This window comes from Gymnodraco acuticeps, unplaced genomic scaffold, assembly GCF_902827175.1.
Source record: "Gymnodraco acuticeps unplaced genomic scaffold, fGymAcu1.1, whole genome shotgun sequence".
Lineage (NCBI taxonomy): Eukaryota > Metazoa > Chordata > Actinopteri > Perciformes > Bathydraconidae > Gymnodraco > Gymnodraco acuticeps.
The window spans coordinates 3510677-3564656 of NW_022992351.1; the positions used below are offsets into that span (position 1 = coordinate 3510677).

Genomic DNA, 53980 nt, shown 5'->3' on the forward strand with positions numbered 1-53980 from the left:
ATTTATTTTCAGATAGAAACATCAGCTAAAGAGAAGGGATGTAGATCATTCTCATATGATTAAGTTTGTCCTTTGCAGGCCACCGTAGCTGGTGCGCTACACGGTGACGTGTTAAGGTAATAGGCATTCAGTTGTTAGTCGGCATGCAACGTACATGTTCACTGTACATGCTGTGGTCATAAATAAAGCCACCACTTGCCTATGCATTGTGTATTCCTTGTACATACACACATGCATGTATTAAGAAGTATTGACAACTTCTACACTCTCTACATAAAGTAATTCGTTACTTTACTCCAGGGGCGTCGCCTGGACCTGGAAACATTCGGGGCTCAGCCCACAGTGGCGGCGCTACAGTCAAATTTTCTACTGCAAGACTCCCCACACACACATACACAATTGCACCATCTGGTGTCACAAACGTGTGCCTGCATTAGCTTTGTTACGGCAATGCATTGTGGGAGATTCTCATAGCACGTGAGGATCTCTTGAGGGTAAGGTGCCTGTATTATCTCGGTGGACAAAATGTTTGTTTTTATTTTATAAGGACAATAACGTACTGTTGTGTTTGTTTAGTTTAATGTTAATTGTTTAATACTCACAGTCACAGCAACATGTTTTTAGTGTGATTGGCTATTTGTTTGATATGATTTATCAACGTGATCATCAATAGCTAATCTGAGCACCAGAACCCAGCTCACGAGTCCTTTTATGCTGCCCATTGAAATGCAGGTATGTGAGTTTTGTACACCAGTTTATTTATGTTTAATGTTTCACATTGCTCCACATGATGCCTCGACTACAAAGTCTTCCATGTTTCTTCGCTTCTTCCTCTGTGTCACAGTTTCGGGAATATCAAGATCATTGAGGGCCTTGGTCTTGTCATAGACCTCATGTGCTTTCTCGTTACTTTGGTAACTTTTCAGTGTGTTCTCAACTGCTGTTTTGTAATCTACTGCCTGCACCAAGTCAAGTGTTTCTTTCTGCAGGTATTTGTGCAGGCCCTGAGTGGTTGAGAGCAGTGTCTGGAACATGACAGCATGTAGAAGGTACTGCATTTTCAAAGCTTGCTTTCCAGTCCCTTTACTAGAGGGGCTGAAAGGCTCCCTAAAGTCTTGATCAAAGCAGGGAGGTTTTTGACATGCCCAGCAAACAAGTTGTTTGTCCCCTACCTCGAGCTGTTTCTGAAATGTTTGCAATCTCTGATGGTGGACAAGAGATGTGGAGAAGAAAGAGTAGAGACACTCCAGGAGATCAACGCAGGTATGTGAGTTTTGTACACCAGTTTGTATAAGTTTAATGTTTCACATTGCTTGTGAAAAATATACTACCACTATACGATCACTGATGTTTTGTTGTTGACTGGACACTTATTTTGTAAAAGAGATAGCATGAGAGGATCTCTTAAGCAATGCAGCTCGCGTGTCCTTTTTATATGCTGTCCATTGAAATGCAGGAAAGTAATCAGCTCTGAGTGATCTGTTGCCGAGGGGACACTACACCGGAGTTACATAAGCAGAGATAAAGTGCTATTTTGGGGGGAACTCACCTCCTCTGGGGTTCCTCAGGAAGACTTTTTTTAAATACTGAAGTTAAAAGCATCAATCTTGTGCACTTTGAGAGCAACATTAAGAGATATGGATACATCTCTCAACACCCATATGTCAAAAAGAAATCAAAGAATCAGAATCAGAAACGGGTTTATTATTTAACAACACTTCATTTTCCAATTAAATCATAAACTATGTCAAATTATTAGAAGTTGTTAGTAATCAGATTAAACAGAAAAAATGGATGGAAGGAGGAAATAATAATCCCTCATCTCTTGCTGTTTGCGGTTGAAATGATCTCTTTTGCTGGCCAAACATGCTGGATGGAAAGCAGTGATGTCTCACTTGCCTTGCCTTGTATCTGCAGTCCCTAAATCAGTCATGTTACTCATTGACTCTTGTCTGTTCTGGTGTTCCTGTTCATTGTTGTCTCCATTGTTGTTCTTGTCTGTTGTATCTCCTTCTTGTGTTCTTTCTCCTGTTCTCCTTTCTTCATCCTCTACTCTGTTTGGCTCATCTGTGATGACTGTGTAGGTAAACACAAACAAGTATGTAAGTCAATCAGTTTCCAGCTCTGTCAAATAAATGAATTTCAAAATACACACATTTGTCTTCATTAAAATGAGTGTCACCACACTGTCACAAAATGTAATACTAACCAATTGAAAATAGTTAAATTTACATCTCTTGTAGATATCACTGTTAGAGTAGTTATCTGCCAATAGGACAGAATCATTCCTATACAAATGCAGTTTGAGTAATTCACTTAATATATTTACTTAAAACTTTAATATAGTCATTTTCACTTAATACTCTAATATAGTCATCTTTCTGCATTCAACACTAAGGAAAGCTGTGCAATTTGACATGATAATGAGGAAAAAAGGCCTCCGACAATGCAGATCATTTTTTGATCATATCAATTTTAAGATGGGGGTCAAGGCTTAATATGTGGGAGCGTAGTGTCCCTTGACCCCTTTCAGGAGCCCCACTGGATTAGCTTTGATCTGAAATATTTGTATAAAAAGCTTGTTAGCTGGCTGTCCATCTCATAATGTTCACATAGAAACTAGCTGTCAATAGGAAATATAAATCAGAAGAATTATATTTTCATGCAAAATCTGTCACAAAAAGAGGTTGCACATTTAAATGCAGGTGTTGTTATGGCAACGTCAGTGGCCAGACAGCCACATTTACTGCTGCAAATACGTTCAAACATGCTGTCGACACGTAAAGCAGTGGCAACTATGCCACCATTTCAGCTGACTTTTTCTCAGAAATACTGTCACATAACATCCATATATATTTCAGTGCTAGGTTGATGCTTAGCTAAGCTAACTATGAAACACTTTAACTGACAGGACTCAGGAATCAGGATCAACTGTGTACTACTGTAAGGTAGCTTCTAGCTTCATGTCGAACACAGACAGTAAGTCAACATTTCCCAGAGAGCTTTCTTTGAAATCACCAAGTAACGCTAAAAAACACAACATTTAGATTGTATGACAAAGTGTTTATTTAATATATCTGGCTAGCTATAGCTACTTGCTAACGGTTTAGCTTACCCGCGTGATTCAAAGTAACGTCAACGTAGCTATAATGTATGCTTTGCTTACATGTTCGCATAGCTTGTAAGTTTACTGACAGGTACATACCTTGTTCACCTGGCTCAGGTGGTGGCTCTGGGGTTGTTGTGTGAGCCACCACTTGAGAATTGCCGTCTTTTTTATTAAAGAAATGTTCTTATGTCCATCTTCAGAATCTCCGCGTCCGGGGCTGAAAGTTTAAAGTTTAAACATTGTCACACTGTCAGCCAATAAAACACGTTTATTTCCATGCAACTCTCTGATTGGTCTGGTGGCGTCGTCTTGCCTCTGTGTTGCATTCACTGAACATGGGAAATAACATTTCTGCAGTCCGTCCTATAGGTAAAGTAGGTTAATGTATTATATTATTGAGGGAGAATTTGTCCGGGGCTAAAGAAAAAACATCCGGGGCTAAAGCCCCGGATGCCTACCCCAGGCGACGCCCCTGCTTTACTCGTTACTTTACTCGCAGGGCCGGCCCGCCCCTCCCTACAGGCAGATCACGCAGACTGCTAAAGTTTCAAATGTTCTCTTTAGTTCAGTTTCCATTGTCGCATAAGACTGATCCAGATCCTGCATTTTTTCCTATCTGACCATGGCTGTCCTCTGTCTCCTGCTATCTGTATTTTGCGCAGTATATCTCTGCTCACGCTGTTGCGTCGGCGTGTTCTCCTGCGTCTTGCCATGTGTCGCACTGGAACCATAGACTGGAACACACCGCAAAGACTTCAGTCGAGCACGTACGAACTGCGCATGCGTGAGTGGCAATAACTCTCCTTACCAGCAGGCGGCGGTAGTGTGTATTCGTCATTCAAAACAGGCAACAACCGGAAGACAGAAGAAGAACAGACTACGTGATATAAACAAACAACAAATAGCGTGTGCGGTAGCTTCACCTTAGCATGTGTTCTTTGTAGGTGTTTGTTGAGGTTTGACGTGGTGTTTCCAGCAGTGGATAACAGCTTCTGGCCTGGACACAGTTTGCACCTCACCGTCACATTCCTGTCTATTCTTCGGACGAACTCAAAATAATGGGCATACCTCCACCCAGTGGCGGCGCCAGAGATTTTCTCTAGGGGGTGCTGTGGGGTAGCTTGACGTTTCATAGAGGGTGCTCACACATTTAGGGTTTCCCATTAATGCACCAGCGCTACAGTTGAATGTTCTACTGCAACACTCCCCACGCGCGCACACACACAGTGCACCCGCGACTGTTACAATGAAGGCTCGATAATCAGCTCACGGCATATAGGCAGGGGTAAAGTGCTATTTTTACAAGTGGGGAGCGGACCTCACCTCCTCTAGGAGGGTCCTCACCTCCTCTAGGGGGGTCCGGGGGCTAGCTCCCCCGGGAAGATTTTTTGTTACATATTTAAGTTAAAAGCATCAATCTGGTGCACTTTGAGAGCAACATTAAGAGATCTATGGATACATCTCAACACCCATACGAAACAGAACTGTCAACAGATTTTCTATTTCTTTATAGATATTTTACAAATCACTCCCCTTTTAAAACAAACCGTTTGAGACCCACTGAGATAACTAGACTAAAGTTAACTATCTAAACACTGAGAGAGTCCTTTACTTCACCTGAGTTGAGGTTACCTGAGACTCTCCGTCTGACAGGAGAGAGTTCTCCCTCCACCTTGTTGTTGAAAAAGCTCCTTATATCCATTAGCTTGGCTAGCTAGCACCAGATGCTAACCACAACGATCTCCGGTAGATACCCACTGGTGCGCGAGGCGAGCTCTCTCGCTCGCTCGCGCACGCACGCTCACAAAATGGCTCGTGCCACACACACACACACACACACACAGAGCAGGGCTTGAATGAAACACAGAGACCCAGAAGTAAGCTACTTGTACTCACGAGGCCTATTATGTGCAGAATCCCTCTCACTTTCAGTTGGTTTTGATTGAGTGTCCACACGTGGTCGTTTAAGGACTAAAAAACGATCAATTTTTCACTTTGCTGTTAGCAAATCATTTGGCGCTCTAGCTAACAGGAAGTCAATCAAGTGTCACAAAGTAATTTAGCCTATGGGTAGGTCAAAAATCGAATGGGTGCTGACCATTGGCCTAATCATATCACCTGTGTTGGCTTTATGTTTTTGGTCAAAAATGTGTTTGTTTCACATATGCATTGATGTAATCATTAATATTTCTAATTTAATTTAATAAAAATAATAATAAGAATTTTCGAAAAAAAAAAAAAAACACATATTTCTTGGGGGTGCTTAGGGGGTGCTTTGGCAATCCTGGGGGGTGCTTCAGCACCCCCTAGCTCCCCCCTGGCGCCGCCCCTGCCTCCACCCCTCGAAAGTTATCGCTGACTCAGCCATGTTTATGCAGCACTGCACGTGGAGATGTGGACGCGCGCGCAGATTACGTACATATAAACCTGCGGCGGAAACCCCTCTTGTCTGTCAGTGTGATGATTATGACTGATTTTTAGTAAGTAACGAAGTAACGCGTGTCGGGGCAATGTTAGTAACTGTAGTGTGATTACTGGATTATAAAAGTAGCGCGTTACACTACTCCGTTACCGACAAAAGTAATATTATTACAGTAACGCGTTACACCCAACTCTGCCTAAGACCACCTATGTTGTTGTTTTGGAGCATCAGGACTATTCTTATATGTATCATTTCTTGCCTGTGTGTTTCATGATTCCCAGATTCACTTAGAAAGCCAAACAATCTGATCTGTAGAGCAGCATTCCTCCACAAAGAGACTGTACAATGCAGTTCCAGCCCCTCCCCCATGGCAGCGCATCAACTATTAAAAGGTGGAGAACAAAGCCACTCTTATTCCTTGGAGATGTACTCTGTTATAATAAGAGACATGCTTTTCCACAAGGATCCATATTTTCCTTGTTGGTTGCATCTTGTATGTCATGTAGGGTGACAGTAGGCAAATAAGAGATGAAACTACATTTCCCTGTCCACAAGAGTTCGACCCAAATAGAGAGGAATTACACGTCATTTTTATTAAATGTTTTGACTACATCACACAAAAAGTCCCAAAATGTCACATGGACAGCATTTGTGTGAATGAGTTTGGCCTACACTGATTAGAGTCATGGGAAACACATGGCCTGCTCTGTATAAAAGGGGTTAGTTAAGTAATGTTATATAAGGAAATGGTGACCTCTATTGAAAAGAGATCCTTGTTTCTTCAAAGTATCTTTATCTAATTTCATACTTTCTATCATCATTCTATTATAAACATATAAACACACCTTGTGTAAGGATAAGGTAGCATAAATATACTCAAGTAAAGTATAAGAAACTTCAAAGTGTAATGAAGTAAAGCACTTGAGTAAATGTAACCTATGGATGACTCAGTAACATGCCACCACCACCACCACTTATAATGCAACTATCTGTTAATCCATACTCTGGTATAAAATGACATGTTTCATTAAACCAAGTATTCAATATTACTGTAAATGTGGGTTTACAAATCAAATATATTTAAAAAAGGATTTAAAGCAATTATAAAGAAACACAGCATTAAGAAATATGGGTTTAAATTATATGTATTATGCTTCAATACACTGTTGTCCATAAAGTTGGAATAATGTTGCTTTCAGACACATTCCTCCTTTTACACACACAATAATTTCATGAGAATAAGTAAAACATATTTTATTCCAACTTTATGGGCCACAGTGTGTATAACAACAATCAATAAGGGAAAATGGATATAAGGAAATGTTGAATTGTACCATTTACACTATTAAATTAATAGGCCTATTATTGCCAGGATAGACCATGAGTATTGCATGTGTTATGGTAGCATGTTTTATTTTTGCAATGGTGGAGGAAGTACTAAAAAATGTTTACTTAAGTAAAAGTAGATGGTAATATAGTTAAAAAGTATTCAGTTACAAGTAAAAGTCCTGCATTCAAAATCTTACTTGTAAAAGTACAAGTGTCTCCATTAATATATACTTAACTTACCTAAAGTAAAAGTAGTCGTTATGTGTAGAGGCCCATTTTAGAATCATATTTAATTACTGGATTATGATTATTAATGTATTAGCGTGTTCATCACGGCTGATAAATGTAGTGCTAATTTGTATTACTTTATATTCTGCTGCTGGATATCTTAACCTATAATTAGATGTCAATGTGTATTTAATAATTGAGCTATATCTCGTATTAGCTAATAATCTAACTCTAATAATAGACAAATGCGGTGAAAAATATGTAGTGGAGTGAAACGTTTTTACACTGAAAATACTCAGGTAAAATACAAATACTTCAAAACAGTACAATACTTGTGTAAATCTAGTTTGTTACTATCCACCACTGTATTTTGTGATCAACAGTTTAGTGAATAGTCTAAACTTAAGTACTAATACATTTATTTCATATCTTTAGTTACTTTGCAGATTTTGATCAATAATGTGAAATATAAACAACACTTAAATAATACTTTATAGTTATAGGCTGGAGTTACATTCACAAAGCTACCCTGCAGCATACAAAGTAATTATAACTAGATGCACCTTTACCAGCTTTAATAAACACATGACTGAATCATGAGTACTTTCACTTTTGGTACTTTAAGTAGGCTATTTGCGATGCTAATATTTTTGTACTTTTACTTGAGTAACATTTTGACAGCAGGATTTTTTCTGGCAACAGAGTATTCCTAAACTGTGGTAGTTCTACTTTTACTTCAGATCTGAGTACTTTATGTACTAGTATATTTGAGTCTTTAGACTCAAATATAGCACTCTGCTGCTGACTCGGTCACAGTGGCTGCTCAGTAGTAGCAGCGCCCCTGTCGACGCCTCACCGTCAGTGGTCACGTGTTACACACTTCAACTTGCTGAAGTTGGAGAAAAGTTTGACAAGCCCGAAGATCTGAGAGCGAAGGCGAGCAGCAAGACCAAACAGAGACTTCCTCGATACACACGGTCCTTTATCTGCACACACACGATGGAAACCGTTGCCCAGGTAACAACTCTCACAGGAAGAGTGAAAACGGTTGATGGCGCACACTTTCATTTTTTAGCTAACACACCTACTTCTTCCGCAGACGTACCTCTCTCTCATTTTGTGTTTATTTCTCCTCAGAAAGTGATGTCTTCGGGTTTCACTCTAGACCTGGGACCTCTGAAAGAGCCTTTGGCTTTTATTCGTTTGCTACAATGGGTACGTTTTTCCAAATCTCTTTTACCGTATGGCATATGATGTGTTAAACATACGCTGTCCATCCCTGATCGCAGGCAGCAATTGGTTATGCTTTTTGTCTTGTGACCTGCACGCCTTGCGAAGCTATGACAGCCACGATTTGAGTTGTAACACCGTTTCAAATATGATATGTAAGCTAGATTAGGCGGTGTCTATCAGTCAACTCAACACCATCTGTAACCCACAAGCTATGTGGCACACTGGCAGCTAATGTGTACGCATGTTTAATGTAGCACATGTAGCTAATGATATTATAATGTGGAAATCAATGTACTTTATGTTGTAACTGCTAAAGTTGATGACGTCTCTAATCAAATAATGGTAGGCCTACATTGGGCAAGCCAGGGGTGGAAAAAGTACTTGTACTTGTACTTAAATAAAAGTACCAGAGTGTAGGAATACTCTGTTTCAAGTAAAAGTCCTGCAATCAAAATAGGAAAGTGCTCATTATGCAGATCGGCCCATTTCAGAATAATATATCATATGTTTTGATTACATTATGGAGCATTAATGTGCTGGTAAAGGTGCAGCTAGTTTGAACTACTTTGTATGCTACAGGGTATCTTGTGAATTTTACTGCAGGTTCAACTAAACGTCTTTCAGTGATCCAAATCTGCAAAGTAACTAAAAGTATTAAATAAATACAGTGGAGTACAAAGTAGCAACAAATTAAAATACTCAAGTAAAGTAGAAGTACCTCAAAATTGTACTTGAGTACAGTACTTGAGTAAATACACTTAGTTACTGTACATCACTGACGCTACAAATTAGTAGGTCTATAGTCTATCGGTATTACATTGAAGGACATGTTTTTTGTGAACTCTGCACAACATTTTGTAATGATGGCATCCACTGATTTAAGACGATTTCCTGTCAAAAGTGTGTTGCACAATAAAAAAAGGAAGTGTGTGTGACTGTGTGATCAGTACTAGTATGACAACGTGTCCCTCCCTATCTTGTGTCTACGGCTGCAGGTGTTTGCCATATTTGCCTTTGCTACGACTGGAGGGTACAGCGGCTCATCCAGCATCAACGTCCAATGCAAAGGGAGTGCCAGTCTAGAAATACTGGCAGACTTTAACTACCCATTCAGGTGTGTGTGAACCAACCATTCTAACACTCCTTCAAAGTGAGCAACCAGCTTAATGTAATGAGTGTTTAATCTTAGGAGTGTCATAATTAACAATACATGTATGTGTTTACACAGGTTGATGCAGCATCCGTATAATGTCCCTGTCTGCAACCAAACCGCCACCACTCAGTACTTCCTGACAGGAGACCACACCTCCTCTGCACAGTTTTATGTCTGCATTGGAGTGTTGGCATTTCTCTACACCACAGCCACACTCGTTCTCTACTTGGGCTTCCAGCATGTGTATAGAGAATCTAGTCGTGGCCCCACTGTGGTATGTTTTTCTGCACTCTCCTTTTTAACTGTTGTTTTTGGTGAAATGCTTGTGCCCAGCTAGGTCCTCCTCTCCACGTGCAGCAAGAAAGTGTTGCATGTGTTTTATTTGAGCTGCTGTATACATGTAGTAGTAACAACCATTATTTAACTTCATCTTACTGTACAATATTTAATTTTACATTCTGTTCTTGTATATCATATTCTAAATACATGTGCATAGACTTCTTGCACTGTTTTTTAATTTTATTTTGTATTTTATTATATAACTATGTTGCATTGTTAGAGGAGCTCGGGTCATAAGATTTTAATTTCCATTTCTACACTTTAGCTTATGTGACATTAAAACCTTTGAATCTTGAATCTAGTGACACCACAGAAATGTATTTTTACAGAAATTAATGTAATCTTATCCAGGCAGGCAATTGAGAATTTTATATTGCTTTTTGTGTAAACACGTTGCATCAGACTTTAGCTGCTGGATTTCACTGAGTCCTCCTTATCCTGGAATCTAGAGGTCAGAGAAGGTACATTTAACAGGGTGGTGTAAATGAAACAGGGAAGGGTGTCATTCCCAAGCAACAAGAAACACACAGCAGCACTAGGTACTTGAACCATGAAAGCTGCTTTAGTGCAGCTACCACTGTGTCGGTTAAATAGTTTTGACTCATCACTCTTCTTCTCTAAGGACCTGTTGGTGACTGCAGCCTTTGCCTTTTTGTGGTTGGCCTCATCTTCTGCTTGGGCTAAAGGCTTGTCTGATGTGAAGTGGGCCACCAGTCCTACACACATTGTGAGCGTTCCTGATGTTTGCAAAGATGCTGCAAAGTGTACCCCAGGCGCTACCCCTCACATGGGCCGACTAAACGCCTCTGTGGTAAGTTGTACTCAAAGTCGTTTTCCAGAAATACATAAACTTGTGTGCCACAGTGTAGGATATTTGACTTATGTCTTATTCTTTGGCAGATCTTTGGTTTTCTTAACCTAATCCTGTGGTGTGGCAGCTGCTGGTTCATTTTCAAGGAAACCCCTTTCCACAAATCAGCCAACCAGCCTGCTGATGTGGAGGGGGGAGTCGGCCCATCGTAACTGCACAGTTTACTCATTTCAAAATGTAGTTTTATTGAATAACTCATTTACTGATACTAATTGTTAAGAACCATACTGTGTAGATTACACAGTATTTCCAAACCTAACTGCTATTAATTTCATATTAAAGGCTTTATTTTACAAAAAACATTAAAAAAAACGTTAACTTGAGTTGTCCAAAGCTTAACAAATACAGCAAATTGTAAAAGTCAAAAACGTTATTCTCATTGATTCTCAGATTTCATGTTTTAGTATATATATATATATATATATATATATATATACCCAGGTATCCACATCAAAGGGCCCCTTATCTTAAATGGAGCTGAAGATGTAAACTGTGCAGCCTTGTGATAATCATAATGTAGCATCACTTTGCCAAACTTCAATCCATAAATCATGTCTGCCATCAGCATTTTTTACAAAAGAAACTCAGGGCTGTTGAGTGTTTGCATTTCAAAATAGCTATAAATATGAAATACTTGAAGTGAAATAATTATTATAACAAGTCTGGCCAAAATCTAGTTTTACTCCATTCCTTATAATCCAGTTGCCTTTATGAGATTATTTATAATAGGTGAAAGCAAATAGTTTGTGTTGTGTTGCATGCACTTCATCACTGCACTATATAAGGATAAAGTGTATTTTAGAATAACATGTTAGCTGTAGAGGATTTATCCGTTGCAACCTTCACTCTGACTTTCAATTTAAAACTGCCTTTACTACAAATAATTTCCAATCTTCTGCCTTGATGTTTATGATGTTTCATTTTTCTTAATTACCCCAGCAAGGTCCTAACTTATTTTAAGGCCAATGTACTATAAAGTGTACTGCCTTAACTGGCGGTTAGAAGCAATTTAATAATAAGTTACTAATTAACAGTTTGTATTGCTTTTGCTTTCTACCTCCACTTTGTTATAAGATGAGCTTTCTTTTTTATTTCCTACTTTGATAAAGGCTAGATGAGACTGGAGATTTGTTACTCCAGGAAAATACTGTGTGGACATGAAATGCCGTGCATCATTAAAACAAGAACTGCACTTGTTGTAACGTGTCTGATTTTGCGTCTGGTGGTTGCACCGGTGAAAGCACACACACACAGATCACATAATGTTTGGGAATCAGTCAGGTAAATAATATATTTTTCCTATTCTGCAATGAGCCTAAGATTCACAACTCAGGACTGTAACTAGAAATGCCTCACTTTCTTCTCTCATCCTTCTTCATATTTTCACTAATAATGCATTCAGCAAACAAAGCTAGGAAGCATGCAATACAGTTTGATATTCACTAGGTGGCAGACATGATGCTTCTATCATCATCAGCTGACACCAGAAACATCCTCACACACAAAACGAAGGCCCAATCCCAAACCAAGCCCTACACCCATTACCCCTCCGTTCGCGCGGAGGGTCCGCCACATTAAGTGCTGTTCCAAAGCAACGAGTGTGGGGCGGTGTGGAGTGGGCTATCAAGCCCTCAAACAGCGAGTCTGCATCGGTGCTGACTGGAGACCGGTCTCTACCTGACCGGTCTCCACGCTGTGTGTGTCCGTCCAAGTAGTTCCAGCAAACATCCAAAATCAGGTTTAAAACTAAAAGAGCTTTACAAAAAAGTAACACAATTAAAGATGTTTGGAGTTTTATTTTAATTATTAATTTAATTTTTTTGTCTAAAAGATGCTGATTTGAAACCGTTGTTACATACAGTTACGGCATTTCCTGTTTCTGCCGGAGAGAGGGGAAGAGGGGGAGCTTGCCGCTGTAATTACTCCCTCCATCTGACAGGAGGGAGCCTCGTTGAGCTGCGAGTGTCACTCCACGGAGTTCACTTCAAATGAACCCCCTGACCCATCAGTCCAGTCAAGTGATCATTTTCTCAGGCAGATGTGAAAACATCAGGGCCTGATACATGTATGCGAATTATTCAGTCAACCTTGCCTTAACACAACTAAGTGCTCCTATTTTGGTTGGAATACTTTTTTTTCTAAATAAGATTACCACCAATATTAATATTTGCCATCCAATCTATACAATTAGAGGCTATAGTGAGGTAAAGGAATAAGGTCATTTACAGAATTGGAAACAGTGTAGTGGTTTAGTAGTGGTATTTGTTTATGATCAAGAAAGAAAGAAACATTTGATTAAACTGTCAGTTTATCATTATTAAATCATGCATTGAATATAGTCCTGAAAACTGAAGTATATGTGGAAAACATTCTAAAATAATGTACTATACCCTAATGATCCTAAAGTATCAATTTCATCCTAAATTGTGTATAAAATAATGTTACACTTTGATATTAAAAAACACTTTAACAATGATACTTTTACACGAACTTGTCATTTAAAACACCTTATAATTAATACCTTTTATGGAAGTGACAAAGCAACACAGATGTGGACCTTTTGCAACATATGGTTTCAAATTCCAAACACTCCTTTGTTATCCATGTTTGCATATATTACTACTGAGAAAGCGGGGACGAGCTTTGTGACGCGGATGTGCTGCGCGTGAACTGACAGTATCACCTCGTGAACGCGCAAGAGCAGCAATGGCCGCTTTGGATCGGCGAAATCCTAATCTCGACGATTTTGTCGGATTAAACTGGAGTTGTTGGGTAGTTAAAGCGAATATTTTGCCATCTGACGGTGAGTCGCATCCCCTGTCCCTGACCTGGTCTCCATCATGTCTCAGTGCCCAAGTCCTCTGATTTATTTGTTGTTACCACATACACATAGGGCGGCATAAAGCGCGACCCAAACAAAAGACCCGCTAGGTCCTAGTGCAGGGGGAGTTTGCTAGGAATGTTAACGGGCAACAAGCAAACAAAACTAATTGAAATCATTGTTTCTAAGGCATTTTGTAATGTATTCATAAAACACTAGCTGGTTAATACAATGCAAGCTTCTATCCTGTGGACAGGTGATGTCACCGTTAGCGTTAGCCTGCCAGCTACTGTCACACCAAACAACAACAATGACGTTTCTAAATAGAATGTATCCAGTTTGCTAATAGCAACATTTTTGCGACTCGACCACATAACAAGAGGATGTTGGCAGTGGGTGTATCGAAAGAGAGTTTTAAAGACTCACATTTTATTTAGAAAACTTTAAAAATGACGAGTAAAATACCGCGAAACACCAAATCTGAAGCACGTACTGATGTGAACGACTTGTTCCGGATTTTACTCAGCAAAGCTATCCGGATATCAATAAACCTGCTTCTTAGAAGATGCTACAGCTATGCCCCATCCCAAAATGTCATGCTGAATGTTTTTGCTTTTAATACAGCTGGGTCTAATGTTGAAGACAGCAGCAAGAATGGGAGGAACCGCTGTGAGACCATGGCCCTCAGGAGAGAAGGTGAGACTCAATCCCTTTTATTGAAACCCTCACGCTTAGATGTTTCCCTCTAATTCTATTTAGCTTTCTCCTCCATAGACATGCACACATTTGGCCACTGCCCGTCACATGATGAGATGTACCTGGTGGTGTGCAGTCACTGTGGCCAGGTGGTGAAACCTCAGGCCTTTGAGAAGCACTGTGAGAGGCGGCATGGTCCTCTCACTAAAGTGTGTGGACAGTCTCCGGCACCACAGCCGAGACCCCGCTCTGTTCGTCCCTCCACAAATAATTCCTGCTCCAGAGAGAGGCAGAAAGATGGCAGATGTCATGAAGCCATCCCCCCCTCCTCAGCAGCACCACCTGCACACCAGCACATGCCTAGCACGGCCCAGAAGGAGGCAGTGAGGTACCTTTTAGGATTGTTTACTTCCAGTGTTGGGGAGAAACATGGAACAGTGTTACGTCATGAAATCACCAACAAATTAAATCATAATCAATGACAGACCACTGAGAAACATATAATTAAGTTTCACTTCCCAATCAAAATGTTGGTGATGTTACATTAGAATATATCATTTTTTTAAAACACGTTTATATGTGCAATATTGATTTGATGATCTTACCTTGTTTCAATATGTATTTAAGTTATATTAACAAAGGTTAAATACACAATTGACAGTTATCAGTGTTGAGTACTTGTGTGAAGTTAACACTGCTTGGTTTAAGTTTATGTGTTTTTTTGTTGTTGTTGGTTTTTTCAGTTTTATTGCCTTGAATTTGGTCTCCTGCTGTATCTACATTTTAATCCTGAATTGCATACATCTCATGAGCTAATTTTTAAGTTGTCTTCTCACTCTACCCCTGCAGTTTTCCTTCAGTGGAGAAGTTCCCCCAGGAGAACGTCCCCCTTCCTCACTCCTCCCCCTCATCCACGCCTCGCCCCATGGTTCCTGCTTGGCACTTAGGACCTCTGCCCCCTGGCCACTGTTCCTCCTCCACTTCTCCCTCAGAGAGACCCTCGCCGCAGAAGACCACAGCTGGGCAGTCCAGTGAGGCCCTCAGTCCTCAGCGGGGAACAAGAACCTACAGCCAGATTTACAAAAACATCAGCAGTAAGTTTATACATCTGGTGTGTATCCTGCTGCTGATTTCTACCATTTACCATTTAGATCATGCTGACTGTCTGTGGCTGTTGCTCACTGACTTCTGTGTTATCTTTATTTCCCATAGAGAAAGAATGTGATCTGGACAAACAGAGCAGAGTTCTGGACCCAGAGAGGAAGAAGCTGTGCAGCCGGGAGCTTATATGCAATGTAAACGCTCAGTGCTTTGTCCAATATTGATACCAGTATCTTCATTGGTGTTCGTTATTCATAGAAATATACTTTTCTTTGTAATGCCTGTCTTTCGGCGCTGTTCTCTCCACACAGACTGATTCCATCCACCAGCAGCAGAAAGCATTGGGAAGGAGTAAGACACTTGCCCAGTTGGCAGAGGAGCAGAAACCAGCCTCTATAGGTCATGCTCTGGATCAGCTTCTTGTTAATTCAAAAGACAAAGAGCAACATCTGGAAGCTTTTGAAGATACAAAAACAATTCAGACCAGTACAACATTTAACAGCAACCTTCACATTCCCAGGTATAGTATATATTATAAAATTACCAAGTTAATTTTATTTAACAAAGTACATCAATTATCACTGCAGAAGATGTTTTAATTCTCTCAAATGTTGTCTGAGATGGACAAGGGCACTACGATCTACTTAAACCTGTTTTTATTTTTTTGTTTTTAACATGTTTCATTATTAGTTGACAGAACACAGTAAAAGTAGCAAAATGACAAGCATACAAAACAAACAATTTCAAAAATAAATTTTGTGTATGGTAATGTTTAATCATCCAAACGGTACCATGTTGAGTATTTTTGTGTTGCCTGATTGTGTGGAATTAATTGTTCTCATTTGTTTGTTTTTCTTGCTTTCAAAGCAGGTCTGAGGACCCATCAGAAAATGTTCCAGAGGAGGAATGTGACAGCGCTGTGGAAGTGGAGGCCCCGCCTCAACGTGCCTTCAACCAGAGCCAGGTGTCGGCCGAGGAGAGTGAAGACGATGAGAAGGATGAAGACACAGACCCGCCTGCCACACCCTTGCACCCCAAACCTCTCGGGGTGAGTGCAGAAGTAGCAGTGCAGTGCAAAAGTATCTAGGTTTTTTGGGGGGAAGAGACATTTTTAGCAGTTTCGATAATCCTGGATAGTGAAAAACACTGAGCATTTATTTTTATTTTTTATTTTTCAATTTTTCTTTCTCTTTTTTCAATTTCAAAGTCAACTTTATTGTCAATCTTCCAGTTTGTGTGTACAGACAGAGAGATCGAAATACTGTTTCCCACAATCCCGAATATAAAAACAAATGTATATACAAATATTTGTTCATTGATTTGTGAATCTCACTGTTTACACCTCTGAAAAGGACATGAGTTTGTTTGTATTTGTAAAATGGTTTCTCGTCTCCAGCTATGCACTTTTGGATGCCGCACATTGGGCTGCAGCATCTTCACCTTCAACCGGCGTTTACATCACGTGCGGTTCGCCCTCAGTGCCATGTTGGAGCACCATGTCAGCACACATTTGTGGAAGTGAGTGTCACTACTTTACCTTATAGATATTTCACCTGTTTGGATGAAGAAAATAGTTCCTCAAAGTTTACCCCAATAGAGGACATAGTATTTAAAGAGCATAGTGCATTGCCATTTAAATAGTTTTTAATTATGTAATGAGAAAAGGACAGGTGTTGATCTAATACTGAGCAAAAATATCCTTTACAAAAAAGGATGGTTTGTTTAACAACATTAATATACTCTTATGAATAACGTGGGTACTCCACTCTGGCTCCCCCTTTCAACACTGTACCTATCAATAGACGCACCGTGGTCAAAAGTTAGGGTATTAGCCTGCTTCAAGAGTATTGATGGATTCAGATTTCAGAACTCAAGCAGGCAGTGCAGAAACAATCGAAGGATTTTATCTTACATATTTAAGGATCAGCCAATGGATATTCGGTCTCATAACAAAATGAGGCTGCAATTGATCCACCAGAACCACATCAGGGTAAGTGAGAATATCTTGATTTGATTTAGGTTAATTTATTATGTTCTCTTTTAGCCGAACTGGGCTACTCTTACAGGAGTCCTAACACATGTACAAACCCACGATTAGCCCTATACAGCACAAACAATATTGTTTAAACATCAAATCTACATAGAAAAAAATATGAATTGCACTTTACACAGCAGGTAGGCCACCTGGGGGGGTAACATGCACATCTCTAGCTGCCTTATTATGTGCCTTTTGGAGCCCAATCTTACTAATAGCTGACCTGACTGCCAATTAAGGCTGTCTTGGATCTTCTGCCTGGAGGTTTTGCTTTATGCTTTTAATTATGTTTTTAGAAAAAAGACATCCCTATGAGCTTAATTTTTCCTTTGAACCTACAGGAAAATGCCTCAAGTCTCATCAGGTCTCAGGTCATGTCAGGTCTCATCTCCAGCTGTAGGATCAGCTGTCAGGACTGAGGCCCGATCCTCCAAATCCACTGGCTCCCTCAGCCTCGATTATACCTCACTGGGTCAACTGGAAACCAAACCCAGTCTGCACAATTCTCCCAGTTTCAAATCGCCTTCTTCCCCTGCAACGGCGACACTTGGGCCTGGCCGACGGCGCAACCCTGCCGGCAAAGCCCGGCTGCGGGAGGAGGAGCTTATGCAAGATGCGAGCGCACTACAGAAAGCTGCCATGCTGTCAAACGGCGGTGAGGGCAAATCCTCCAAATGCATCAGGGACCCCCCCCTCAATGAGAAGGGCCAGCCACATGTCCCCCCCTCTCAAGGAGCAGTTAATGATACCTTTTCAAACGTGAATAAGCCATGCCCTCCGCTCCAACGCTCCCCCCGCAGCAAAGCGAGGGCTCCAGGGATTCAGCAGCAGGGGGCGGGCTGCAACAACAGGGGTCTTGCTGAAAAGCGCAAAGGCAGCGATGAGTCAACGTCTCTCAGCTCCTCACTGTCCAGAACCTCCAAGTGTCAACGCTTGTCCTCCCCTTCCCGCTAGAGCAGACAGAATGGAAAGCATATCAGGGATCTGCGTGTGGGGGTTTGGAGAACAGATCCAACTCCCAAAGAGTGAGTAAACAAGCCAGCTATGACACAACATACTGTAGGTCGCATACACCAATGTTTTTTATGATGTGGATCCATCACTTTAAGCCTAAAATTACACAACTATCACAGAAGATGTTCTTGATCTGAACCTGATTGTAGGGTGTCTGGTTCGAACAACTGTGAACACATTTGAAGGTGACAATTTATCTTTTATCTTCTCAGCCAAAAAAGAGGCCATTGAGGAGAGGCCTGCTGCAGGTGTGTTTGTGTGCACGCATGACTGCGTACATGCGTGGTTTTGTGTATATTTATGTCTTTACATTTTTACGCACAGATATCAGGAATAAATATTGGTCTGCATGTTGTGTATTTTTGCTAAATGTCTATTTTTCTATGTGACTAAATGTCTCAGTTTGTTACTGTGTAAGAATGTATAAATACCTCAATTTACTCATGCTGCTAAAGTTAAAAGTCATCTCATGGCAAAACAATAAAACATTCTTGAATCCTTTATGGCTCTGCATCTCCTGTCATTTAACTTTGGATCTGTGCTAACGGCAGGGGTTAAATTGGGCCGGGGCTGTCCGGGGCTCAGCCCCGGCACATAGGACGATGCTCTGACGTCATCACCCTCGCTTATTTGTCATTTGTTTAAGCCATATGTTAAAACATCTCTCGTTGTTAATATAGACTTTATTTAGGGTCGATATGTGTTGACTTTACTTTAAATTAGCAGATCTCTGTGACAGGATATCGTTTTTCCGCTGAGTGAACGTGTGTCTCTGCTCCGATCAGGAGCTGCAGCACTGCGGCTCCTTCGTGCAGAGAGTCTGCAGCGGTGTGTGAACATAACCAATAACATACCATAGCCAATAACAAATCAATGTAACTTATTTTATTTTTGGTGTTCATTCATATCTTATTTTACCTAGTTAACATTTATTTATGCATATTTTTGTATCTCTCAGGTTTTAAACGATATTTTTGGTTTACTGTCCTATAGTATACATTGAAATGATTTCAAACCTGTTCATCCCAATAATTATAAAGGAGTGCCTTGGAAATATGTGTTAACATAAATTGCATTTATCTCTCTCGCTCGCTCCAATGCCCACTTTAGCTGTGAGCTGCGGGCGCCTGATAAGCCAACACCCCTGCACTTTCATCACTTACAGCGCCCATCGTACGGGGCAAATGAAAAGTGTAACCGGGGTGAAAAGGGTGTTACCTTGACTTAATTATGAATGTTTTTACATCAAGGCCGAAAATTAGGATGAGCGCAAACAGTCAAAAATGTTTTTTTCCCTCCCAGAGCTGCCAGCGCAGCGATCTGCCGCCCTAGGCGACTGCCTATGTCGCCTATGTCAAAAACCGGCCCTGTACACCATGCTAAATGTATGTCTGCATAAAGCTGAGTTATGATCGGTCATAATAACACAGAATTTGGTGATGATTAAATAGTTTACAGTGAGATTTACTCCCATACTTTTGGCCATACTCACGCAGCCCTACAAATGAATTGAGATTTCCACACAAATGTTCTTTAGCAAGTGTGCAGAGCAGTGTTGATTTAAAAAAGCAATTTGAAGGTTGGATATTTGTAAACCTTTTTTTGTGTATATATATTAATAATTTAAGATGTAAATGAATTCCAGTTTATTTGTAGTACTTTCTATTTTGACTGTGACATTTGGTGGCATCAATGTGTGCATTTGATACAGATAATGGAGCAGTTGCTTTAGGGCCACAGTGTATATCCCTTAAGGTCAAATAATGAGATCCTCGACCTCCGCCCCCCTCTCGCACCTCCACACAGAGCCCCCCCACATATCAAATCCCAACTTAACCCCTGGCTATCGGCACATTAAAGGTGGTAAACTGAATGTTGGTGAGTGTAGTTTACTCATGGTAACTCTTTTACTGAAATTATGAAAATTGACAGGGGCATTTGAAAGTTTCTCTCTCATTATCCCAATTGCTCTGTTGATATTTAATTTTTTCTAACTTCAGATTGTGGCATCTGGGTATAGAAAATCCTTAAAAAAGTTGAACCGTTTTCTCCACATTGACACTTTTGAACTTGAACATCTTATAAAAGGGAAATAACTTTCTTATTTATGACGTTTTGGTGCAAAGGCAAGCATTACCACAGTTGTAAATAGAGGCGTGTTTAATCATCTAATCACAACACTATAATAATAACTTGTTATGTAATGTGGTGCTACCTATTCATTTATATATACGGTATATGTAGCTTATATATGAACTGCTGTAATGCTTGTGAAATACTTGTTCATATCCCAGATGAAAATGGTGTAGACTGAAAAATCGTTAATAACAGTCGGAGACGCAATGTGTCTTACCTTGAGTTGTGCTGTTGTGCCGCATCTGTCATACATTCAGGTTATTCCCATTTAACTATTTATATTACAATTTGAAAATGTATTTTTTTATCAGTATGTTTAATGCTTTTAAGTTAATCTACGTCAAATATAGTTGTATTGACATTTTAAATTGCATTACCAATTATATACACACTGTCATAAAACAAAGGCTAAAAGCTTTTGTCTTGTAGTGCACTTCCTACTTTTACCACTAGATGGTGTTAGGCCATACATTTTGCTCCCCAGAAAAAGCATCATGATGAAACTTTAGCCTTGTTTGCCAAATTAAAACAGCAAACATTGTTCATAAACCTACTTGGTCTTTCATATTGTGGTCATGTGACAAGTAATTTAAAACAAACAATTTGTTCATGATAAACGGTTATTACTTGCACGGAGTTTATGCGCACTTCATTTATGTATCTAGCAATATCTAGCCACTCCACCTATGGCATAGTAATTTGGGCAAAATGTCACAGCTTTACCCTCAAACTTCACAAAGTTTTAAAAGCAATTAATTAAAGGAACATTTCTTGAAAAGCAATAAAAATGGACTCCACAAAAAGTGTAGATCTTTTTATTAGGTCAAATGATCAGTATTCTTTATCTTTAATGCCTACTAGGTTGCAAACCATGCAAAGCCGTTCCACTTTAGCTGTGATACCTTTCCGATATTATGGCAGTGACCCACCAGCTCACCTTTGAAGCAGTGGTCAATAAACTCAATGCTTTTAATGCTGTTAAAAGCTCCATCCATTTCCTGTGGACTGTTGTAGTTGCCCACTTTTAAGGCAGAACACGATTTACCCCCACGACCTCAATAATGTTTCTGTAATTGCTGCTACAGTCAGATGAACAGAGATAGATGTTTTAAGGGCAGAGACCACTCCTTTCTCTAATTCTCTAATGTATGATAAGTGATCAAAAAGGGAACAGTTAATGTGCCATTACTGCAAAAAGCAAAGGGCCTGTGAACTGTACAACTCTCAAGATGTTGTTCTATTGATGCTGCAAATGTGAAAACATTCATGCATCATATTACATTAGAACTTAACACAGAAACGGTCCTGAGAAGATTTATTCACCCTTTGTCTTCATACCCATTCCAAACCCATTGTTTTTGAAGATTGGTGTATTTGAATGGATTTCTTTATTTGCTTCTACATTGGTGGCTTTTATAAAAAATATGTTTTGCCTCTTCTTAAAGACAGAAAAGCTGTTGCTGTAATTGTTGGAAAGTACCCCGTTGAGAACTAACCCTACAACTCTTTACATCACCTGACACAGCCACCAAGCTAAAGCACTGCTTTCTCTTTGAATTCCTCATGGCTCTATGATGCTGACTGAAAATAACTGGCGGCTACACACTCACTGCCCATTCAAATGTATCAACAAATTCAAAACTGGCACTCCTCCTATAGTTTTTGATACATGTTCAATATATATTTTCTGTTTAACTATATTGTTAAGCAGAGTTAAGTGTAAAATACATCCTATGTCATTCAAAAAAATTAAAACCCACCCCGCTTATAAAATAAACACTTATGATCCAGACTTGAATGTTGAAACAATTAACAGCAGCACGGCGGGGGACGAAATACAAAATGATCAACAACATCAGAATGTACAAGAATACAGTCAGTACACTGGTAGAACATAGCAGTACACAACTAATCAATACTGAACACAGAAAAATGAGTCTTAATACATATATATATAGATATCTATAGGAAGGCAGATTAGCTTTGGAGAGAACAAAGCCACTCTATTCCTCTAAGACCTTACCAATAGCACTTAGTTTTTCTGTGTACACAAACGCGACTAGTACTCTGAGTGACATTGGCTACAACAGATTTAACTAGAGTTGCCTTTTTTTTCTGGGCAAACATTTGTTTATGAAATGGTCTGCCAGTTCAATGTGGGCTATTCAACAGCCATCTCTGTATCATTTTAGATTCTGTGACATTTAGTAGATCCTCATGCTGCCTTGAGTGGCCAGGGATTTAATTCCTAGATGTATTATATTGGCCCCATGATGAGAAAGAAGGGAACAGAACAATTGAATATAGAGGGCAATACTCCGGTGTTCGATCCTTAAAAGCGAGCAAGGTTATTTGCCAACTTCAGCCAGCCAGCAGAAAGGCTAAATGTGGCTTCCTTTTAATGCGTCTGATGGTATATTTGATATGTTTCCACCTGGTGTGCGAGAGTGGCATGATTCACGCACCACCTCTCTGATAAGTGTGACTTCCTTTTCTCACCCACTCACGGAAGATGCTGAGTTGCACACTGCAGCCGTGAATATAACATTAATTTTGCGTAAAAACCTATTACGCTCAAGACATTTTACCATTTGATAGCTATTTTGACCTCTATTTGCAATATGTATGTGAATTTACATACCAATCTGTTATTATTTGTGCTGTGGTGTTAAAGTGGAAAACTAAAACGCACTAAGAAATGATTTCAAAAATTACTATTTCCATGTTCTAATATGATATTTTCCAATCATATGACTCAGTGGTGGAGAACATGTTTAATGAAAGCTCCAGGCGTTTCCCTCATAACCAAATTAGAGACTACTTAAAGGGCATCCCATTCATTGCCTGTTTGAATGACTGCTTTTGAACTTCAGCGAGGGCAGCCTTGTAATGACAGAGGTACACAAAGAAAGCTAACACATTCTGAGCTGAATGGAGGCTGTCAGTGAACAGGGAGCCACAGAGAATGGCTTTGTGTTGCTGTGACTCATGATAACACACCTATCCCCTCCTGCTCACAGAGACAAAGACACGGGTAGCAGAGGGAAGCCGCATCACATCAAACGATGCAATTAGCTTTTACGCCGGGCTAGCATTGTATTACGACACAAACGCCACTTTCTTGTTGCCTGTTTAAAACCTAGTTATTGTAATATGCACAGCATATGAGGTGTCTTGCTTAGAAAATTCACTCTTCTACAGATGAAGTTATTTTCTGAAGGATCATGTGCGTCCTGTTTTACAAGAGTTTGTTTCCAGTAGCTTCAAACTCATCTCTCTCGTGTAACATCTTCATTACTCAAAGTCTCCTGTAGGTTTTATTATTTGGCATCTTTACCTGTTAATACAACATACAGATTTTTCTACCTACCACAAGAAAAAAAACACTTCTAATCTTGCAGGTTTGCAAAATTTAAATCTACTACATAATTTATTATATGAATACTCCCAGTGTTTTCCTAATTTATCTTTTAAGCAATGTACATTATAATATTCAGGATTTTGAGTAAGGTGCACATTTTACATTCAGAAGGAAAAACCAATTTAACCTAAGCATTTTAGCTTCCTCCCATTTCACTTCCTCCCAGTGTAATGGAGAGAAAGAAAGGCTATAACTTGGCCAATAGATAAGGTCAAACTCTTAATTCTCTGCATCTAATGAGTGTCTGCTTTAGGCGTTTTTCATTATGTCAGGGTTTTTTTGTTAGGACAACTAGTTTGATACACAATTTTCTCATAAACATTGATCTGCCTCGAGCTGTCAAACTAGTTTATACCATACCTCTATGTAAATGTACCCCATCCAAATTGCTTTCCCCTACATCGCTACACATAAGACTATACATCAAATCAAAAATAAAGATCAGTCTGAAAAACGATATCTTAGTACATTGCAGGTATCAGCTATGAAGTACAGTGAAATTACCTTCTTAATTTAATGTATCTGCTACTGCTTTTTCTTTATACAAATGACTAAACTTCCAATTAATGCACGTTTTCTTTACCTACTTATACAGATCAGTTAGAGAGCTGTAATGTGGGTTTATGGCATGCAGTTCCTCTATAGATGACTCAAGATAGATGTATCACAGCCTGGTGACGGTGGCCTTTCTGAGTCTCTGTCCCTGTGTTAATAGAAGAGTGGTATAAAGAGGTCTATGCTCTAATGTTTAGGTAAGATGCAATCTATTCTAGTCTTTGTAATAATAATAATTATGAGCCAGCCATGGGTTCACTGTATACTTCCAATCAAATTTCAACCTGTGCATCGAATCATATGTATTTTCCACACGCAGTTTAATGGATCACTTCCTGAGAGCTTATATTGACAATACATCATCGACATTTCACTCTCATAAGACTTCAGTAGTTTCCAATGTTCATGTACACTGCCATTCCTTCACAGTATGAATATTAAGTGCTACAGATTAAAATGCTGGAAAAGTCCTGCTTCTTGTACTTGTTGACAAGACAGTTCTTTTTTTTAAACCCCCTTAAAAATCCTTATTTCAACGTGCCAGCAACTACAGATGAACAGCCTTCTTTTGTTTTCTCCGCCAAGGTCACAGTTACAGTTTATATTAACTAAAACATGGCTAATGTTGTACCATATACACCCAGTCGTGTGGCATCCATCGTCATTGCCGGTCACACCTCAGACCACCATGGGAGTGTCTGAGAAGACGGAGCTGATGGACTCTGCTACTGACTTCTTCCTCTTGCCCTTCATAAGAGAACCAGCCTCTGCATCCATATCATCCTCATCCTCATCCCCATCCCCATTGGGGTTTAGCTTGCCGTTTTGGCCCTGCAAGTCCTTGGAGTCTATGAATGCCACGTGCCTGTTCAAATCGGCCTTCAGCGTTGGTTCCTCATGGGTCGGTGTCACACTGAGCATGGACGAGTGGATGCTGTCCTCACCCCGCGTCTTTCCTATGTTGGGGCAACAGAAGCAGCGACACGGCGTCAGGTAAAGATACATAAGCACCAGAACCACACTGGCCAGACAGCCCACTAAGGTTGTGTAAGCTGTGTTCAGGGAGTCCCCAATCTCGTCCATTGTAAAGTTGTGGACCTTCAGTACCACATAGATTGTTTCATTGAAGGCCTCGCTTGTCGCAAAGCAAGTGTACGTCCCAGAATCCTCGTTCCTCACTGAAGTAATCTGCAGCTTACCATCTTGCATGACTTTGGCGGTTTGGTTGCTTCCAGGCGTCACCACGACATTACCAGGCATTATCCAGGTCTTTACCATGTCCTTGTGTTTGGTGTCACAGCCAAGGATTAGCCTCTGCTCCAGAAATGCCTCTTCATCTGCCTCCTTGAATGTGCTGCAGTTCATGTGATAACCGCTGAGTTCAAAAACACCCACTTTGGTTTTTTGAGGGCCAGGCAGGATACATGTGTATTCATCTTTAAAATCCACTGCAGAGTTGAGCTTTCGAATATACCAATGGGCGAGGAGTGTGTAGAGATCACAGTGACACAGCAGAGGGTTATTGTGAAAGTAGAGGCCATTTTTAATCCAGGCAGGCAGTTCCTGGAGTTCATCAACGAGTAGCATCTTGATTTTGTTGGAGGACACATCCAGCAGACTCAGGTTCTCTAGGCGGGACTTTTCCTTGACCAGCTCCGCGGGAAAGCGGGAGATTTGGTTTTGACTAAGGTAGAGCTTCTGAAGTTTGACCACGGTGATAAAGGCTGCGCGGTTAATCTGGGAAATGTGGTTATTATACAGCAAGAGGACCTCCAGGTTGACCAAAGGTTCAAAGATGAACTCGTCCAGCAATTCCAAGTTGTTTGAGGACAGGTCCAAGTAACGTAGGTGCTTCACATTTACGAACGCCTCTGAAGACAGGAAGTTGAGACCATTATGGCTGAGGAGGAGGTTATGGAGCTTCGGGAGCTTGGCCGGGGTCCAGTCAGCTTGCAGTCTATCTATCTCATTGTAGCTAATATCCAGCACAGCAGTGTAAAGTGGTATACCTCTCGGGACATAGGTCAGATTCATCTTGGAGCAGCTCACTATGTTTGAGGCGCAGATGCATGTCGTGTGGCAGTTTAGGATCGATGCCGTCGCCCCTGGAAGCCAGAGGAGAGCCATGCAAAGGGTCAAGGAGAGGACCCATCTCGGACGCTTTCTCCAATGAGGTAATGTTTCCAACAGGAAGTCACCTGTTCTGGTGGAAGGCTGCAACATGCTAGCAGTTGATCTAAATCCCAGAGAGGTTTACTAGGATCCCATTCTCAGAGATCAACAGGGAGGAGCAGTTGGACGATTCCCAGGCATTGCTGACTGAAGGCTGAAAAAAGCAAAAACAAAAGCCGAAAACGAATATTATTAATAGACGGGAGTGCATATTGTGCTTTGTATAAGAATATTATTATAACCTAAACACATGGAAAACACGTATGAACATTTATGCAGCCACGGGAAAAATATTCAAATTCCAACACTACCACTACCACTACCAATGGTATAGTGAGATACAATCTGAGATACAAATTAATGAAAATGTGAACCTGCTGTCACTCCCACAATGACAAGTATTTTAATACAGAGACACACACTAAATAAGTGATGCTGTTGCTGATGTTTCAAAAGCTTTAAACTGTTTGCTATAGTAATGACTGTAATGATAGGTAAAAACATGTCACTTTCAATTATGATCCCATTAGTCATCCATATGCAACATTCCAATAAACACACCTTGCATGGTCATAAACAAACACAAAGAAGCATTTATTTATTTTATTTATTCAGTAATTAGATTAATTGAGAAAAATAGTTCCTTTCAACTAGTATTTTAATGTAGTGGCAATCAATACAATTGCTTTATAAAGCTGTGGAGTATAGTTACAACCATAGCATTTAAAAAAAAATGTGCTGTTGTTTTACAAGTAAAAGTTTAAATCACAAGAAAGTAGTGTGCAGCCTGGAATCATGGCACAGCATCCACTGAGTGAATTAGCTACATCGCAAATGTCATCCAAGAGTGAAATATTAAAGTAAAGTAGGCCTTTGCATTGTGCATACTGCACATGTCTTAAGTTACTTCTCACATCTGTGTTCCTTTTGGACATGCATTATGACATGTAAGGATCCACTCTCTCGAGCCTACTCACGCATATTGTATACAATGCAAACTCCCTCCTGCTGCTTCCGCTATAACAAATGTGCCAGCACACACCAGATACTCAGTTAAACCATGTGCATTCACACTCTGGAAAGATCATGCATTGATTTTCTTCCTCTTCTTATTTTTCTCTTTCTCTCTCCCCCCCACTCTCACTCTCTTTCTCTCTTATTTCTCAGATATAACAAGACAATTCCACACTAAAACTCAGAAATCAAATAATAAAACACATAAAAATGTGAAATCATGCAAATATAAGCCTACGTTATGTAATTTTTCGGAAATGCCCTTGTCAATTTGAAGAAGAGCTGTGCAAACGTTGCATTGCACCATTCTGCTCGAAAACAAACGCGCACAACATGGAAACGTGAGCCGAGAGATGGAGAAAGAGACCGAGCAGACACCTACCTTCAACCTATGATGGAGCGATGTTATATTTGATTAAAACGGCTCCTCGCCTGTTTACAATGGTGCTCCAGACAAAAGTCCCAGTCTGAATGAGTCCGTGTGTCTGCTGTTGAGGACAACAGCGGAGGAGGGGAGAGCACTAGAGATCTCCTCGGCAAAATAATCCTGGTCCACGCGGCATCAATGTACCCTGTGCATAATTGGGGGGGGAAACGATTACTAAAGAGAAGACGTTCTTAACTGCTGACAACAACCGATGAGCGTGTGTTAATCAGCTGGACGTATTGCTCTGTAAACACACGAACGCACACCCGAGTTGGCGCATTTCGGGCAGGTTCGGCTCCTGTCGGCTCTCATCAGCAGCCATGGAGATAATGAGCAGTCTGCGGCTCACCAGCTTCCTGTGGCTCCTCGCAGGCCTGCTGCTGCAGTGATTGACGTGTTTTCGACAGAGGTGGTGCTCTCAACCCCAGAAGGCACTGTTTACCCAAGGTGGCCGCATGGAAGATGCGCAGCCAAGACGCAAACATATAGTGAGAACCAGAGAGAGCTGAAATGAAGTCCAACGGGATTAGAAGAAAGCTATTATAATGGCTGTACAGCTGTTGGAAACAGTTACTGTGTGATGGTTTTACATCTTCATCAATATCACACTCATTCTAATATGATCAATAAGGAGATCTATACAGTATGTAATTTACTCAATATTCAATATGACTTGTCGGCCTTTTGGTCCAATTTAGAGACATCACATTGCAGTGTCATTGTCAACTAAAAGTGATACAGCTATAACACTTGTTGTGATGTTTACTTTTTGGCCAGGTGAAACAAACACTCAGGTGGCTGGATGTTCTTGTATGTCTTATCTAAATGAGACATATAGGTCACCAACATGCAGCTGAATGTGGCCCGACTGAGCACTTGGCTTTTCCCCATGCAGTCCATCTTCATTCTACCATCTGACAGCTGAATAGTTTAGCAAACACTACATGTTTTGACTACTGCCACTATTTTTATTTTGTCACCATACAGGTACCCATTCATAAACTGAACAATCTGTGGTTGATTAATTCTTCTAGGGCTTTGAATGAGTAATACTCTGTATTGGTTGTCAGTTCGTGAATGGTGATTCAGCAGCATTGAAGTATTTGTGTTTTTTGGCCTTGTAGCTGAAACATACAAAACAAGCAGCACATTCTATTCCAGTCTTTGAGGGCTTTAAAATGTGATGATATAGCCTACTCCTCAAATTAGGGCATTTCTGTGGGTGTTCAGCTGTTGATTAGCCTGGTAACAAACTGGTTTAACTGTTTACATCAGAACATTACTTGATGGCTAAGCTATGTCTTTTCAGCCTTTTCATGTTTCCTAATTTTGCCCATTTAATTGTTACTCAATGTGCAGACTCTATATGTATTTGATTAAGTCTGTTTATGAGCGCTGACTGAGCGGGGAAAACCTTGTCATTTTTTACTCAAGTGTATCCGCCTACATGCCTTTTGGGATTTTTTTTCTCTGGTTTTCCTGAATTCATAGATCTGCTGCAGCTAGCCTGGCAAAGCTTTAAGAGCCTGAGTATGTGCCAATAAGCTGCTACACCAATGTGGCCGCCTACTCAAAATGCCACCAGAAATCATTTTATAAATGAATATTAACATGGGACACAGAATATTTTAATGTCATATGAAATATATTCTCTTCTAAATATCAGGATGACAGACCAGGTGATCAGCACTATCGGTCAGCCTTGAAGTCCATTCATTCTGTCATTTTCATCTGCGACAAACATTTTGCTTTGAATTAAAGTAGTTTGACTAAGAGCGGAGTCAGCAGTAGAGGAAAGCAGACTACATAATATCAACTGACCTCTTTTCCTTGCTGTGCTTTTAATACGACTTGCATTTCAGCTGTTTTGCAGACATTGTTATCAGGATTTCTGTCTTGGTGCAAGATTGGATCCCCGCCCTTGTGAGGCAGACGAGCATGGCAGGGTAGATGTGATTTCAGAAACTCTGTTGGAGCTGGACTTGCCTTGAAAAGCTGTGCTTTGGCAGGTAATACAAACATATTTGAAGCAGACTGAAATTCAGGCAGACATCCCTCATGCTTTGTTTTTTAAGAAAATGTATTGCCAAATAAATTCTCCAAGCACACCATAAATTATTGGAAACAGATTTAACTTATCTCCCTGCAAAACAAAGTGTTTACACAGTTGACACATAAAGAGAGACACGAATGGACTGATGTAATAATATTTCTCAGAAATGCAGTTTTTCCTTTAATTTCTTCCTAAAGACATCTCATTCCTGCTAGAAAATCTTGTAATGGAGGTATAAACCAGTGTGCCCGAACACAGAGAAACCTCTGTGTGACCAGAGCACTGTAGCGCTGACTCTCGTGAGATGGTGCTGAAAGTGATTAATGTTCGACTCCACTTCCTGCTGTGATAGGGATAGTGTTGCCTGGCAACTGCCTGTGGCCTTTCGTTGACTGTTTTGGCTTGGTGGCAAATCTGAGGTGGCCTTGCCTTCTCGTGTTTATCTCTGTGCACCTGCTCAGATGGGATTTCTAGCACAGATCGATTTCAGGATGTGGGTAAGAAAAAAACCTGCAGTTTCTCTCCATGAACCCAGGGACACACATCTGCTCCTACAGTAGATTTACTTTCCTACTTCATAATTTATCAGCATATGTTTAACATGGGACCGAACCTCTTTCTTTATCTGCAAAGCTGTCAGTCAGCGCAGGCAGAAATCCCTGACTCCACATCTTATAAATCATTAAATAGTGGCAGTGTTGTTGAGTGATTATGGCTCTTGTAACGGCTCAGCCATTTCTTTGTCTAAGATGGCCGGATCACAAATGGTAACGCATGGAGAGAGTCTTTCTGAAAGCTAGTCACCTCATTAAATGACTGTGAGGATTATCAGCAAGATCTCACGGTCACAGCGATGTAAATTATGTTTACATACAGCAGAGTCTGAGCTCCACCTGCCTCTCTGCTGACAGTAAACACACACGCTTGTCCCTGAGCTGACTGGTTTACGCAACATAGTCCACACAACTGGATGCAACCAGACTCCATGCTGACTGAGTTAGACCAGCTGCTATGTCCACAACATGGCACAAAATACCAATGTTGTGATAACTCTTATTGTCATATTATTGTTTATACACATGCAATAATTTGCATATCATCCCTTCACAAGGTAGTATGGTAAACATGTTTGCTAACTTTTGCATCTTAGATCCAAAGCAACACTATCACTCATTTGGAGTTGAGTTTCTGACCACCTGGCACATAGTTCCAATATTCACTTCACTCTTCTCATTAGCTCTGTTTTTGCTCCCTACCGATTTATGTGCTGCAACTGAAAGCAATGTTCCGTGAGAGTAAAACCCATCCACAGTAGTTAACACAGTTTGTAGTTTGTCACAGTAGGGACAAAACAAAAGATGGATCTTGGGAACAATGATCTTCCATAGACATGTATACACGGCAAGCAAACACTAAACCCCAACCAACTTTCCAGGCAAATCCTCCCCTTAATTTTTTTTTCAGTGATTCGTCACTTGGGACAATTTTCATGAAATGGCTAGAACCAGAACCCTGCGAGCTAGTTCAGGCAGTCAACCCAAGAACCAATGATACATTTACACGTGACGCGCCTCGTCCCTCTTACAACCAACCAAGCCCATTCTCCTAAACTTGCCGCTCTATTTAAGCTGCCAGGTCTGCTGCCTCTGCTTCGCTATGCTGCTGCTGCTGCTGCTTCCATGTTGCTGCTGCTCGCCTGCACCACCACCCCAGCTTCCACTCCAGCATCCACCTGTATGCTCGGGGGAATAGTTATTTAATCATCACTCAATGTTCGATGTAAATCTGTGGAGTGATGATGCCCGAGGCTAGACGCCAATCTCTTACTATATGCTGCTTCTAATGAACATATCAAAGACACACTGACTGAAATGGGTAAAAGGGTGAAGCATGGGCCAAGGAACTATCAATAACATTTTGTAACCGACCTAAATAACTGGCTAAATATTACATTACATTACATTGCATTTAGCTGACGCTTTTATCCAAAGCGTACATTCGACCAGGAAGACACAACCTTGAAGAAAACAGAATCATATAAGTACATCAGGTTTCATAGAGCCAAAACATTTCAAGTGCTACTCAACTGATAAGCCAGTCCTTTATTAGTATATAAGTGCTTTGTTAATAGTTATATCGCTTGAAGTGGAGTCGAAAGAGATGAGTTTTCAGTCTGCGCCAGAAGATGTGCAAGCTATCAGCTGTCCTGATTTCAATGGGGAGCTCATTCCACCATCTTGGTGCCAGGATAGCAAACCCACGTGTTTTTGCTGATGGGAACTTGGGTCCCCCTCGCAGCGAGGACGCAGCGAGTCGTTTGGCTGATGCAGAGCGTAGTGCACGCGCTGGGGTGTACGGTTTAACCATGTCCTGGATGTACGAAGGGCCAGATCCATTCGCAGCATGGTAAGCAAGTACCAGTGTCTTGAAGTGGATTCTAGCAGTTACCGGAAGCCAGTGAAGGGAGCGGAGGAGCGGAGTGGTGTGGGAAAATGTAGGAAGGTTGAAGACCAGACGAGCCGCTGCATTCTGGATGAGCTGCAGAGGTCGGATGGCACATGCAGGTAGACCAGCCAGGAGGGAGTTGCAGTAGTCTAGGCGTGAGATGACGAGAGCCTGGACCAGAAACTGCGTCGCTTTCTGTGTCAGCTGGGGACGTATCTTCCTGATGTTGTAAAGCGTGTATCTGCAGCAACGGGTTGTGGCAGCTATGTTTGCAGTGAAGGACAGGTTGTAATCTAGGGTCACACCCAGATTCCTTGCAGTCTGAGTCGGGGAAACAACTGAGGTGCCGATGTTGATTGTTAGGTCAAGAGTGGGACAATCTTTTCCCGGAAGGAAGAGCAGCTCAGTCTTGTCAAGGTTGAGCTTGAGGTGATGAGCAGACATCCACTGAGAGATGTCAGCTAGACAAGCAGAGATGCGTGCGACGACCTGGGTCTCTGAGCGGGGAAAGGACAGAATTAATTGGGTGTCGTCAGCGTAGCAGTGGTATGAAAAACCATGCGGGCTAATGACTGATCCGAGCGAGTTTGTGTACAGGGAGAAGAGGAGGGGACCAAGAACAGAGCCCCGAGGGACCCCTGTAGTTAATTGACAAGGGTGGGACTCAGACCCTCTCCAAGTCACCCTGTAGGTACGGTCTTTCAGATATGAGGTGAGGAGGGAAAGTGCAGAGCCTGAAACTCCAAGTTTTTGGAGATACACACATTATTTTCACCTTGGGGGAAAACAAGAAAACAAGAAACCATTGGTAGATGTGAGTGTTCGTATATCCCAAAATGTAAGTCGTTTTACATTTTGCAAGTTTTTAATGATTTTTAATAGTTTATTTTATTTTGCATATTGACTGGCTAATGTGTCATTTTATTTGTGTTTTACAGCTGTATTTGTCTAGCTGTATTGTCTGTGTTTTATCTCTTTGTTCATGCTGCCCTTTTTGGCCAGGTTGCTCTTGGAAAAGAGATTTTATTCTCAATGAGTCTTTACCTGGTTAAATAAAGTATATATATATATATATTTTATGGCCTTGGTGGAGGTCAGTGCCTTTCTTGTTTGATATTAGTAATTATTTGTAATTATATGCAAACTAAGCTTTTCCCCTGATTTGTCAGTAACGTGTCACCTAAGCCCTGTGGAGCAACTTACTTGCATCCTAAAGTTCAGTGGGTCATAACTGTACATTTTTATTAACAACTAGTTTATGTTGATGAAATGAAGATTAATGTCAGGTTAATTTATTCCCATGTACATATTAGTTCACTTCTCTCTTGATGGTTATACCTGGCTAGTGTAATTCTTTATTGCAGGAGACACAAGAACAGCATGCACCAAAGACAAAGTAAATAATGTATAATAGTTATAAATAAACCAGTGGAACGGTTGTGTGTCTGACGCAGGAAGCTGTGCTTAGGGAGGCGTTTAGATCATCAGAGCTCAGTATCACTTCCCTGTGGCTTGTAAACAGACCTCAGACATGTGAATGCAGGAATAGACTTGAGAAACAAAAGCAATAACAAAAAGCACAAATGTAACCGTAATCTTTGTTTAGCCTACGTCTGGACTGGTCTTGATTTCCATGGCAACACTTTCGGTTTTGATCAGATGAGCAGGGATGAAACAAGGTCACTCAACAATCATATCTCAGAGAAAAAGCCCACATGGACGCACATGCTTCAATAAAGCAGAGCCGTTTGTAATCTTGGTCTTCTCCCATTGCTTAGCAACAGGCCGAACATCAGCCATGTAGACGTTAGACCCCTACTCCAAATCTGAAGAAAGGGCTGCAGGTGTCAGCCTACACTGAGCATTAACAATGGCTGCAATCACGAGGCTGGACTCACACTGTTTTCACTTGCTAATTAAAGCTGTCGCTGATGCAGTTACGAGCTTTGCAGTTATAACTGAGCATAATTATCTCTGTCAGGTGAAACTGTCAAGCCAAGGACCAATTACATATCTATTTAAAGCTTGGGAAATATTAAATCTTCAATCAAGTGAATTGTAGAGACAGAAAAACAGATATAATTTATGTATGTTGACATTCTGATTAGAGAGATAATTAGAAAGATATTGGCGGACGAGGCATTTCCCAGTCTGTAGCCTACCTCTAATACCTGTTAATCCCTTCCTCAGGGCAGAGATAGAAGAGTTGATGCATGCTATCTGTTCCCAAAGGAAACGGATGATTCTCTACTAATTAACTATGGGGGAAAACAACGTTGATCCCCTGTCTTTGCGATAAGTGCCCCTGAACTCGGCCAACAAGATGAGGCCCCCTGGAGAAACCAGGAAAAGACTCTAAATAGTCTTTGACTCCCTGCCTGTTTGTTTCATAATCAGGAATTTCAGAAAAAATGCCGATCGAATCTGCTGGTTTTCACACACACTTAATCCTGAATGCAGCACTCAGCTCTAAAGCGTTTTCTCCACTTGCTTGAGTTTTTCACTCAGCGTCTCTTATAACAAGCCACTTAGACGCGTCTCTTTTAACTCTGCTCTTGAGCCATTTTAAGATTGTGTCAGAAAGGTGCAGCAGCAGTCACCGCAGCTCATTACTTGGCAGAGAGGTCTTCCTATCTCTCGCAAAGGACTAAGACAACACACAACCTTCATGTTGTCTTTGCTCAGAGCCCATCAAGTGATCAGCTTGAAATGCTGTTCTGCTGGTCTTGTGTGCTGAGTCTCTGTTGGCTTTTGGTTTTTACTTTTTTCATTTCTCATTTCTCATTGCCTGTGGCCAATGGTGATACATCAAACCTGGGCCAAGAGGTCTTCTCTACAGTCTCCAGTCAAACGGCAATGATTGTGCTCCAGGGGAGGCAGAAAATTGCATCTGCGTTTTGGAGTGGAGTGCTGAGAGAAAAGCATGCAAGGAAGTAACAGGGTGCAGTACTGAATCTCGTTAAAACAGGAGATGGTGGTGCTATGTGTAGATTCAAATGTTTAGACAAGAAGCTAAGTGATTAACAACAGTAACATCAATGCCGTTTTAAATTATGAAAGCATAATGGAACAACACTTGCTTTTACAACTTGCACATATTAAATCGTACTTAATTGCCGATCTTTTTTTCCAAAAACTATCTGAGCTAAATATGCAAACATTACATTATAATGGGTAGAGTGCCACACGATACAGGAATAGAATGTAATTAAGAGGCTGAGAGGCTTTACCTCTAAAGTCATAGGAGATTAACGAGCCTGAAAACACAAATCTGCTGCACTTTGCATGAAATGCTGATAAAATGTCCCCCAAACAAAGGCAGTGGCAGAGGGAAGCGTTAGAGGCCTTGATGGAGCACGAGAGGACACACAGGGCTGAAAGGGGAGATGGTCGATGGGAGGAGGGATGTTGGCAGAGCGAAAAGGAGTTGTACGGGTGTCCTGTTGCATCATTAGAGCCAGCAGAGGTGTATACTGTGTGCCTTTATTCATTGGGCTGTAAATAAAAAAGCACACTGAGCAGGTTCCTTGACAGCAGAGGTCAAGACACAGCCGGCCAATCAATTCTCTATTTTTGTTTTTGAGAATGTCAGACGACTCGATGTGTGTTTGGAAATGTAATTGAGTGTACTTCTCATCAATTAGTGAACACGTCGTGGCTCATATATGCTGCTACTAAATGTAGTCATCACCCTCAAAGCGCTCAGGCACGCACCTTCTCGGTTCTCATCATTAGCTTGTTGACTATTTTCTGCGATGAGCTTGACCTCCTCTTATTCCCCCTGAACTCTGGCATTCACAGCGCCGGCTAAAACAAAACCAGACACACACTCCTCTCGCATGAATCCACTTCAGTGACTCCATTAGGAGTGAGACGATTTTATAATCAGATTTTAAACTTTCAACAACCTCTCATTCATGGCTCTATCCTGCCAGCGTTGTTTGTTTAATAATTAATAATTCCTTACATTTATTATAGCGCTTTTTCAATGACTCAAAGCGCTTTACATATACACACATTACACATATATCATACATGCAATGGTCAGATATTGTGGACAATACACACAGGAGCAAGTTCAGGTGAAGTGTCTTGCCCAAGGACATAATAATCCCATGATGCAGTAGTGGGAAGTCAGCCCAAAAAAGCCAATTCAGCAGCAAGCGCTCCAGACAGTCAGACCCTGTTAAGCTGCAGATAGCCTTTGCAGTTGTTATATAATGGGTAGTGTACTGATGCTGAGGGCCCTTTACGATGAGGAAGTTACCTTAGTGAGGAAGGATGTATCCATTATTCAGGTGCAGGTTCGCCCTTGGTTGCTATCCCATGGGTCCAACTTACAGTAAGACTGCACACTCAGCTGTGACAAGTATTGGGGCGAAAAGACTCACTGTCACATACAATACACCAATCTGAAATGTATTTGAGTATAGTTGATTTTCATCTGGCAATTTCTGTAGGTTTTTTATAGTTTAAAAAAAAGCTGGATACACAATTCCTGCATCCATTGAGTGTGTTTTCTTGTTGTGGTTCTTAGAGACTTCAATAAAGCCTTATGTATTATATATGCATTTTCACCCCATTGCACTGTGCTGCCAAGTAACTATTGTAAGTACTTACTCAATTACTGTTCCTATGTACACCCTACTACTAAAATACATTTACAATAGGAGGAAACCATTATACACAATCTTTTTGCTGGACTTACCACCTTCCAGGTGAGTAATGTAAAAACAAACCCTTTGATCGGTATGTAGTTGACATCTAGTAGCTCCATCTCATACATCTGCAACATTGTATTTCTGTTTTTAGGTTTAGGCGTTGCTACATGTAGTTATACAGTAATGATGAGTTTTTATGAGTCAATAACACATTAATTGACTTAATTCTGCATCAACGTAGATTTTTGCCACTTGGGGGCAACAGAAACAAGCTGACAACACATATTATCCTTACCTTTTAAGTTGATATGCTAAACGTGCTAGCACACGTTAGCTTTTGACACATTCAGCAGCTATGGGCCAACATTATTATTCATTTTGAGTTGTGATGAATGTCCAACATTTCATTCTCCTTTTAGCTCAGTTTTAATCTCCACAAACCTCTGAGAGTGTTATTTTGATCTTAAACTTCTAAATGCTCGCCTGGTTTTAGTCGCTAACTGCCAATCCTATGTCCGTGCCGTTGGAGGTTCCGCTGGAGGTCCTGCCAACCCTATGTCCTGTGCCGTTGGAGGTTCCGCTGGGGGTCCTGCCAACCCTATGTCCTGTGCTGTTGGAGGTCCCGCCGACTACTCTCCTGCTGGGGGTCCTGCCAACTCTATGTCCTGTCCCGTTGGGGGTCCCGCCGACTACTCTCCTGCCGGGGGTCCTGCCAACCCTATGTCCTGTGCTGTTGGAGGTCCCGCCGACTACTCTCCTGCTGGGGGTCCTGCCAACCCTGTGTCCTGTCCCGTTGGGGGTCCCGCCGACGACTCTTCTGCCGGGGGTCCTGCCAACCCTGTGTCCTGTCCCGTTGGGGGTCCCGCCGACGACTCTTCTGCCGGGGGTCCTGCCAACCCTATGTCCTGTGCCGTTGAAGGTCCCGCCGACTACTCTCCTGCCGGGGGTCCTGCCAACCCTATGTCCAGTCCCGTTGGGGGTCCCGCCGACTGCTCTCCTGCCGGGGGTCCTGCCAATCCTATGTCCTGTTCTTCTGGGGGTCCCGCCGTCAACTCTTCTGCCGGGGGTCCTGCCAATCCTATGTCCGTGCCGTTGGAGGTTCCGCTGGAGGTCCTGCCAACCCTATGTCCTGTGCCGTTGGAGGTTCCGCTGGGGGTCCTGCCAACCCTATGTCCTGTGCCGTTGGAGGTTCCGCTGGGGGTCCTGCCAACACTATGTCCTGTCCCGTTGGGGGTCCCGCCGACTACTCTCCTGCCGGGGGTCCTGCCAACCCTATGTCCTGTGCTGTTGGAGGTCCCGCCGACTACTCTCCTGCCGGTGGTCCTGCCAACCCTATGTCCTGTGCCGTTGGAGGTTCCGCTGGGGTTCCTGCCAGCTCCATGTCCTGTCCCGTTGGGGGTCCCGTCGACTACTCTCCTGCCGGGGGTCCTGCCAACTCCATGTCCTGTCCTGTTGGAGGCCCCGCCGACTACTCCTCTGCCGGGGGTCTTGCCAACCCTATGTCCTGTGCCGTTGGAGGCCCCGCCGATTACTCCTCTGCCGGAGGTCCTGCCAATCCTATGTCCGTGCCGTTGGAGGTTCCGCTGGAGGTCCTGCCAACCCTATGTCCTGTGCTGTTGGAGGTTCCGCTGGGGGTCCTGCCAACCCTATGTCCTGTGCCATTGGAGGTTCCGCCGGGGGTCCTGCCAACCCTATGTCCTGTGCTGTTGGAGGTCCCGCCGACTACTCTCCTGCCGGGGGGTCCTGCCAACCCTGTGTCTTGTCTCGTTGGAGGTCCCGCCGACGACTCTTCTGCCGGGGGTCCTGCCAACCCTATGTCCTGTGCCGTTGGAGGTTCCGCTGGGGTTCCTGCCAGCTCCATGTCCTGTCCCGTTGGGGGTCCCGCCGACTACTCTCCTGCCGGGGGTCCTGCCAACCCTATTTCCTGTGACGTTGGAGGTTCCGCTGGGGTTCCTGCCAGCTCCATGTCCTGTCCCGTTGGAGGTCCCGCCGACTACTCCTCTGCCGGGGGTCTTGCCAACCCTATGTCCTGTGCCGTTGGAGGCCCCGCCGACTACTCCTCTGCCGGGGGTCTTGCCAACCCTATGTCCTGTGCCGTTGGAGGCCCCGCCGATTACTCCTCTGCCGGGGGTCCTATCAACCCTATGTCCTGTGCTGTTGGAGGTCGCGTCGACTACTCTCCTGCCGGGGGTCCTGCCAACCCTGTGTCCTGTCCCGTTGGGGGTCCCGCCGACGACTCTTCTGCCGGGGGTCCTGCCAACCCTATGTCCTGTGCCGTTGGAGGTTCCGCTGGGGTTCCTGCCAGCTCCATGTCCTGTCCCGTTGGGGGTCCCGCAGACTACTCTCCTGCCGGGGATCCTGCCAACCCTATGTCCTGTGCCGTTGGAGGTTCCGCTGGGGTTCCTGCCAGCTCCATGTCCTGTCCCGTTGGGGGTCGCGTCGACTACTCTCCTGCCGGGGGTCCTGCCAACCCTGTGTCCTGTCCCGTTGGGGGTCCCGCCGACGACTCTTCTGCTGTCCTTCTGACTTCTTCTGTCCCGTCAGCGCTTTCCTGCCCGGCCTCTGGAGCTGTCTGGTCTTCGTCCTTGAGCCCGGCCCCCTGAGAGCCGCGGTCTTTGCCCTCGAGCCCGGCCCCCTGACTCTTCCTGCCTGCTTCACACACCGTAACACTAACTGTGTCTGTCGGCCATTTAGTGCCCAGCAGGTTTTGTAAAGGAGGGTTTGAGAACTTCTTGTAGAAAACAGTCTTGAAAACACAGACACTACCGAGTGGGTTGAGAATGTTTACCACTACGAGCCACACTTTTCTAATCACATAGATATTTGATCCATTATTGATTGCTTGTAACATGTTATTTTGACACCATGGTATTTCACATTTTACCTGTTCTTTTTCTTCCAATCTTTTTTACTTTCTTATGTCATGGTATTTCGTTTGTTTTGGCTTTTAGAAGCATCAGATGAATAATTCGAAAATCTACAACTGCGTCACACTTGGTGTTATAACAATAGCTATCTATTGTCCAGGGGCGCCACAATCAAGAGAAACATCCCATTGCTCTGGGGATCAAAAAGTGATCATGCCCTCCTGTAAATTAAACAGATTATTTTGTTTGTGTCAGTCTGCAATAATCTTTAGCTTTAAAAACAGTCCTGTAGCGAGCTTTAAGGGATTTAAGAGGCTATACTTCTCTTGCCTCTATTAATCACAGCCCTCAGCTCTCGGCAGCGGGCATTTACTGGGAAACAGGGTTTAATGCAGGGTCATTATTACAATTCCATCCTGTTTGTGCTGTCATTACCGTAGAGCACGGTCCTCAGTAAATAGCACAACAAAAGCTCCTTCTCTTCCATAAACACACAGTAAAATCGATGTGATTTCTCAGAAGATACAGTATGCTGCCCTTCGGCACTTCACTGTACTCTCTGTAACCTAGTTAATGGATGTGCATTTCTGAGTTTAGTTTTACATCTGATTTGGCTGTAAAACATAAAAACAGATTTCTTAATTTGCTTCGATTATCAGAGACAGAAATTGCTAGGTTTAAAATAGTATTTGTTTGTCATTTCATTTCAAACCTTTATTTAGACAGATAAATCCCATTGAGATCATTGATCTCTTTTTCAAGGGAGACCTGCTCAAGTAGTTCCACATGAAACATAAAAACATAAATAGAACAACAAAAGGACATCATACAGCATCATTTACATAATTATCCACATAAACAGGTACCTATAGCTTCCGATTGAGTAGCATCCAACCGAGCTTTAAAAACATTTAGTGGCACCAGATTGTTCAGTTTCCATTTAATTTGCAGACTATTCCAAGACAGAGGAGCTGCGCATCTAAAAGCTGTCTTCCCTAAGACAGTCCTAGCAGTTGGCACATTTAATAAAACCACAGCATTCGATCTCAGGCAGTAGCCACTTACAATTTTCCGTGAGATCAGGGAGCAGATATAAGATGGAAGTTTCCCTAAAGGCCCTGACACACCAAGTAGTCACCAGAGGACTCGCCGTCGCGGTGTTCTCCTGCGTCTTGGCCATGTGTCGCACGGGAACACACCGCAAAGACTTCAGTGCGTGAGTGGCAATAACTCTCCTTACCAGCAGGCGGCGGTAGTGTGTATTCGTCATTAAAAATAGGCAACAACCGGAAGACAGAGAAGAAGAACAGACTGCGTGATATAAACAACAACAAATAGCGTGTGCAAACTGCAGCCTGGTTATGATCCACTGCTGTCTGCCCGTCTTTGGTGCTCCACAACTACCCGAAGGGGCAAGTATCCTGTACCGGGTGCACTGGGTTCGCAGAGAATCCCACTTCTTCCTCAGCTCTTTCTCTGAAGCACACAAATAAACGATGTAAGCATTGTGGCTAGTTAGCATGTCCAATTCATATCTATATGCAGTGCCAAACTGCACAGCTAGCAACAGCTAGCAACAAGATAACAACAAAACACAAGGTTGAAAATAACAAATTACATTTCACGTTAACGTCACTGTACGCTGGCAAACAATAAAAAGCCAACAATATCTGCTAAAGAGCTCAATTGATGAAAAAGATAATCTTACCCGAGAAACCAAATTGCGTTTCAATCTCTCGCCAGAGTCCGGTATTCACTACTCGGTTCGAGTACCTTTTCTCTGTGATGTCGTACAGAGCTGGCCTCTCCTGGATCAATGTGATGAGCAGGTCTTCGTTTGCGTCATTCCAGATCGCCATGATGAGATGAAAATGAATATCAGTCTGTGTGTGCCTTCTTAAATCGTTTGTTTACGTCCCTCACTTCCGTTTCGCTTCTCATGCACTGATTCGCTAGCTGAACAGCCAATCAGAGTGATTGTTTGGTCCGACTGCCAGACCCGATGCATGGCCGATTCAACATGTTGAATCGGCCATGCATCGGGACAGGCAGTCCAAATAAGGCGTGTCACGGTCGACGGTGCGGGACACACCAAATTGAGTTTGGGCGACAGGACACGCTTCGTCTCCCGACTTACGAAAACAGCCGAAATCGGCCTGGTGTGTCAGGGCCTTAACATGGCTTTGTATATAAAAATGTACCAGTGACTGAGCCTCCGTACAGTTAGTGAAAGCAAACCAGCCCTTGCATACAGGGTACAGTGATGGGTTAATGCTTTACAGTTTGTCACAAATATCAGTGCGCTGTGATACGCAGCATTTAACTTGACCAGGCAATTGGCAGGTGCATTCATATACATCAAATCACCATAGTCCAGCACAGGTAAAAAGGTCACAGTGACCAGAGTTGGGTGTAACACGTTACTTTGTAACGCGCTACTGTAATAATATTACTTTGTTGGTAACGGAGTAGTGTAACGCGTTACTTTTATAATTCAGTAATCACACTACAGTTACTAACATTGCCCCGACACGTGTTACTTCGTTACTTTTATAAAATAATCACACTCACTGACAGACAAGAGGGGTTTCCGCCGCAGGTTTATATACATGTAGGCCTATGTAATCTGCGCGATTTGCGAGACCACATCTCCACGTGCAGTGCTGCATAAACATGGCTGAGTCTTTTCATCTGTAAACCCCCTCAATGGGGCCGCTCGCTCTCTTTTGTCGATCGCCCTCCCACGTGTGAACAGTTCAATGCCCCGTTTCATTGTAGGAATTCTGCCATGTCTCTACCACTTTAGTTTGACCATCTCTGTTACTAAGTTATGGAATACTAAATAAATAAGTAATTAGATACCTTACCGTTACTGCGCTCAAAAAGAATGATAAGAATAATGCGTCTTGAACTGGTTTAATTAATTAGTGTCTTTACGTTTCTCAGACTGTTAGCTTGTTGTGGTAGGCTGGTAGCCTATTTTAGAGCATATAAAAAGACTTGATTGATTGATTGATTGAAAAGTTTATTAACAGCTTGTATATTGGGTACAGTACAGTACAGCTCAAAACATACAATTGTTAAGGGGATGCAGACCAGAGAAAGACTTTCGTCTTGTTTACATCAGGGTCCCCCATTTCCAATTCATCATGTCATTTAAGACATATAAGACATATTTGACATACAGATGGCTTATTTACAATTTACATACAGGTGGTTTTTTTTTTACATACAGATTGCTTGTTTACAATTTTCATTTTAGATTTCGTTCTAATACATCCTAACCGGACATTTAAGACATACCAAATCTACAGATATACAGTTAGTAACAGAGTCTAAAATGCGAGTATATACATAGATGGGGGGGGGGAAGCTGTCCATTGAACGACAGGTTGAGATTTGTACCATTACCGGGGCCAGTTTTGCAATGCTCTCCCCCGAAGGTGCTCTTTAAGAGAGGTTTTGAAGGTAAGTATAGTTTTACTTTCCTTTACAGTTGTGGGAAGAGCGTTCCACCTTGATGTGGCATAATTGCGAAACGTGTATTCCCCCTTTTTTGTGCCAAATCTGGGTTTCACATGATTTGTGGAGCTCCCTCTGGTGTTATGATCATGGTATTCCTTGACCTTTGGGAAGAATTTTGACATGTACATGGGTACCATAGAGGTGTAGTGGATCTTGTAGACCAGGCCCATTGCAAGTAGCTGTACTCTGTCGTCTACTCTAAGCCATCCTAGGTTGTCAAAGTGGGCAGAGGTGAGGTGGGTTCTAGATGAAAGGTCAAGCAGTAGTCTGACCAGTTTATTTTGCGATGTTTGAAGTTTTATTTTTAGCGCCTTGGAGGTGCTATGGTACCATGACGTGCAAGCATAGTCATAGTACCCTTGAATGAGTGCTCCTGCCAGAGTTTTCAGGGTGTTTTTGTTTACCAGAGAGGAGATCCGGTATAGGAATCTAGTTCTTTGATTGACTTTTTTTATTACATTGGATGCCATTTTGTCACAGGAGAGGTTTGCCTCAAGAATAGATCCTAGGTATGTAATTTGTAACTTGTGTTATGTCTTCCTTAATGCAATAGTAATTGGGGGTGCAAGTGGAGTCTCGCAGAGGCAAAACTGTGGCACGCTTACCCCAAAAACACACCAGGAGCGTCTGCGCCGCGTTACGTTGCGGCTGCGCAACGCTGCGACCTCCTCCTGCGACAACACACACCAGACGCGTTTCAAAACGTTGCGGAAGCGGAGCGTCGTGTGTGCAGCCTCGCAGTTGTTGTTGATTTTGGAATATTTCCTGGACATTTGTACTTCTACAAGTAAGTAGGCTATACGTAGTTAAATGGTTTATGTTTGTGTCTGTTTAAATCGTGTTTATTGTTGTTATTTCCTATTTTGTTGTGTTGTAGACTACAGACACAGTTAATAATAATTGTAATATTCCAGTTATAAACGACATGAATCAAAGATGTGTTGCTGTATTTTAGTGGTAAAAAAATATGCATTCATCATCATAATTATTCTATATATATATCATTTAGTGCCTGTAAACCGGAGGAGAACGCTGGCATGTATTCTCCTACTTGAAAGACTACGGGGGGATGGGGGGAGGAGTTTACCTTACGGCTGCGCCGCAGCAAAAATAGGATTCATCCTAATTTTAGAGAAGCGCTGCGCCGAGCCGCTTCTGGGACGCGTCTGAGCCGTAACGCGGCGCGTGTGGTGTAATAGCACCCATTGACTAGAGTGGCCGCGATCCTTACGACCGCCGCGGCGCGGCCGTAACGCGACGCAGACGCTCCTGGTGTGTTTTGGGGGTTACACTGTAGGTGCGCCGCAGTCTGCGTGATCTGCCTGTAGGTAGGGGCGGGCCGGCCCTGCGAGTAAAGTAACGAGTAAAGTAACGAGTTACTTTATGTAGAGAGTAACGAAGTAGTGTAATATATTACTTTTTTTTAAAAAAGTAATATGTAATATGTAATATATTACATTTTTTTAGCAACGACCCCATCTCTGACAGTGACTAGCCTTTTCCTGGCCTCAAGCGAGAAACAGGACTTGTGTTTGTGTTGCATTCCTTCTCTTTAAAGATCAAATGCAAAGGTTTTTTTATAATTGCCAGTCAAATCGAAATCATATAGCTACAACACTATCTAAGATATTGCAGTATTAAAATCGGAGATAATATGCGTCTGGCAATGCGCAATATTTATTTTGTTCAACCCCCAACACCAAGTCCGACGATTTATTTTCTCAGCCGCTCCTCCGCAAGATGGCGTCGCGTGACGTCACAGTGGCCAAACAAACAAACCTTGGCTTATCGCTCACAGCTGCTTCCGCCGATAGTACAACTTAGTTTCGTTATCATGTCTGATTCTGAGTAGACTATAGACTAAAAGCTTTAGGAATCCAAACTATAACATATAATAAGTACCCTGTATCAAGATTGATGCAAAACAAGTGGAATTTGACCTTTTTAGAGAGGTTTAGAAAAATAAAGTCCAGGCGCTCTGAGTGAGCCTCTGAATTAGCCCCGAGCGAAAAATGCTCGCAGCGGCTTCCGCCGATAGTACAACTTAGTTTCGTCTATCATGTCTGATTCTGAGTCGGAGGCCACCCAATATCTGGAGTATGTTGTCGACATCCAACCATATCTATACGAGTCTCTGATGTCGAAGAGGAAATACAAGGAAACGTCACCTGATATCACCAATGAAAGTGCTGATGGCGATGATTCAAGTTCGCCATCTGAGGAAGAGGCCGAGGGTGCTGAGAATTGGTGTAGATGTGGAAACTGCCAGACCATATCTACAAGCCGAGAAAACAAGTGCTGCCACAACTATGGGAAAGTGAAGGAAGAGATGGGAGAAGAAGTCTGCATCACCGACTGTAGGACGTTCGACATTTTCCGTTATGAGTGGAGGAGCGATGAATGAGCTGCAGATAAACTACAATGCTAACAGTGAATTAGCCCCGAGCGAAAAATGTTAACCTATCACTCCTAGCGCCCTTATTACTTATCCTAGCTCCACATCCAACACATTGTTTATGATCGTAAAGACACAGAATCTAACGGTGCCCACCTCTATAAGCAATAAAACTGCAATTCCGTTATCTGCGTTATCTGCTGTGCTCCGTGCGCTTTGAAATCTAATCAAAAGTTGTTTACCTCAATTCTTTGGCGTTTCTGCATCGCCCGGCTCTTTCGTTCTTTCAGTGGTTTCTTGTGCTGAAATATGGAGGGGACGGCTCCGGGTTTCAGCCTCCGACGTGCTATTAATGCTTCTCCACCAACAGACTTCATGATAGCAGGATCAACGTCGTATGCATCACACGCGAAGTGGTCAGAACACAACTTGCTCCATTTTGTCGGTTGCCATCCAACACGATTCACTAAAAAAATCCATTTTTTGCGGATGATTTGGTCTTTGGGAAATGCATGTAAAACTCTCCCAGATCCCGCACCGTTCGTACAACAAAAAGCTCAACAATAACCCATGTTAATTCAGTTTTCTTTTCGAAAAACATGTGACCGAGACTGCCGAGTCGGGATATTTGGTCCAGAGACTGTTTGGCCACTATTACGTCACGCGCGCGGAGGCTGCTGGGAATTACATGTCAGAAATTCAGACGGCTTTGGGTCGAGTTTTGGATCAATAAAAAGCTTTTTTTTGGGTGTATTATCTCGATTTAAATTTTTAAAAAAATACAGGCAGTCTTAAAAACAACATTTCTATAAAAATGTAGCATATTTGGAAGCTTTGCATTTGATCTTTAACAAACATGCAAATCAAAACAACCAAAATGTTTGTTTTCCAGTCACTGCTATCATTATTTTGTAATTTATGCTAAGGCATACTTGAAGGGCCTTGGCTTTAACCTTCTATTTTTTAAAACATCAATCCAATAAGAAGGAATCATATATATCAATAAACTTATAATGATACAAAAAATGATTACAGCATTAAAACAAATATATTCAAGCATTAATGATTGATCACATATAACAACACACTATGAGTCAAAGCTCAGTCACAACATTTGACAGCAATGGATAATGTCATTGATCATGAGCAATAAAAGACAAAGGGCCAGAAGGAAGCAGATGTGATTACACAGTGGACATTTTTCACTTGTTCCACGTCAATTTGACCTGCAGCCAATTGTAGCATGAAGATTACTGTCATCAAGCGTAAAGAGAAAAAAGTGATTGTATTTTATTGTCTTTCATTGATTCAGAGGATTGAATTTTTTTCTGATTGAACATACTGCAAACAGGCACATTTCTTGAGGAAGAGATAAGTTGAGGAAAATATTTACACTGTTGGCACTCTCATGTCTGTCCATAAAATATACACAACAGCCAGCCGGCAGTTAGCTTAGCGAAGCAAAAATAATATAGGGAAACAAACTATTTGTAACTCCTTCTTTTGACCGGTACAAAAGTCGACAATTAAAAGGCAAACTCCAAATCTGGCTAACTGTCTCCTATCTTTGTGCTGAGCTAAGCTTATCAGCTGTAGCTCTATATGTAACAGAGAAATTAGCGTGACATCAATCTGTCTTATCTAACCATTGGCTAGAAGGCAAATTAACATGTTTTTCCGGGTGTTTCTATTTTTCAGGTTAGCAGGTTAAAAAAAGGTTGCCTACTCTTAACTTGAGCGTGGTGCTACTGGGACAGAACAGTCTAAATGTGTTGTGTTGTTGAACCACTGTGCCTGAGTGCACAGAGAGCTTGAGTGCTGCATGGCTGATTTCCAGCTTCTCACCCTTTTGAATGCTGACAGCTGGCTTGCATTATTAACTGTGCAGCATCTGCCTTGGTTTTCACAACATCCCTCCGCCTGCAGGACTCAGCTCTCTCTGGCTCTAATGAGGACAGAAGACATAAGCAAGATAGCAGAGGAGAGAAAAGCTGAGGGCTGAGAGTAAAATAGCTCCTGTATGTACTGCAGTGGTGTGTGACTGCAGTCCTCACATAGTGGTTTCATATCAGTTGTCTCATAGGAGCTGTTTTTAAAGGAAAGGCCAACAGCAGCGCTGATGCAACTGCATTTGATTTGATGTGACTGAGAGAAAAGCTCACAAACCGTAAAGACATGGCAGGTTGCTGAGTCAGTGTTTCACTTTTGCAGACCTCTGGCATTTGCAATGTTCTCATAAATATGTATGACTATTTCTGTCACCTAATGTTTATTTGGACAGTTAGAGTGAGTAATGCTTTTTCATCGACAGTTGAACCAGTGTGAAGTGTGAACCATTGTGAAATTAACACACTAACTCATTCTTTCACTCATCACTGTGTGACCTTTAAGCTGACGTTAATAATCATATTACCATTACATTACATTGCATTTAGCTGACGCTTTTATCCAAAGCGACTTACAATAAGTACATTCAACCAGGAAGACACAACCTTGAAGAAAACAGAATCATATAAGTACATCAGGTTTCATAGAGCCAAACATTTCAAGTGCTACTCAACTGGCTTTAGATAAGCCAGTCCTTTATTAGTATATAAGTGCTCTGTTAGCAGTTCTTTGTTAGTAATTCTATCGCTCGAGGTGGAGTCGAAAGAGATGAGTTTTCAGTCTACGCCGGAAGATGTGCAGGCTTTCTGCTGTCCTGATGTCAATGGGGAGCTCATTCCACCATTTTGGAGCCAGGATAGCAAACCCACGTGTTTTTGCTGATGGGAACTTGGGTCCCCCTCGCAGCGAGGGTGCAGCGAGTCGTTTGGCTGATGCAGAGCGTAGTGCACGCGCTGGGGTGTACAGTTTAACCATGTCCTGGATGTACGAAGGGCCAGATCCATTCGCAGCATGGTATGCAAGTACTAGTGTCTTGAAGTGGATTCTAGCAGTTACCGGAAGCCAGTGAAGGGAGCGGAGGAGCGGAGTGGTGTGGGAAAATTTAGGAAGGTTGAAGACCAGACGAGCCGCTGCATTCTGGATGAGCTGCAGAGGTCGGATGGCACATGCAGGTAGACCAGCCAGGAGGGAGTTGCAGTAGTCTAGGCGTGAGATGACGAGAGCCTGGACCAGAACCTGCGTCGCTTTCTGTGTCAGCTGGGGACGTATCTTCCTGATGTTGTAAAGCGTGTATCTGCAGCAACGGGTTGTAGCAGCGATGTTTGCAGTGAAGGACAGGTTGTTATCTAGGGTCACACCCAGATTCCTTGCAGTCTGAGTCGGGGAAACAACAGAGGTGCCGATGTTGATTGTCAGGTCAAGAGTGGGACAATCTTTTCCCGGAAGGAAAAGCAGTTCAGTCTTGTCAAGGTTGAGCTTGAGGTGATGAGCAGACATCCATTGAGAGATGTCAGCTAGACAAGCAGAGATGCATGCGACGACCTGGGTCTCTGAGCGGCGAAAGGACAGAATTAATTGGGTGTCGTCAGCGTAGCAGTGGTATGAAAAACCATGCGGGCTAATGACTGATCCGAGCGAGTTTGTGTACAGGGAGAAGAGGAGGGGACCAAGAACAGAGCCCTGAGGGACCCCTGTAGTTAATTGACAAGGGTCGGACTCGGACCCTCTCCAAGTTACCCTGTAGGTACGGTCTTTGAGGTATGAGGTGAGGAGGGAAAGTGCTGAGCCTGAAACTCCAAGTTCTTGGAGAGTGCGAAGGAGGATCTGATGGTTCACCGTGTCGAATGCAGCAGACAGGTCCAACAGGATGATGACAGAGGAGAGGGATGCTGCTTTGTCAGTGTGCAGTTCCTCAGTGATAGCAATGAGAGCAGTTTCTGTGGAGTGAAAGAAAGTGCTTTTTGCCTGAGAGATCGAAGCAGAGAAAGAGGAGAGGAGAGCCTGATAGGTTAGGAGGTCGTCATGGTGTTTGGATTTCCACCGTTTCCGCTCTGCTGCCCTAAGGACGGTTCTATTAGCACGCAGGGCGTCATTTAGCCTGGGAGCAGGAGGGGACTGACGAGCCTTACCATATTACATTTGATTGATTGATACATTTTATTTCGAACAAGTAAAATAAATAATTACAAAACAATTTTTTTTTGCAGTGCATAGTCATGTAAGAGAAATCAAAACAAAAATGACATTTACAACAACAACAAAAACAACAGCATTAGCAACATAAACAGTCCCACATCTAGTGTTCGAAAAGGAGTGAGAAGAAGTATAATTTATTTAATCTCACCCCCTTGTCCCTAAATGATTTATTTATAATCTATAATCTGCAATAATTATCATTATTAATTATTATTGTTATTATTATTATTAATCTGCTTTATCTGTTGATTGACATACATATATGTACACACATACATACATACACACACATACACATATATACACTTACATACTCACACATATACACATACACATAGTCAAACACCTTCCCCATCCCTGTACCTCGAGAAAATGATTTCTCTGTATTTCCTCTGGTTAATGTCTGGACATCACTTTAGCTCCACATTCATTTAAATTAAATGTTTATTTAGCTTCAAAGCTACAATTGTTACCTTGATAAAACAAGTTAAAACAAAATATACATTTTAATGTATATTTGATTTATTTATATCTTAAGATTTTAGTATGTTAGCCAGTGTCATTTGGTCTGTTTGATCTGTGTGACTGATATATGTTAACAACTTGTGGATGGATTTGCAAGAAATGTTTAGGGAAACATTTTGGGAACTATTGTCTTAAAGGTGTGGTATGTAATTTATTTCAGAAACACTTTTTGTTATATTCCATGGAATGCTCTTAACATCCCGATAGCAATGAATATATTAAATGCTTTGACAATAAATACATTAAAAAAATGCATCTGTGGAAGCCGTAGTACTGTAAAAAGCACGACCAATCATTTTAGCCGGCCCAGCTAAAATAACTGGATGGCCTACCTGCCTGTCAGCCTTCCATCTGTGCACAAACTTATATCGTGCCCTCATTGGTCATGTGCGCGTTCGTGTGTGTTGGAGGAGGGGCTCTGTAAGGAAATCTGAAGGAAGAGGCAGATTTTTTATTTAACTTTTGGTTCACATTTCAATAAATTGTATTTGTATTTGCACTCCTTTTGTCCATTATTCTTACTGAAAATGTTAGATTACACATTCACATCTGACTGAAGATTGGCCCCATTTATTTGTGATGTTGCAAACTCTGCGGTACAAGGCACAAGTGATATGAAGCTCATAAAGTGAGGCAAATAGAAATAATCAGCTGATGGAGTGTAGATATGGAAATAGATGCATCCCATCAGCTGACTGTGTTTTTCGCCACACTTTATAAGCCTGACTATAACCACCCCTTCTCTGAGGGGCAGGCAGCGTTACAAACAATGATGGTCCTAATAGACTACAAAAGTATTCGGTGTGCAGATCTTTGTTTTCACAATATAAGTAGTTTCTTAGTGAATGTCCTGTACTGGTCTTAAAATCTCATAACATCAGCCTTTAATGTTCCTCTTGGATGTTCTTGACCCTCAGAGAAAGAGGAGATGCTGAGACGTGTCTTTCGGGCATGTCCTTTCCTAACAAAAATGACAGGAAACATAAAACATTATTGCAGAACAAGTGTGTTATTTATGAAAGAGGTGTGTTTGTGTTTAGGGGCTGTTGATATAATTATTTTTTCATTTTAATCAGATTATGAATGAACAGTATGAAATTCATCAACATTGAAATATATGTTATTATCAAAATAATATTTAACTGTTATCAAAACGTAGTGCAACTGTAGCTGAAGCTTGCTCTGTTGTCTCACTGAAAGAATAACTTTTACCACGTTTTTTACAGACAATATTGAGAGATAAATAGTAGCAGTTCTCACTATGTGTTAAATAGCTTTGCCTTCAATACATTAAATTAGAAAGCTGACAAAGTCATATTGCTTGTTAACATCTAAATATAACCTTTTGCATGGAAAAAACCCTCAACTTCACTGATGTGTAGGTGATCTAGTATTTAGTATTGTTTAATGGAATATATATCAGTGTATTCAAGTCAATACTTCATTTATTTAAACCAATATCTTTCTTGATTCTTTGTACAGTATGAAAAAAGAGTCTTTGTACCTGTGCTGAAGTTCACTGCTGTGAGGAGTCCAGTTCTGTCTCTCACGGCCCGTCCACACAGCAGCTTTTGGCGATTTGTCCACCGCTTCCAGCGCGTCTCCGCCCATTGACTTTGAATGGGGATGACGTCACTTTCCCTCGCTTGTCGCCGAACTGCATTGTGGGGGGGCGAGGCGAAGATTTCCAGGATTTCCAGGATGTTCAGGATTCCAAAGTTGAACAATGTTCAACTTTTGAGGCTGAGCTGGAAGCGACAGCCAATCAGATCCGTTTATGCAAATCTGACAGTAGAAGCTCTAGCCAATCAAACCGCGTGTAAGCAGGGAGAGCCAGACCGCAGTTCATTTCCTCATATTCCAAACGAGAAATTACGGTAGTAAATCACCCGGTTCTTTACGACCAGAACTATTTACCGGGATACAAACCGGAGGAACCAGGCATGGAGGGAGGTGCCAGAGACAGTGGGTGAAACTGGTAGGTTTTCGCCTGTTTGGGGAGTTTATATATATATATATTGCTCGCATAAAATCCCCGTTTTTTTTTGCTTTGTATGTCGGGGGCGGGAGATTCATGTGATTGGTTGTTGGTCGTGTTGCTCGCAAAAAATCCCCAAGCTGTCAGACACGCCCAGCTCCAAGATTTTCAAGATTTGTTCAAAGCTGCTGTGTGGACGGGCCGTCACTCTGGTCCAGCCTGTCTGCATCACCTGGACACCTTAAACAAACAGATATATATATATATATGTAAAGTACCATGTGTACAAACAATATAACTGATTATCTTCTGTTGAATATGTTGGATTGTGTATTGTCCGAGTCAGGGCCCTTTTTATTTTACTGTAACTTTGGAAATTGTGTTACCAATGCTTACTGTTTATTTGATACCCATTTGGTAATACAATTAATAAAAACAACAAGGTTTGGGTTTGTTCTTCAGATGACGGAGACGTTAACGTGTAAGCTCAATAATGAACTCCAGCTCAACGAACCATATTGTAATATCTTGTAATCATCTTGAAATATGACATTAATAATTATAATATACACACATCTTATTGTGAGGTTGATTTCACATACACTACTTCGACGTTAGCTAAATAGCATGGATAATTTACAAAGGCTTTAAAAACACAGCAGGTTATTTCAGTACAGTTCAATTGGTTTTATTTTCATAAATGGTTATCAACCGTTAGTGCCAAAGCAGTAGGCTGTAATATATTAATTACTGCTGTAGACTACAACCACTACTTGTTTAGTTAGCATAAACTCAACAAAGCTAGCGTTAGCTGGCTAACTGACGTTATTTTGCCGCTAAACTGCACGATATAAAACGGTGGTCTTCAAAGCGGATTTAATCCTCAATCACAATAATAATATTCAAAGTAATGGGCAAAATGTACCGTTGATTGACGCGCCATGTCAGCGGACTGGTAGCGACACGAACCGTTAGCCCCCCCGCAGTCATCCGGTTCGACCTGACTGTGTGACTGTGTGACTGACCCTGACCGAGTATGGCGTTATATTTGTGCCTCTATCCTGAGCACGCAATGAAACATGTTGAGCATAGAAAATGCGATTGAGCGCGCACTTGAACATTTTTGAGCACAGAGAAATATATGTTCTCGTAAAACTCCTGCTCCGTGCGCAAGCAGACCGCTGCACGCGCTCTCTCTCCCCCGCTCGCTCGACCTCTCCAGCCTGTGCGCGCTCAGCTTTGCCTGCGCTCACTCAAGTTGTCACAGCGTTACTAATGTGCCACAAAACCAACCAATCGGAGAACTCGAGAAGGTCAATTCTGATTGGCTGGTCCAGCGCCGAGAGAAGAGTTGCTACAGCGGAAGTCCAAA

At 42.0% G+C, this 53980-nt stretch overlaps 3 protein-coding genes across 5 annotated transcripts; 2 read left to right on the plus strand and 1 right to left on the minus strand.

Annotated features, from left to right (window-relative positions):
- Positions 1-7878: 7878 nt before the first annotated feature.
- Positions 7879-11881, plus strand: sypl2b (synaptophysin-like 2b). Its single transcript, XM_034209594.1, has 6 exons — positions 7879-8105; positions 8226-8303; positions 9317-9435; positions 9550-9748; positions 10436-10624; positions 10714-11881. The coding sequence occupies exons 1-6, from the start codon at positions 8088-8090 to the stop codon at positions 10834-10836; spliced, it is 726 nt and encodes a 241-aa protein (XP_034065485.1). The 5' UTR covers positions 7879-8087; the 3' UTR covers positions 10837-11881.
- Positions 11882-13366: 1485 nt separating this feature from the next.
- On the plus strand, positions 13367-18852 carry atxn7l2b (ataxin 7-like 2b). 3 transcript variants are annotated; one of them, XR_004568341.1, is made up of 10 exons: positions 13371-13487; positions 14130-14201; positions 14280-14589; positions 15051-15295; positions 15414-15496; positions 15614-15822; positions 16170-16350; positions 16699-16820; positions 17679-18362; positions 18564-18852. XR_004568341.1 is itself a non-coding variant. In XM_034208869.1 (9 exons), the coding sequence occupies exons 1-9, from the start codon at positions 13391-13393 to the stop codon at positions 18289-18291; spliced, it is 1932 nt and encodes a 643-aa protein (XP_034064760.1). In that variant the 5' UTR covers positions 13367-13390; the 3' UTR covers positions 18292-18852. The 3 variants fall into 3 exon arrangements, 2 of the variants coding, with proteins under 2 accessions (XP_034064760.1, XP_034064759.1); XM_034208869.1 differs by having other exon boundaries at positions 13367-13487; positions 17679-18852; XM_034208868.1 differs by having other exon boundaries at positions 16173-16350; positions 17679-18852.
- Positions 18853-23898: 5046 nt separating this feature from the next.
- On the minus strand, positions 23899-28448 carry amigo1 (adhesion molecule with Ig-like domain 1). The gene is made up of 2 exons (XM_034208838.1): positions 28032-28448; positions 23899-26789 (listed from the first exon to the last, which is right to left on the minus strand). Exon 2 carries the CDS (start codon positions 26684-26686, stop codon positions 25142-25144), a length of 1545 nt encoding a protein of 514 aa, XP_034064729.1. The 5' UTR covers positions 26687-26789; positions 28032-28448; the 3' UTR covers positions 23899-25141.
- Positions 28449-53980: the final 25532 nt, after the last annotated feature.

Excerpts from the sequence above, each read along its gene's own strand:
- sypl2b (XM_034209594.1), top strand. Across the intron at positions 9,436-9,549 it reads GACTTTAACTACCCATTCAG|GTTGATGCAGCATCCGTATA; the intron begins GTGTGTGTGAAC and ends GTGTTTACACAG. Across the intron at positions 10,625-10,713 it reads GCCGACTAAACGCCTCTGTG|ATCTTTGGTTTTCTTAACCT; the intron begins GTAAGTTGTACT and ends ATTCTTTGGCAG.
- atxn7l2b (XM_034208869.1), top strand. The coding sequence starts at position 13,391 with ATGGCCGCTTTGGATCGGCGAAATCCTAATCTCGACGATTTTGTCGGA. Across the intron at positions 14,202-14,279 it reads CATGGCCCTCAGGAGAGAAG|ACATGCACACATTTGGCCAC; the intron begins GTGAGACTCAAT and ends TCTCCTCCATAG. Across the intron at positions 16,821-17,678 it reads GTCAGCACACATTTGTGGAA|GAAAATGCCTCAAGTCTCAT; the intron begins GTGAGTGTCACT and ends TTGAACCTACAG.
- amigo1 (XM_034208838.1), bottom strand. The coding sequence starts at position 26,686 with ATGTTGCAGCCTTCCACCAGAACAGGTGACTTCCTGTTGGAAACATTA.